Here is a 72089-nt window from a genome sequence, read left to right as displayed (position 1 = left end):
AACACAATGGAAACCTTCTTCTCTTACCCAGACGATACTCCATGTTCACAATCACAGTGTGGGTGAAGTTGCTGATGAAGCGTCCGTCGTACAGGGGCTTGGAGGCCGAGCCCACAATGAAGTCTCCGCCGTGAATCCACACCATCACAGGCAGGGGTCTCAGCAGCGGGGCGCTGAAGTTGACATCCAGAGGTACGAAGATGTTGAGATACAGACAGTCCTCGCTCACCTTTAAGGGAACGATGAGAGAGCACAGTTTCAACTTTCAGGCAAGGACCCTGTGAATAAATTAAGACCAGAGGCGGATTCCACTAATTCCTTCTAAATCAGTAGTTCTCACACTCTCTCAAAATTTTTCAAAAATGTTCTGAAATAGCAGATGTTTGGGACGTCCGCTGGCCTAGCGTTCCAGGCGCATACCACATATGCTGGTAATCCAGCTTGACAGCGTTCGCGGGTTCGACTCCCGATCCCAGCGACCTTTGCTGTGTGTCACCCCCACCCATCTCTCTCCCCATTTCCTGTCAGCCTACTGTCCTGTCAAATAAAGGCATGAAAGCCCCAAAAGTGACGCGCTGTGAGCTTGTATATCTGCTATTTGTTAATAGCCAATGCTAAAATCTAAAATGACACAGTTGCTTTCCCGATTTTAATGGGATAAAAGTACAAGCATTGTTTTTTTGTTGTTTATTTTTTATTGGGGAGTGTGTGGGGGTAATAAACACTGATCAAATACAGTATACTACCTAGGCTTTAATGATATGATGCTAGACATAATGGCTCCTGCTGATCATTTGTCACTGACATAGGCCTATAATCATTAATCATGACAATTAACAATTCATAAGTGGTGGTCGTTTACGTGTCCAGCTATATCATAACATAACCGTATCTTTATTTGCATAGCACCTTTTAAAAACACTTACAAAGTGCATTACATAGCCTAAACAACAGAACAATTGTAACAATATCATAAACGTATAACAATTGTTAGAATGAGCAAAGGAATAGCACTGCCACCCAAGTGTGGAATGCCCTGACCCCATTCCTTAAACAATGTGGATCACTGGCATCCTTTAAAACAGGCCTGAAAATCCACCTTTCAGGAGGCCAAAGGGGGAGGTAAATATCACTCCCTAAGAAAGGTGATTGATCACCCCCACACACTTTTAACCCCCCCCCCTTTTCTACTCTGTACACGTGTTTTATATTTGTGATGACATTGTATTATAATTTGTTATGCTATGATGAATTTAATACATAGGACCTCAATGGAAACAAGTCCACAGGACTTTTTTTAGTGTTATCCTTCTAGACCAAGTGTATGACTGTCACTGTACTTGCATTCTGTGTAATAAAGTATTCAATCAATCAATAAAGAACACAATACACTTGTGGAATGCTTAAAAACAATAAAATGAAGATATATGCCCATTATAAGGCAGTGACATTCACGTGACGTGCCCTTAATTCCTTACCCTCTGCGGGCACTCATCCGAGATGGGCCCACTGCACCCCTGCATGCACGCTGCTCTGGGGAAGGTGGCATCATACACCCCGGGCCATGGGCTGAGGGGTCTGGGGGGCTTCCAGCGGTATGCTCCAACAGGAGGATCCGCATAAGGTATCCCATAGAAGATGTTGGACTTCTCAGCAACTCGCCCCTTTATCACGCCGTCCTTGGTCAAGACTATTGGACCCACATCAGGGATCCAATTTGGATCTGACTTCCCCCTTTTAGTTGGAAAGTCGACCTCCGAGTTGCCCCGTTTTTTGGAGAACTTCTCCTCGAAGGACGACAACATGTCCTGATTGATTACGTTTCTGGCGGGGAACCCCGGGGAGACACTTCTCAGGAAGCTGATGGGGTCGATCTCATTGTTGTCATTCGTCATCTCTCCAAAAGCCACTGCAGAACAACGTGTAGAATGAAGCGTGCACAGCATCAGGAGCAAACACACACAACTCTCCATGTTAGATACTTGTAGAACTAGTAGCCTAGACGTATATACAGTATGTCCCGGGGTATAGTGTTATCCGACCATTCTTTGACTTGAAATGTCTTCCAGACAGTCGAGAGAGAAATCTGCCGTCTGTCTCTGAGCCTGGATCCAGTTCTCTCCGCAGCCTGGACAGTACTTGTGACACCAATTTAGACCAATTGGACAAAGACAAAAACGTCCCTGTATGTCAGCCGATCTTGTGGCCTGGGATGGTAACCGGATGACTCGCCCCAAAACACGCTCGCCCCCATTACAATACAAGAACCGCGGACCAGCGGCTCTTGTATTCTTTTATTCGTTTTACTGAGGATATGGTTAGAAATAAGTTAAATAAGTTAACTTAACTTAATAAGTAAAGTAAAGAATAAGGTTGGGTTTATGCATAGTCCACTGAGGTAACGTTTAGGAATACCAGGTGAATACCGTCAGATTTGCCCCGGGGCGACTGTGTTTTGGGGCGAGCGTTTTGGTATTCCATCACCTCTAATGGAAGACAAGTCGTCTTTCCTTTGCTTAATGTGATGAAGGGCTCCATAATATTGTGAGGGTCATTCTTTGGGAAGTCACGCACCTATTCGCCCTACAACACAAGCACGCCTCAGTGGACATCATGGCCCCAAAAAGGGAAGTTTTGACTGTTCTCTCAGCCACTGAGCCACATTGGAAAGAAATTGGGCCTCTTTCTTACTTCCTTCACAGGTGTTACAAACGATGCTAATAAAGGCTCTGTTCCATTCAGGTCAAACAGAGTCAGGGTGTTGATATTTCGCATGTTGGCTCACTGGAAACACTCTGCTACACCAGTGGGTCTCAAGTGGGGTCCAGAGACCATCATAGTTCCTTGAGGGGGTTCAAAATGGATACAGGATAGGTGGGCACTAGGGATATCTGGGCACCTCGATGTAAAATTGGCTATTTTGTCCAAAATGTTAAAAAATAAAATATTTGAAAAATAGTCTTAAGTAATTAAAGTATACGTGATGTGGTACATCATTATCAGACTTAATTTATATCTTTCAACTTCTTGTCTATGCCCCAAAATGAATGGATATACAGGTTTTGATCAATATTTTACATTTTGGACAAAATACAAATAGCTTTACATCGCGGTGACCAGATGTCCCTGGTGCCCACATATCCTGTTACCTTCCAAATGGCCCCTTATAGTCCACTTGAAGCCATGGCGAAACTTCAACATGGTGTTTGCATTTTCTCCACTTTTGATCCGTACATCTACATAAACGTTCATATTTCACATATAAAGTACTTACCCCATGGCCACGGACGGGTCCTCAGACAGTACCCGTATCTTCCGTATTGTTCAATAAAAAACATTTTATTCAGATTGGTGGCCACTTTGACAGTTTCTTCGCCATATTATGCTTTCAACTATAGCGACCCTATTGGTTGGAAGGTGTATTGCACGCTGATACATTATAACTCTATGGGAAAATGGCCACCAATTGGATTAAAATGCTTTTTATTGAACAATATGGAATATACGGGTACCTTTAAGGAGCCATACATAATTGTAACATCTGTGAACATGAGTTAAGCAACGTTTTAATTTGAAATTGGAACGTTTATGTAGATGTACGGACCAAAGAGGGAGAAAGTGCAAACACCAGGTTGAAGCTTCGTCATCAGGGCTAATCACATATTTACACACAGAGCGCACGGCACACCTGCAGCTCATTAGTCCATCATTACCTCAGTTCGGCGACTTGAGTGTTTAGCTTACAAGCACACGAAGAAAATGTAGGTCAAAATGAAAACATTTCTTTTGTAGTAAATCGCCAATTTCAACAGTGTTTGTTAACTTTGTTTTGTTTTTTGTGCCTTTGTTTTCAGGGACTACTTTGCGTTTTCATGCATGTTCTTACTCTTGTCATGCAGTCTATCTGTTGGTGAGTATAGCCTGACCCACTGGTTCCCAAACGTATAGCCTGACCTGACCCACTGATTCCCAAACTTTTTAGCTCGAGACCTAAATCCATTTGATGTCTTCCCAGGACCCAAACTAGTGAAAATATCAGCTCTAGGCTATTTTCACTACTTCTTAAACATTTGTTTTCCAATTTATGGATTTTTATTTTATTTTATGTATATTATGAAACTCTTTTGAATTTGTTTCTAATTCATGGCAATTTATTATGTGGGGCAGTTTTTTGATTTTTTTTTTTTTTTTTTAAATAATGAAAAACAAAATAAATAAATAAATTGCTATTTATTTACTCGTGACCCATAAAAGGTTTTCTGCGACCCACAACTGGGTCCCCCTCACTGTTTGGGAAACAATTGCCTAACCCCCTAATGCCAATCTTTCATTGTTCATATCATTGATAGGCTATACATAGAGCCTTTTATCGATTCTGGAGTAATACAATCTATACTTTCACAACAGGTAGATGCAATTTATACTTTTCCATTTGCTGGATGTTCAGAGACGATTCTTTCCAAAGGTAGGCACCACCTTAATCTAAGCAGTTTTTGGAAACATATGGCTATGTCTAGCCTATACTCAATGGTGTAAAGTAACTAAGTACATTTACTTAAGTACTTTACAAGTACAATTTTGAGGTGTTTTTTTTACTTTAGTATTTCCAAGCTCACAATGCATAACGATGTGACACATTGTGAGCTTGTAGATCTGCTTTTTATACATTTGAAAACATGTGAAATGGGACATTAAGTACATTGATTTTGATGCCATTACTTTTGTGCTTTTACTTGTAACAGAGTATTTCTCATTGCAGTATTGATGCTTTTACTTAAGTAAAAGATATGAGTACTTTTTACACCACTGCCTATACTGTTCCCGTCTGTTTAATGTCTACTGCTTTTTCTAGTTCTGATTGGAGTATATTGTTGAATGACATTGCGCTGCAATCCATTTCAAAAGAGGGTATATTTACCTCTGTGACAGTGTCCCCAAATTTCACCAACTCAGTTACCCTCAAATATCCAGACCATGTCTATAGATGGACATTCTCAATCCAAAGTGAGTTATGTTATTGTCTCTGTACATTTATATTTAGCCTGATAATCTTATTGTCTTTATTTATACCAACGATTTACCAACTCAATCTCTCACATAAAGGTACAAAGTCTTTGGAAGTGACGGGTGATAAGAGACCCACAATACATCCATCCAAAACCACTCGGGTATGTTCTTTAAACGGCAAATCTAAAAATTTGCGTCTTAAGAATGATTAATCGCAGATATTTTATTTTTGTCAGCTGTCGTATTTATCCCACATTCTCTTAATACCCCTAACATTCACTCTGTGTTAAATATTTCTTGTCAACCCTCTCACAGGAGGCCATGGAGATGATTGCACCCAGTGAGGTGTTTGCCTGTGAAAATCGGACACTATTCTTTCATCAGGAGGAAAATCTGATTCTTGCCATTGGTGTGTGACTGAAAGAATCTGAAATGTGAAGCACTCATGATCAGAGTTACAGAGTAACACATTGAATTAAAGATGCAGTATAGAGTACAGTTTGTAGCCTTAAAAGTTGGAAGTGAGTTTGCAATGGTTCCCTGGGCAAAATGCCCTGTTTTTCTTATTTTTACCATAGGGTTTGATATTTCATGTAGAAAATAAGGTCTGTGGTTAACTTTTAAGTCTCAGAAAGTTTCACCTTTTGTCCTACGACATACATTTTGTCCATTAATATCTCAACCGTGAATTTTGAAGTTGTGAGGCCTATTTTCATTTTGACTTCTCATAATAATTGGCTGTGTGTGAGTACAAATATTTTAGTCTTTTAAAAAGTGTGTTGAGATGATATTGTTGAAGAAACGTTTGGATATAAGCTTTTGTTTCTACAGAGCTTATTTTCTTAAATTATACAAAACCCAATCTCTGGTGGGACGACATAACGTCCATCTTTTGGCCTACCAAAAGACATCCTCCCTGTAGCACTCGCATCTCTCCCAGTCTCTTTTCTGACGTTGCTTTCTTCCCAGGATACACTTTGCGACATCCTGTCAAGCTTGAGACTAGGAGCCCCTCCATGTTGTTGATCTCCTGGGAGGAGAACCCGTTGTCTGTCGAGGACCCCTACAGTACCCACGCTGTGACGCTCTACCAGCCCAAAGGAAGTTCCTATACAAGCCTTAGTGACGACGACGTCGCTGAAAATTACTATCGTTTCACACCCCTGGAGTCATGCAGCTCCTATCTGGCCTGTGTGGCGATAGCTGACACTCATTTGTTCACGTGTGTGTCCTCTATCACAGGTATGGAGGGGTGGATGGTTGGGTTCATCCTCAATTTTATATGTATATATGTATGTGTAAGTATTACCAGACTGGGGGTCAGAGAATCACCAGTTAATGTAACTCTTGAGTAAACAATCTACCCATGTATTGGTCCATTTGGGTCCACTTTTAAAATAACAGGAGTTTACTGTGCCCTTCCGGATCACCGGAAGGGTGGGATTTACCAGACAGGAAATTCACATGCCATCAGATAAGTTGTCAGTTACAGAAAGGTGAATTCATGAATACACTTAAATTGTACAGTATGGGACCCAAAGGTGTTGTGTTGACTATACTCCATATGGGAAGTTGTAAATGACTGCATGGCATGCTTTGTAGATTTTTTTTCTTACAGTATATCTCTAGAAAATGTTTACTCTGTTTGCCATTTCTGAGTTAAGTTTGTTCCTCCCTCAGAGCCAGACAGCCCAAGAAACTTTCATATGAAGTCCTGGAATGATTCCAGCATAACTGTGGCCTGGGAGTTCCCTGAGAATAGCACGTTTTCCCTCTTCCTCCTCACCGCTTTCTTCCTCAACATCACAGACCATGTGGTGAAAGAGCAAGCTCTCTGGCACCGGGGGGCCAGTTTAGTGTTCACCTTGTCTGACCTTCCCCCATGCAGCAGAGTCAAGTTTGGCCTGCAATCTGTGTGCCAAGCAGGGACAGATTCCGCCTACAGCGAGATGGTCCTGATGGATGGGAACTCGGGTAAGCTTCACTGAAAAGAGTAGAAAAATAACTGACCAATTATCCATAAGGTAGACTTCTGCCGATTCCGATAGACCCTTTCTCAGACCATCTGCCACATAAAGGCAATAGAATTCCCTTTGATAGAAGTTTGTTAATGTCTATTGCAGTCCCTGTTAAAGGACATTTTTAATACCAGATGAACTCACACACAAGGATTCAGGGTTGACATTTACAAACTTGTTTCATGCAGATTTTAGAGGCCTTCTGTCAGAACAGTTTAAATTGATTCCATCTTTGCTCTTCAGTACATTTCAATATCGAGAACCTACAACAGGCATCGTATGGTCCTGACAACTACACCTTATCCTGGAAGGCGAGGAGCAACTCCTCCAAATCCACATTCAGAGTTTACCACCAGGAGGCTCTTCAGGGCTCCACACCGATCACCAACTTTACAGTGAAAGGTCTACAACCCTGCCAAGGATACCTTGCAAGGGTCGAGGCCCGCTGTGGAGCAGACAACATGCTTATGAGTGCTCAAACAGTCGCAGCCAGCACAGGTACTGTACACCTATGCCATATCAAAATCCCAGACAATAACTAGTCTTGTATCAATATTGATATAATATCAACATTTGAAATGGCATCTGTGTTCATGTGTATGCATGTGTTTTGTGTTTCTCCCAGGACCTCATGGTGTGTTAAACCTCACTTACCGTTCGCAGGACTCCACTGTCTGGTGGACTCCTAGAACCATAGACCCACCATTAGAGGGCTATCTGTATGAACTCTCCTTTGACAACGACACCGCTATCAGCAGTGGGCTAGTCTCTGAGCCACAGTTGCATCTACCAGGGCTGGCAGGTGGCGTGGCGTATAAGCTTGTCGTATGGGGGGAATGTGGCGGAGAGTGGCAGTCGGACCCGGCCCTGTTGTGTTTTGTTGCGGTTAACGTGCCCGTTGGTCCCGTAGATGCCATGCCAGGTCAGTCTAATGTCGAAGGTCCTTTGAGAAGAGTGTTTGGGGAGATTGGCTGTGCTTAACCACTGTCACCCTGGCGTCCCTATTTTAGGCATATGATCATTTTAGGCAAAATGTTTAGTAAAACATGTATATATTTCAAAAAGTTTCAGAAATGTAAAAAATAAATAAATAAATATATTCTTTTTCCGCCCGCATAAGCCATTGTGAGCTAGATCGGCTATTTTCGCTATTCATCATCTGACAAAGTGTACTGTGTTTGGTTTAAGTGGTTAAATTAGCGCATTGGCAATTGTTTTTAGACTCTTGCTAAGCGTAACTTTTCCTAATACAAATAGGATGACAGACAGTAGTCATGTCATTCATTTCTAATAAGATTACCTAATATCGTTCTCCCATTTTATTGTTGCTATAGAACTTCAGTTTGACTTCTCTGGCCCATTTCTACTGATGGTTGTGCCATGGTCACTGACAGGGACTCTACGGGACCCCATGTCGGAGCCAAGAGCCCAAATGGAGAAGATTGTGAAAGAGAAAGTGAGACCAAAGCCAGATTTGTATCTGATACCTACTGTCTTTGCAAACTGTTTCTGTAGTAGGGTGGAAACCTTGCATGTCAAAACTGTTACTTTTCAGTAAATGGGGGGGGGGGGGGGGGTGGAGATGACCTTTATTCCAATGGAGCCAATGTATTTATTATTTAGTCACAAGCTCTAGGTACTTTTCATTGGTTAAAGGCTTTTAAAACCCACTGACAGACTTAAACCCTTTCAACCTGGTGTCCCCATTTTGAGCATGTCACTAGGTGAAAATCTTCTCACAAATAATAAAATACAAATCAAAATTGTTCAGAAGTAGCAAATATATAATCTATGCCACGAGTTTGTAGATTGTATATTTGTGCACGACCGGGTAGGCAACCCGACCTGGCGGGGACCTGCGCTCAGAGGAGTGCACTTTTATAGTTTATTATATAATGGTGCATATATATTTTATTTTATTGTTGAGATTTGACCGGGGGTCTCATATTAAAAAAAACATTTTCTTTGTGCCCTATAGCTTGAGGGGCTGTTGAAAGGCTTCAATCCACAAGCCAGGGTGCACATTATTGACTTTGTGCCTCAAGACGATGGAGGAAAGACCAAAATCATGTTTGCATCCTTTGACGCCTCCATGACAGATGGAGATGTGTTACTACCTGTAGGAGATCAGCTACACTACATTCAGTCTCTGCACCGGTCCTACACAATCACAGAGGGGATTATATACTGGAATGGTAATGCTTAATTATTTTATTTATTTTCAAACATAAGTGCGCTATGTATGCAGTGGTGGACAGTAACGAAGTACATTTACACAAGTGCTGTTAAGTAAACCTGTTTTACTATCTGCACTGTACAGTGCCTCAGTAGGCTATTCCTTTTTTCCTCCACTACATTTCAAAGACAAATATAGTACTTTTGACACCACTACATTTCTAGGAAGAGACTCCAGGAACCCTCAATGTAACACGTTGTGAGATTGTAGATCGACTACTGTCACTATCGTTGAAATGGTCTGAAATTCTTTTGAATCTTTCAGAAAATGTCTGCATTTCAATACAATACACCCTGTGAAAATGCTCTACTTTTGAAAACTTTAAAAAGCAAGTACTCCAGTACTTAACCTCAACTACAAATCAACTTTGTTTTTTACCAGGAGTATCTATACTTTGCCTCAAGTACTGGGGTTGAGTACTTTGTCCATCACTGCATGATAGCTGCCAAACTCTGGGTTTACCACTGATACCAGTATTTTTTTATTTATTTTTTTGGATCAGGTCCAGATGAATGTGCTCTCTCCAGCCGGCGCTGTCCCCCCAATTCTCTATGCATCAACACTCTGGGCTCCTACACATGTGTGTGTCAACATGGCTACTATAATGTTGGTCCTGTCCTTATGCCTCCAGTAGTCTTGGCTGAACGTCCAGTGTGCAACGGTAAAGTGGTCTAGCCTGGTAAACCCTCCCTCCGGAAATCTCATTTCAATTCGATTTAATTGAAATGAGATTTCCGGAGGGAGGGTTTACCAGGCTAAAAGTGGTCTGCTTTGAGTGCTTTCTATGAAATATTAATTGTTATTATCCCCGCCAGGCCGGAACTGCCAAAAGGCCAAACATCGGCCTTATGGTTGCGCTATAATGGGTCGCAACACAGCTCTGGGTAGGCATTAGGCAAAGAGGTCTGGTGGGGATCTGTGCTGAGAGGAGCTCACTTTTCTAGTTTTTATTATGTGTGTGTGCATACATGCATACATAGGCTACATGCATACAGTACATAATCTTAAAAAAACAACAACAATGGTTATGCCTATGATTTTGTTCTCTGATCATTTGAGAGATTATAATTTATGGTTGTAGATTACATTACAATGAGCAGTCGTGTCTGGGTTGTACAAGAAGGAGAATAAGATCCAGATTTATATTTTTGAGTTTAACTGCTTTACAGAAAGAGGCCTTTTCAGCCAGCATCTGGACAAATTCCTTGCCAGCGGTATAGCAAAAGCCTACCTGACTACTCAGTTAGGAGGCAACGTCAAAGTGGTGCTAAATGACGGCCGGTGCAGTGTGAATGAGACGGATACGTTCTTCTACTTCCGTATTCCACGCAAATACTCCCAATGTGGCACCAAGAGGCTGGTGAGTCATAAACTGCACAAGTAGAGGATGATGAGTCATAACATTCACCAGTAGTGCTGTTATGACATCATCAATGTACTGTTAGAATGAAATCATCAATCATGACGTTGTACAAAGTACTCTGTTCATATGAAATAATCATGCATGAGAAAGTTTGTCTGTGTGTTTAGGTGAACGAAACGCACACCGAGTACCGGGTCACCATGGCGGTGACCTTGAGCAAAGCGCTAACCATCGTCCGACGTGAACACAAGATTGTGTGGAAGTTTGTCTATCCTCGCAAGTTAAAGGCCCAGTCCAACATGAAACCACAGTGGTGAGACCAGATCCAGTCTTTACCATGTTACTTGATTTGCTGTGATTTCTGGCAGATAGTACACTGTAATAATTAGTGTGGTTGCCCAACAGGGCAACCAGACTATAGTACTCTATACACTTTATTTCTTTATTTATTTCTTTATTTATTTATAGATAAACAATACTTTACAGCGCATCTCCTCCCACAGTTTTTATCCCCCAATGTCGTGCCATATATCAAAATGACCGTCTTGAACGGGAATCGTGCGCGTGTATAGGGCTAAGAGATTGGTTGAATAGTTTAATTGATATTAATTTATTAGTGCATTAAATTTCCCCATCCACTTTAATGTAAAAGTCAAAAAACTCAAATTCAAGTATTTTTTTCTCAGAAACCTTAACAGCTAGAGTTATCAGATTTGGAGGGATAATTTATAATTAAGTCCCAAATTATTTAGCAAAATATCACACCATTCGGCCTCATGGTGGCGCTATAACAGCCCCCTTTACGTTTTGGCCCGTAACTCTTGAACCGTAGGTCCTAAAATCAAAATTTCTTTTCACCTGGATTCCTTGGGTCACGACGCATCTCCCCATATAGGCCACGCCCATTTGCGTCAGGATAGATTTTTTGATATTGATTTATTAGTGCATTAAATTTCCCCATCCACTTTAATGGGAATTGCAAAAACTCCCATTCAAGTATTTTTTTCTCGGAAACCGTAAAGGCTACAGTTACAAAACTTGGAGGGGAGGTTAATAGTTTTTTGAAAAATAATTAACAAAATAATCACACCAGTCGGCCACATGGTGGCGCTATAACAGCCCCCTTTACCTTTTGGCCTATAACTCTTGAACCGTAGGTCGTAAAATCAAAATTTCTTTTTCCCTGGATTCCTTGGGTCACGACGCATCTTCCCATACAGGCCACGCCCATTTGCGTCAGGATAGATTTTCCGCCATTTTGAATTTTCTTCAAAACACACTTTTTGCTCCTTTTCCTTCAATTTTTTTCCTAATCTCACACAAATCGGTACACGTGATCTATGGACCCATGCGATAAACCTATCCAAGCGGAATGCTGATAGTCCGTACCGTCCGTCCGTAAATGGCTTCCAAAGTTAGCGGGAGGGGCCCGTTTGACCAAAAATGCCATAAATCACGAACGAAACGTCCGGTCAATCCCAAATTTGAATCACATGTCGAGGGTGGTATACTAAACCAATCCCCAAAAGCATTTCTACTTTGATCATTAGGGGGCGCCACGAATGCTCAAAATGTAACCGTTCGATGCAAAAACCTTATTTTGGGGGGATCGATCCTCTCAAAATGAAACGCAAGCGATCTCAGGAGTGACGACACAATGTAATTGGCGCAGCCTCCGACGTTATTCCTCCCGGCGTATTCCTCGAGTCCCGGCGGCCGCGACCCGCGACCGGCGTCGGCGCAACCACACTCTGCAATTTCCCCGGAATTGCGACGCGTCTAGTTTGTTTATGCTTTTGATAAATGTTTGTGTGGTTTTAGTTAGATTTACAGGCAACACAAGTTTTCTAATTTTAGGTTATTAGTTTTTGTTTTTTAGATCACAGCAACTTGTATACCATCAGTCGCTGTAGATTGCATTGAAACAGAATTGCTCGCTTTATGATTAACAGTTTTATATACCGTGTGTTGAATATGATTGTGAATGAGCACACATAATTTTCAGTTTTCAACTCTTGTTCAGAAATTATCTACAAATGAGGCCATTGTGAGGTCTAAAACGTGGAATTCCTCTGAAGGTCTTGAAATTGATACTTAACCCCACCGTCTCGTTCATTCTAGGTTAAACATCTATTCGGTGGTGGAGTTCAACTCATCGCAGGTGCTGCGCTTGTCTCTGGACTTGTATGAAGACTTGGCCTACACTTACCGCTTTGAAAGTGTCCCAGCCCTCTTTCCGACTGAAGTACTGTTCTTCCACTTGGCCCTAGATGTTAACGACACATTTGCTTCAGATGTCCTCCTGGAGGTGGTGTCATGTTGGTCCACAGAGAGCCCGGACCCTGACGACGAGAACCGAGGCATGCTCCTCCTTGACGGGTAGGCGGTCATTTGGCACAGTGATTCTCAACCTTTTGAATTGCAAGGACCACCAGTTTGACATGTATTAGGCCACGGACCCCCAATTGATATTTGTAATTATTTTTTAAAGTAAATACTTATTGTGTGTACACTGAATTGCATTGGGAACCAATATCAACTGAAGACTGCACTTATGTATCCCTAGCTGCCCTCTTGACTCTACTTTCCATTGGCTCTCTGAAAATGGTGTGGCCCAGTGGACCAGGTTTTCCTTTCAAATGTTCTTCATGACCAAGAAGAAGGACGTGTACTTCCACTGCCTTGCCCGGATATGTGGACATGATGAAGACTGCACCACGGTAAACCAAAGTGCTTTCTACGTCATGTCAAGGAGCCACAAATGATGTATTCGGCCGTGGGCCCCCTTTTGAAAAAAAAAATGGTGTTAAAACATTTAAGTACATTTGTCTAAAGGATAAATGTTGTGCTCACGACCTGTTGTCACAACCGTTTATTTGATCACCACCATCATAGTATAACATAAGGAGCACAGTGTTCGCTTCATATTGTGAACAATATACAGTAGTACTTTATTTCTTTGAGACAGCGAGCCTAGACCCCAGGTTGGGGAACCCCTTTTAGAGAATCTACTGTTTGAGGCTGTCATGCTCAAAGTTGTTTCCTTTCTCAAAAATGGCTCGCTTCATTGTCTTCCTTGTAGAACTGCAACCCCAACAGCAGCCAGCCGCTGACCAAGAGCAAGAGGTCACTGAGCAAGAGGGACGTCCATAGTGAACGAGAAACCGTTGTGACAGTGGGACCTCTGTCAATCGGCGCCATGGCAAAATCACATGTCCAGCCATCTAGCTGTGAGTCCATAACATTTGGGGCAATAGTTCTCTTTTCCAGAAGGTTGCATAAACATTTCCTGTTCAAGAGTTTCAGTTTCCCAAAGCTGCATTTGATTGGCTCAGTCAGCAGCAGATTGAACCGTAAACACATTACGCCTTCATATGCGTTTCCGGTTCAAATCTGAAACTGACCCGGAACAGAAAATGTTTATGCCACTAGTACTAGAAAAGGTAACTACAGTTATTCTGTTGGAGAGATTTAGGAACTGCAACTAGGTTCTTTTTTCTTTCGGTGATTATTCTATCGATTACTTTTTTTAAATGTATTTCTATATGTCAATCATATATCTATCTTTATCTCTCTCAGACAATGGTCTCATGAAGAATAGCAAAAATAGCAGATCTACAAGCTCACAATGCTTCGATGTGGTGTGACCTTATAGATCTGGTATTTCTTTTGTTTTTTAATCTATTTTAAATTCCCCCAAATAGGGATTGATTATTAATCGATTATTAGGGCTACATTTTTTCTTTTGTTATATTCAAATTGATTAGTTCAATTAACCTCTAGAGATTTTAGAACTACAAATATTTACCAGCACATAACAGTGACGATAGAATGAAAGCTGTCCTTGAAATGATGATTTGATCAGATAAGGATTCAGGATTCAAATTATAAAACAAACCAAAGAAAAGCAACAAGAAGTAGTATTTCAAGGAGCTCTACATTGGCTAGTGGAGAGTCCTTGGTTGTGTACTTAAGTTCAGATATTAAAATATACTATGGGAATTTTACAAGAAAGTATACTAAATTATCCTTATTTCATGGCCCTTCAGTATAGCTTGTTTTTATACTGTACTTAATGTTGAAGAAATAGTGCATTTCTTGTGCAATGTGGATACTGAATTAGTGTTCATTTCCTTGCAGGGACAGAGCATGTGGAAATGATTGCTGCTGTGGTGGGACCAGTAGGCTTCTTGCTGTTAGCAGTGCTTGGTGTGAGTGCCACTAAAGCAATAATGACTTATTATGAGAAGCTAAGACTTCAATAAAATTATTCCTACCATGTATTCTTGTATGAATCAATTAAAGCGTTTTAATGTTTTGAAGATGTCTTTGTGATTTATAACTTGTGTACAATGCATTATCAATATTCTGTGAAGGGGCCAAGCCAAGTACCTTGAAAGGTTAGGGGACGGGGGATTCACATGTTTGTTTTTTTCAAGTAATTTACACAACACCCATTAAGACCTGAGGCCGATTGTACAAATGTCTTCTAAGTCCTAGGACAGTTTTCTGAAAAACGTATGTTGCCATCAAAACTCAAAACTTTTTCATGTCAAGGACCCCCCAAAATATGTATTTGGCCAGGGACCCCATCTCAAAATATTTTCTTCCAGGGACCACCAGGAGCAAATATTTGAGTTAAATATGTTCGCTTTAAAAAAACATATTCAAAGATTTGCACACATTATCAAGATAAAAAAAAATAGCTTATCTACAATCTCAAAGCGCGTCACTTTCTGCTGCGCTATGAGCTTGTATATCTGTAATTTTTTTAATAGCCAAAGTGTAAAATAATAAATTGGTTAAAATCTAAAATGACAGATTCTTTCCCGGTTTTAATTGGACAAATGTCTTCCCTAGCCTCTGTGTTTTCACCCTGCCGTGTCATAAAGGAAAGATGCACATGGCTAAAATCTGTTTTGATATCTGTTCGATACAGATATTGCATTTTCAAGGCTGGTATTTGCAGATACAGATATGATGTGCAAGGGGCAGATTATAGAGATGCTGGTGGACGGGCAGGTGTTTAAACACTTAGACCCTATATTTTTCATTGACTGGAGTTCCCGACTTGTCTATCCATAGCCCCCCGATCTACAAGCCCACAGCTCTCAACGTGATGTTCTAGATCTGCTATTTTTGCTGAATGTTCACCTATTTTTTGCTGAAAGTTCACATGCTCAGAACTGGGACTCTATAGGGGTTAAGTGGTTAAATGGCAGGCTATACTGGAGGAAACATCAATGATAGTTATGATTACTACTGCAACCATCATGTAATGTACATCTTTCTTGACCAAAGAGATTACAGAGACGGGTAAACTACTAACACTTTACAAGTACAACAGGACTAGAAGAGAATAGAGCCTGATTAGACCTAAGAGAGATTCTCCAAAGACGGGGCAGATTATCAGTGCTACAAAGAAACATTCTAGTTCAGGGCTGTTTAAAATCATAATTTAAATGACAAATGGGCTGTTAGGTTGGCAGATGCTAACATATTCACGCTCCAGTCCAGAAGGTGGCGGTAACTCAACATAAATGGTTTGCTCTCTAAAACACAAGCGGTGTGGAGTCTAGGGTTGCCATGTCCGCTTATTATGAGCGACTGGGCTTTTTCTGTAAGTTGCTTGTAAAAAAAATGGTAGTTGAGTTTTTGTTTCTAAAGTGTACTTGCTTATTTTTCTCAAAATTCTTTAATTATTTTTGTGCCAGCCCTGCCAGGGAGCATGTGGTGTTAGAATGTTTCAAAAAAATATTCAAAATATTCCACATTTATAGCAAGAGTTTTTGAAAATAGCAGATCTACAAGTTCAACATGTCGCGATGATGAGATGCGTTGTGAGCTTGTACATTAGCTATTTTCATATAACCGATGCCGAGGTTTAAAGTGCTCATGTGACCTAAATTAGTGGTTCTCAACCTTTTTAGGCCGTGACCCCCCCAAAATAATCATATTTGAACTGGGGACCCCCCACCCTGACAAGCACTTGGAATGTAGGCGCTGAGGCAGTACATTTCAACAACAGATAAATAGCCTATGGTGAAAATAGAGCTTGCATATCGGCTATTTTCACAATGTTTGCCTCTTATTTGTCAATTTGGCCAATGTTTGACCAGTTAGTTTGTTGATTACTTTGATTTTGATTATATTGTCACTTCACTGTCATCTGGGGGACCCCCCTGGGGTTTCCAACCCACAGGTTGAGCGGTTGAGAACCACTGGCCCTAGTTTCATCATGATTTGTGTGCATGCGGGATCTCATCTTAAACAAGCTCAGTGCTTAATGAGTCTTCCAGTTTAGTAGACCTTGTATTGAGAATTTGTACTTCCATGTACTGCTATTGTGAACAGGGCCGAAATTGTATCACATTTGACTTGCAATTTGTTTGTACTATTGCACTCTTCTCCTTTAATAAATAATCCAGAATAAAACTCACAACAATAAAATATAAATGCACAATAAAGTGCTGGGTGCGTAATTACTGTGAGTCCTATCTGAACTAATTGTTTGTCGACTACGCCACTTTTGTTATAGAGGGAAGTCCCCTTTGAATACACTTCAACTTCTTCTTCAGGCTTTCACAGGTTCGAGGTTAACTGGTAAGTTTCAATACTTTTGGTTTTGAGAATACAACACTGGCATGAGAATATCCCTTTAAGAAACTGGACACGAATACAGTGTATCAAAAAAGGTAAGTCATATTTATTGGGTCCCTAATACATTGGCTTCTGTGCCTTAAAAACAATCAAATAAACACTATACTAATAAAACCTATATAAACATACAAAACACAATTAATCTACACAACAACTATAAAATAAATTATAAAGTTGTGCAAATTACGCGGGGCTTAATCACAAGGGTTCCTTAGCATGGGGGGTTTCTGTGCAACAAATACTTTTCAAGTAAAGTGCTGTGCCAATAAAGTGCTTCAAGATACTCAACACGGTTTGTTCAGGGGTAATGCTGCATGTCCATATATGGGGGTAAGATGGGAAAGGGTTTGAGGCCAGTCGTCTTCGTCTTCTCTCTTCTTTCTCTCCGCCTGCAATTATAGAGATCTAGACCAGTTCACTGTGCATTTACACGATACATTTGCGTTGTCTCAGGCAGTGGTTATACAGGGATTCAACGTTGCTTGTTCGAATACTCACTCGCCAGCCAGGTTTTTACACCTGGCGCTGAGTTGGTTGCGTATGCAACGTTATCGCCACTTTCCAGTCTCAGCGCTCCGTATATGGTCTGGTCTCACTCGCCTCTTCCTCCCCTTCGGTTCGATCGCTTTCTCCTCTTGGGTTCTCCTTTGAATGTAGGCACACCTCGGCTTCCAAACTCCTAGGTGGCTGGTATGTCTACTTCATCGATGCATTCCTCTACTCCGTGTCTCGGCACAACCTTCCCCTCTGCTGTCCTTCTCCTCACTGACGCCTCTGTCACTTGGGTGCTCTGTTCTCTCTTTCAAACGGTCCCGCCTCCACTTTTGTACCTGCCAAACCACACCTCCCTCTTCTTTCATTTGTCCGTGGTGACAGTCTGTCTGGGGACATTGGCCATGACCGTGGCCTTGGGCGTGACCGCGTGACTGCCGCTCTGCCACTCAATGTCTCTCAATACATGTGACCAGGGGATCATGGGGAAAACAATTATAAACAATACAGTGCGTAATAATAATTGGTACAAAAATAATAAGATGGTGGGGTTAAATGAGGCAATTATACACATTAAGCACCAATAAAAACAAATTACAAAAGTTTTAAGAACCCCTCATTTCACCCTTGTCACATTCCCCCCTACTTTTTCGTTGGCAGTCCCTGGCAACTGGTTCTAAACGTCATGCCCGTACCTCTCAGGTGGCTGTCCTTGGTTCGCTCTTCCAGAGCGCCGCGGACCTTCAGGTTCCCTAGGACCGGGGAAAAACCCTACATAAGGCGGCCATATTGGTCCCACCGGTTCGGCTACTGGGGCAGGTTCGGGGCTCTCCATCGGTGACCTGGGGGCTATACACACTTTTAATGCATTCCTATGGATCGTTCTATCTCGCCCTCCTTTTTCAGGTCGGATCCTGTATACTAGGCCCGCATCCCCCACCCTCTCCAATACCACAAAAGGTTCTGGGTCCCACCATGGGCCCAGTTTACCTTGTCCCTGTCGGTTCCGGTTTCGTACCCACACCCTCTCTCCAGGTAACAATGGTGGCATACCGGCTCGGCGGTCATAGACCTGTTTACGCTGTCCTGCTATATGCACCATTTTTTTCTCGGCTGTCCTATACGCTGTGGCCATTCGTTTCTGGTGATCTTGCACCCAATCTCCCACTCCCATTCGATTTTGTGACAACGGTACTCCTAATGCTACATCTACCGGACGCCTCAGGTGGCGACCAAACATTAAGTACGCAGGCGCATAACCTGTCGCACCATGTTCAGTATTGTTATAAGCGTGTACTAACTCAGGTAAGTGTTCATTCCATCTGCCTTGGCGATCAGTATCTAGAGAGCGCAACATGTTTAACAGTGTTTGATTAAACCTCTCCACCCCCCCATTACCAGCTGGGTGGTAAGGGGTGGTGCGACTCTTAGTAATACCGTATGTATGACACAATTGCTGCATTAATTCGGATTCAAAATTCGGGCCTCGGTCCGAATGGAAACGAGCCGGGCAACCGAATGGCTGAATAATATGTGTCCAAAGCGCACGGACAGTCGTGGGCGCAGTTTGGTCACGCGTTGGAATAGCCCAACTGTACCTGGTGAATAAATCGGTTGCTACAAGAATATTCTGCCATGCGTCATTCGGCCTACCTAATGTGAGAAAATCAATAGCCACTACCTCCATAGGATACGATACTTCGAATGGCTGTAAGGGGGCCCTGGGCTCTATCCTGTCTTTCAGTAGGCTGCAGGCAACACAACCTCGCTGGAACTGTCGCACCGCCCCCTCCATGCCCGGCCAGTAGAACCGGCGCCGAAGCTGCGCCAAAGTCCGGTCCACTCCGGCGTGTGCCGAGGCCTCATGGAGTCCTTTCCACACCTCCTCTCGTCGCGCCCCTGGACAAACAAGCTGTAAGTAACATTCTTGTGTATGCTGATCAATCACTTGCCTATACAACACATTGTCTCTGATGCGCAACCGGTCCCACTGTCGTAACATTTGCCTGGCTTCCCGTGACCAACTCCTCTTCTCCATAAGGGTAGGCAGTTTCCTCCGCTCTACGCAACTCTTCACCATCTGGATGTCCGGATCTCGATCCTGTGTTCCCCGCCACTCAGCTCCAGCCCACCCGTCCTCTCTCTCCACCGGTGCCAACTCCACTACGGCCACTCCTACAGGTTGAACAGGGAACCTAGACAGGGCATCTGCGTTCGCATTGCTTTTTCCAGGTCGGTACTTTATATCATAGGTGAATGATGCTAGCTGGGCTGCCCAGCGCTGTTCCACCGCGCCTAGTCGAGCTGTTTGAAGATGCGCAACAGGATTGTTATCTGTATAAATCGAAAAATGAGCGCCAGTTAAGTAATCTTTAAATTTTTCGGTCACTGCCCATTTAAGTGCCAAGAGTTCTAATTTAAAGGAGCTATAATTTGCATCATTTCGTTCGGTAGGGTGTAGACTTCGGCTGGCGTAGGCGATTACTCGCTCCTGGCCATCTTGGACCTGTGCCAGAACGGCGCCGAGCCCGCGGCCACTCGCATCAGTATACACTACAAACGGTCGGTCATAATCTGCATAAGCCAGTATTGGAGCCTGCGTAAGGGCAGTTTTAAGAGCATCAAACGAGTTTTGGCATTCAGGGGACCACTCTATTTTACACTGATGGGACTTCACATCATTCGGGACTCCGATCAACAAACTATTTAACGGCCTAGCTATGGCAGCAAATGAGGACACGAAGCGGCGATAATAACCAGCCAGACCTAGAAAAGCGCGGACCTCGCGGACAGTCGAGGGTGGGTTCCAGTCTCTTACCGCAGCCAACTTTTCAGGGTCCGGGCGCACTCCCTCTTGGTCTACAACGTGGCCCAAGAACTTTACCTCCGGTTGGAGAAGCTTGCATTTATCGAGGCGCAGTTTCAATCCGTGTCTCCACAGCCGCTCGAAAACCTGGTCAAGGTGCTGCATGTGAGAGGAAAAGTCAGGTGAATATACAATAATGTCATCGAGGTACACTAATAATGACTCTGTCACCTGGCCACTCAAGCATCGCTGCATTAATCTTTGGAAGGTCGCGGGGGCGTTACATAAACCGAACGGCATACGTTGGAACTCGAACAGTCCTAAAGGGGTGGTAAACGCTGTCTTTTCTCGATCCCGAGGGTCCATACCCACCTGCCAATAACCGCTGGCCAGGTCGAGTGTGGAGAACCACTGAGCCTTGGTCAGGCTTGTTAAAGTCTCTTCAATCCGAGGTAAAGGGAAGGCATCTTTGTGCGTCACGGCATTCAGTTTACGGTAGTCGACACAGAAACGCCAGCTGCCATCTTTCTTCTTCACCAGGACAATGGGCGCTGCCCAGGGACTGCAACTCTCTTTTATCACTCCCTTGTCCAGCATGTCACTCAATAAGGTCTTCATTTCTCTATACATGGAGGGCGGCAGCGGTCGATGCCTCTCGCGGATGGGTGCCGCGTCTCCAGTTGGTATTTGGTGTTGCACCACGTCCGTCTGCCCAAAATCTTCATTATGGACTGCAAACACCTTCTTCCATTTACACATCATCGCATGCAGCTCTTCTCTCTGCTGGTCAGGTAGGTCATCTCGCCGGGTCAACGCCTCCATCTCCTCAGGTAAGGTCTTCACGGGTCCCTCGTCTTCGATGCTCACCAGGGACACTTCCACGGCTCCGTCGGTTCCTAGGGACAGGTTCAGGTCTCGTCGTCCACGGACGTCGGCCTCCTCCACTGGATATAGCTTCCCTAACTTTTGATGTCTGCCCACGGTCACGCTATACGCGTGGGGGTTGCAGATGCGCACGGGGACTCGGCCATTACGCACGGTGACCAACGCTCGGGCCACTCCCAGATCAGTTCCTTCCGGCATGGCCTCCATCAGGGCCTCGTATTCGGCTCCATTTGGACCTTTCCAGGCACGGCCCCATACTACTAACTCACTGCGGGCGGGGACTCGGATTCTCCGTCGGCCGACAGGCCACACATAGCCCAATGCTCCGTCTTCGTGGGTCACTGCCTCCACTCTCCTACAGGCGGCGAATGCTTTTTTCCATGGTGTCCTCTCCTGTTGGCATGGAAACACAGACCTCCCAGAGAGTTTAAATAATGCATGCCACACTGCGTGGACTACGTTCATCCCAATGATCAGCGGCTCAATACAATGTTCATCTTTTACAATTACGATTCCTCTTCCCGGTATTTTCAGTCCTTCTAATTCTAAATCGAATATGGCATAGCCAGAATAGGGTAGATCAAGGCCGTTTGCTGCCCGTAGGCTAAACACCAGAGGCCCATTTTCCATTTTATCTTGCGAGAACTTTTCGTTAAACAAACTCTGCTGCATCAATGTGACTTGAGACCCCGTATCTAATAAACCCCTCATTTGGACTCCCCCCATTGTTATCCCAATTGTCGGACATTCCCCCACAAACACTTCATTGGCCCTTAACTTTTTTTGTGAACGTTGCACCTCTGCCCCCCGGACCTCGGCGACAGGGCGTACTAGTTTAACTGACTTCGGTCGGATCTACAGAATCTCGCTATATGACCCGCCTGTCTACACTGGCTACATATCGGCCTACCTCCTTCATCCCATTCGTAGCGCTGAGAGGCCGTATACCGTCGCTCAGGTGGCGGTGGAGTGCGCGCTCGTGCGTCATTGGTGCCAGTGCGGAGGAGCGGTCTGATTTCTTTCATGAGTTCCTGCGTGAATCCTTGCATTTGAGTTTTTACGTCGTCCATGATTTCCTGTTTTAATTTTTCTCTCCAAGCAGGGTCCTGAGAAGGGTAGGGGACAGAAATAGGATTAACAGCGTGGCACGTTATTTCAGTAGTTCCATGTTCAGCAGCTAACAGGTAGGCTTCTTCGCGTAAAGCAGCAAAATCTTCATCTGGGTGTCGTCGAGCATATATTTTTAAGGCTTGGCCCAGGGGGCCCTCAGCTAAACCCATAACAAACTGATCACGAAGAATGGCTTCGGAGGGAGCGGTGCTTGGGTCGTGCTGCCGCAGCCCACAAAACAGCTCTCTAAGTCTCAGGGTGTAAGTTGGTACATTCTCTCCTGCGCGCTGTGCGCACCGATAGAATAGTGAGCGCATTTCTGCGACAGAGACAGTTTCTTTATATAAAGCATCTAAGTATTTAAAAACTTTTGCCACTGTGTCGCGTTCGCCCTCCTCAACCACACTAATCTGCCGTTTAGCTTCGTTGGTTAGCGTTTTAATTATAATAGCAACTTTCCTGATTTCTGGTAGTTCCTGGGTACTTAATAATCCTCTAATCTGGTCTTTCCATTCCCTATATTTACTCTCGCCTTCTGTTCCACCAAAGGTGGGTAACCATGGGGCACCGGGATACACCGCCATCATCATCATTCTGAATCCGTAAAGCAAAAAACAAAAAGCAACAAAAACAACAAAACAGTACAGTTTCTCTTAAGGGTATTCTCATGTGTTTGTTCTCAACCAGTCCTGCCGCCAACGCCAAATATGTGAACAGGGCCGAAATTGTATCACATTTGACTTGCAATTTGTTTGTACTATTGCACTCTTCTCCTTTAATAAATAATCCAGAATAAAACTCACAACAATAAAATATAAATGCACAATAAAGTGCTGGGTGCGTAATTACTGTGAGTCCTATCTGAACTAATTGTTTGTCGACTACGCCACTTTTGTTATAGAGGGAAGTCCCCTTTGAATACACTTCAACTTCTTCTTCAGGCTTTCACAGGTTCGAGGTTAACTGGTAAGTTTCAATACTTTTGGTTTTGAGAATACAACACTGGCATGAGAATATCCCTTTAAGAAACTGGACACGAATACAGTGTATCAAAAAAAGGTAAGTCATATTTATTGGGTCCCTAATACATTGGCTTCTGTGCCTTAAAAACAATCAAATAAACACTATACTAATAAAACCTATATAAACATACAAAACACAATTAATCTACACAACAACTATAAAATAAATTATAAAGTTGTGCAAATTACGCGGGGCTTAATCACAAGGGTTCCTTAGCATGGGGGGTTTCTGTGCAACAAATACTTTTCAAGTAAAGTGCTGTGCCAATAAAGTGCTTCAAGATACTCAACACGGTTTGTTCAGGGGTAATGCTGCATGTCCATATATGGGGGTAAGATGGGAAAGGGTTTGAGGCCAGTCGTCTTCGTCTTCTCTCTTCTTTCTCTCCGCCTGCAATTATAGAGATCTAGACCAGTTCACTGTGCATTTACACGATACATTTGCGTTGTCTCAGGCAGTGGTTATACAGGGATTCAACGTTGCTTGTTCGAATACTCACTCGCCAGCCAGGTTTTTACACCTGGCGCTGAGTTGGTTGCGTATGCAACGTTATCGCCACTTTCCAGTCTCAGCGCTCCGTATATGGTCTGGTCTCACTCGCCTCTTCCTCCCCTTCGGTTCGATCGCTTTCTCCTCTTGGGTTCTCCTTTGAATGTAGGTACACCTCGGCTTCCAAACTCCTAGGTGGCTGGTATGTCTACTTCATCGATGCATTCCTCTACTCCGTGTCTCGGCACAACCTTCCCCTCTGCTGTCCTTCTCCTCACTGACGCCTCTGTCACTTGGGTGCTCTGTTCTCTCTTTCAAACGGTCCCGCCTCCACTTTTGTACCTGCCAAACCACACCTCCCTCTTCTTTCATTTGTCCGTGGTGACAGTCTGTCTGGGGACATTGGCCATGACCGTGGCCTTGGGCGTGACCGCGTGACTGCCGCTCTGCCACTCAATGTCTCTCAATACATGTGACCAGGGGATCATGGGGAAAACAATTATAAACAATACAGTGCGTAATAATAATTGGTACAAAAATAATAAGATGGTGGGGTTAAATGAGGCAATTATACACATTAAGCACCAATAAAAACAAATTACAAAAGTTTTAAGAACCCCTCATTTCACCCTTGTCACACTATTCTCATGTCTTACTAAATAAAGTACATCAATCAATCAGTTTGCTTCTTTTGGGCTTGCTTTCCTAGACCCGGTTGCTTCTTTCTCTCACGAAACCTGGCAACACTGGGTGTGACGTCACTACCCAAAAAATATTGTATCAACAATGGCGTCCTCCATGCATGAGGACGGCGTGAGTCTTGATCCACACGGTGGAAAGAGACAGAAAAAGGCCAAAAATCAAGGTAAACGCTGGAAATACGTTAATGTCATGTTACGCAGTGTATCGTATACATCCTACCAAGCAACCTTATGTTTTAAAAAATATAAATATGTTGCTATATAGGTTAAAACTGTTGTAGAGTAAAACCCTCTGTGTTGATTTATCCATTTGTAACCAGTGGAGCGGTAGCTCTCAAACTTGTTCATGTCAAGGACCCCCAAAATGATATATATTTGGCTGCGGACCCCCATCTCAAAAATATTTTGTTTCCAGGGATTTTTCAAAAATACCAGATCTACAAGATAATTTTGTTGGGTACCCCCTGGTTGCTCCCAAGGATCCCTGGGGGACCCCACTTTGAGAACCAATGGTGTAAAGTAACATTTACTCAAACAGTACATTTACTCAAGTACTGTACCTAAGTGCAATTTTGAGCTACTTAGTTTATTTCAAATGTCCAAAACTTTCTACTCCACTACATCTCAGAGACAGATATTGTACGTTTTACTCCACTACATGTATTTGAAAACTTTAGTTACTGGATTATTGGATTATTATTACAAAACATATATTAATATATTAACCACTAAAAGCCCTATACATTTTGGCCATTTGAAAAGGGCAGATCTACAATTGTGAGCTTGTGGATCTGCTATTTTCAAAAGATTTGTATACATTTGAAAACTTGTGAAATGGGACATTCTGCATAATTAGTACTTTTTACTTTAGTTTAAGTAAATTTTGATGTCAATACTTATGTACTTTTACTCATGTAAATGTTGAATTCCTGACTTTTACTTTTAACAGAGTATCTCTACACTGCAGTATTGATACCTTTACTTAAGTAAAGTAATGTGATAATGTTTTTCCACCACTGATTGGTTGCCATTTGCCAAAGCGAAATATTGCAGATGTGAGCTCCATGCAGTACTACTTACTGTATCAAAAAGTAGCCTACAATAAGTGTACTACCCGACACCAGGGTGTAGATATAGCAGTGAAAGAGTGGGGAGACTAACCTCCAACCACTGCATGTACTACTACTTGTAACATACTCTACCACAGAGGTTCCCTAAGTGGTGTCCTTGAGGGGTTTCCAGGGTGTGTGTGTGTTTCAGTCATTAAAACAAGTTATAGATTGCAGGCAGCTTTAACACTCTGGATTTTACTGGATATGTAAACAGTTCAAAGCTCCATTGAATTGTATATGAATTGTATATGAGGCTTTTGGGTTGACACAGAGTGTTCACATCGATCAGCATATTTGGCAAGGTTTAACCTGCCAATAGACATATGGATGATGATTATGTATGGCTGTTAAGATCATGACATTTAACCCATTTAGACCGGGAAAGAATCTTTGTAATGTTTAGATTTCTTTGGCTATTCAAAAATAACAGCTATACAAATATGAGCTTGTAGATCTGCTATTTTTGAAAAATTGTGAACATTTGTGCAAACATTTGTAACTCAAATCTTTGCTTCTGGGGATTCTACAAATGTCTTCTAAATCCCACAGTTTTTCTGAAAAATATATGTTTCTATATCAGTGGTTCTCAAACATTTTCATGTCAAGGACCCCCACAATTATATGTATATTTGGCCACAGACCCCCATCTGAAACTATTTTGTTCCAGGGACCCCCCTGAAGCAAAGATTTGAGTTACAAATGTTCACTTAAAAAAAAAAATATATATATATATATATATATATATATATATATATATATATATATATATATATATATATTCAAAGATTTGCAAAAAAAATAAATAGCCAAAGTATAAAATATGGATAAAGTGGTTACACAGATGGGTTAAGTTTACGATAAATTGGTTGATTAATGAATTAATTGTGTTTTTGACATTGATCAGTGGAGCATAAACAAACGTTACACTTCTGTTTGCCTTTTAGGCTTCGTAAGCAAAAAGTATCTTACAGTCGACGAAGCAGAACTGCTAACTGTTCCTGATGGATGGAAGGAGCCAACGTTCAACAAAGACGACAACCCCAAGGGGATGCTGGAGGAGAGCAGCTTCGCCACTCTCTTTCCAAAGTACAGAGAAGCCTATTTGAAGGAGTGCTGGCCACTAGTACAGAATGCCCTGGGAGAAGTAGTAAGCAACACACAGTTAATTTAACTCCATTTGGTACCATTTGTACACTCTCAAGAGTTACAGATGAACAGTGAACACAGGATTTGACTGTGTATATTTTGGAACTGTTGAAATATTTTGTGTCTCAAAGTGACTTGTAGAGGATTTATCCGCGAAGGACAAGTTTAACATATTAATGTAGATTTTTTTTAATTCTCAGTTGATGTAATAGACTGGTGACAGTTTAACTCAAGTTTTTAAACCATATGCTTGCCCAAAACATTGGTTTTGTCTAATATAACGGGCTGTGTCCACAGAAAGCATTTTTTGAGCTGCCAGAGCCTTTCTGCCATGCAATTCCTATGTCAAAGATGCGGCCCCTTTGCAGCGCAAATTGGGCGCAAGTGCCTCGAGTAGAATAGTTAAAGTTTTGGAGAGTAGTGCCGCTTCATCACTGTCTCTTTCCTATGCGTAGTGTTGGAGCGACATGACCACAAGCAGTGGAGGTGTTGATTTAATCGATTACATTAAAAAAGATTAACATTCCAAATGTTAATAAATGGCCCCCTTACACTTGGATTTTTCCCCCCGCAGCACATCAAAGGATCCCTGGACTTGATTGAGGGTAGCATGACAGTTTGCACCACTAAGAAGACTTATGATCCCTACGCCATTCTGAGGTCGAGGGATCTCATCAAGCTGCTTGCGAGGAGCGTCCCATTTGAGCAGGTAATTGTTGGCATAAGTAGTTCTGCACCCATCCATGTCAGTTCAGTCAAATGTTGGCTTCACAACAGGATCAAAAGATGATGTGAATCACAATTGAAAGCTACGTTATTATGCACCATGGTTTAAAAGGATGCCGTTGTAACTGGAAGTATTCTAATGGAATGTCACTCGGGGAACAAGGGACTGCACCAAAGAGTAAACAATCTTTTTTCCAGTTAGCGATACATTTTATATTTGTTTTGTTTTTGTTTACACTTTGTTTTCTTGTTAGACATACCTCCCTCATCGTTCCTACTTATCATTGCAATTTTTATTTAGCAATTAAAAGTGAACTGACAACTTTTTTTGAAAAATGAAATGACCTGAGCTGGAAATTGTAATATTTTCTTATTTTCCTGTCTTTTTGTTTATTTTTTGTTTTATATGCAGGCAGTTCGGATACTACAGGATGACATGGCATGTGACATAATCAAGGTTGGCACGCTGGTGAGGAACAGAGAGCGCTTTGTGAAGAGGAGACAGAGGCTTATTGGCCCCAAAGGCTCCACACTTAAAGTGAGTCCTTAACTGCAGGATTTCAAACATACAAGAAGGGGATTTTCTCTCCTCAACTCAGGAATTCTTGCACTCTGGATACACAGGTCAAATGTAATCAAATTTAAATTCCCACTTTCTCCCCGGACCTATTCCATGTTTTGTAGTGTGAAGTTTGGCCTTATCATCACTAGGCGGCAGCATTTTACTGATCATGTGTCACTGTGTGTCATAATTTTTTACAACAATCCAAAAGGGATTGTGAATGCAATCAACTGTGTTCAAGCTGACAGTTCTCTTCTTTCCAGGCACTGGAGTTGTTGACCAACTGCTACGTCATGGTGCAGGGCAACACAGTATCCGCCCTGGGTCCTTTCAATGGCCTTAAAGAGGTAAGTGCCTCTTAGCCCAGTCACACGTAGCCAGACGATCGGAGATCATCTCCGCCTACTGATCTGTCTGGTGACATCTAAATTCAGTGAATGGGATAAAACTGGGTAGAAAGAAATTCAGAGATTTAAAAAATAACAGCATGTAGTAGTTTTCTTTTGCCTGACACTGTAATATGGCCTCTGTCCAAATGCAAGCTTACATACCAACGTACCAAAGTAAAATTGAGTAGAAAAGAATTGTCAATTGTAATAATCATGAAATATATATATTTTTTCGGTCTAGGCTTCGGTCTAGCGTGTTGCTGTCAGCCTAGACCGAAAAAATATATAGATTTCATGAAAACCACACCAGTGGAGATTTAACCTTTTCTAAGCCACAATGAGGCTAAACATGCAAAAACATTATGCATATTGCATAAAAAATAATTTCCTGAATGCACCAAATTGCATGATTTTTGCAAAGATGTCCTCGTCATTACTGGAAACCAATTTTTTTTTAATTGTTCAGTCTGTCTAAAAATGTTATATGACGCATTGTGAGCTTGTAGATCTGCTATTTTCATAATAATAATTGTTCATTAATAGTAATCGAGAAAAGAATGGGAAATAACCGTTATATTGATTTGAAGTCATATTATGGCGGCCTAACGGTTGACATTTATTAATATGATGCACTCTAAAACTAGGTCTTCTGTTGTACAGGTGCGCAAAGTTGTCATGGACACCATGAAGAACATCCACCCAATCTATAACATCAAGGTAGGTCTTGAAATGTGCATTGATACTACAATATACAAATAAATGATCCACGATAATTATAAAAACTCAGGCTATCTGCTATGGTAAGCATTTTTGAGACTCTTTGACCTAGGTCAGGGTTGATGTCATGGACCATACAGATTTCAGGCATGCCCAATGAAGATTATCTCCATCCTTGTACTGATTGTCATGATTGACACAACTTTATATCTGGGTTTGTATGCCAGTGCTGGCATGACCTGGAGCTGAGGGCATGAGACATTTGTTTTGACTTAAATATTGTACAAATCTGATGCTTAATTAGCCATTTATACTTTGCACTCGACTAAAGAATCATGTAAATATTTTCACTGTTACTCCACCTTTTCGTTCCACAATACGGCGCTTGATGAAATGGTTCTCAATAAATGGCAGTTGCCAGAATATCCCATAGCAGTATTACACTGTACATATATTAAGAGTACTGGGTTTTGTAAAGGCAATGTGTCATAAATGGTGACCTTTGGGACCAATCAACAGACCCTGATGATCAAGCGAGAGCTGGCGAAGGACCCCGATCTTCGGACACAGAACTGGGAACGCTTCCTGCCGAACTTCCGCCATAAGAACCTGTCCAAGCGCAAGGAACCCAAGAAGAAGAGCGTTAAGAAGCAGTACACACCATTCCCCCCACAACAGCCAGACAGCAAGGTCGAGAGAGAGAGAGATAGAGACACCCATTCCCTAAGGCTTCTCATGTGGATTCTACTGACAAGAATGAGACATGGCTGTTGTTTCCCAATAGTCTTTAACCCATTAAGACCTGGAACTGTGTCATTTTTAGATTTGAGCTAAAAAGCATTATTTTACACTTTAGCTATTCAAAAATAGCAGATATACAAGCTCATAGCGCGGCACCGAGTGCCGCGCTACGAGCTTGTAGATCTGCTATTTTTGAAAAATCGTGAAAATGTGTGCAAATCTTTGAATATATATATTTTTAAAGCGAACATTTTTAACTCAAATCTTTGCTTCTGGGGGTCCCTGGAACAACATATTTTGATGGGTCTGCGGCCAAATACATATAATTTTGGGGGTCCTTGACATGAAAAAGCAGCATATGTGTCGATGAAATGAAATTTGTCCCTGAGCAAGACTCTTAACCCCTAATTGCTCACAGGTTCTCATTGGAAACAAGACCGCAAGGACTTTCATGAACGACCTGTTAAAAGGAATTATATTACTGATTTCCAGTAGAAACGTTTTTCAGAAAACTGGGATTTAGGAGACATGTAGAATCGGCTTCAGGTCTCAATGGGTTAACTGGGTAGTAAACCTGCAGATTTTTATAAAGAAAAAACATTTGCATATATATTGTATGAAGTTATATTTTCATAAATATCAGAAAATGGGCAGACTTTTTTTTCTGCTTGTTTTTTTTTACTCAAAGTTGTATCTTTATTATTAATTGTGTTGTATCTTTCTCTAGGTTGACATGGAGCTGGCTACAGGAGAGTTCTTCCTACGAGAGAGGGATAAAAAGAAGAAACGTTTGGAAGAGATCAAGGTAGGCGCTTTAAAGCCAAATTCATCCTTCAGTAAAGGATTCACTAAAGCCATTATAAACAGGGTTTTGACATTCCATACTGCCTGTAATTGCTGTCACAAATCTGTGGGCGGGGCCAATTTTTGTACAATAACACCCTATGTCATACACGCAAAATAATACCCAAATTGTTATCACATGTTGAGGGACCTCTATAAATTGCACCACTTTCTGCCCATAGGGGGCACCACAAATTCGAACAGTTGCACCGTCTATCGTACAAACTATTTGCCCCCCCCCCCCCCCCCCCCGCAGCTTCCTCATGTCTTGACAGCTGCACCTTGGGACATGGCAGCACACCTTTAGGCATATTTATTGATTTGATGGTTCCTGTTATCCATTCTTTGCTTAGGTTAAACAAGCAGAGAATGTGAATAAGAAGCAAGAGGAGCGAAGAAAAGACTTCATTCCACCCAAAGAGAAGCCTCTCGCCAAGAAGACAAATAAAGGTACAGAAAAAACATTTTGTGTGATGTTGTAATGTCCTTCTATTTTACTGTCGATCCTCAAATGAGAGAACTTAATTTATGCTTTATTGCATACCCCTCTTGACAAATTTTAACAAACATATCATGTTTTTTTGAGGCGAGAGCATCGTGTGACAAATCGTTTTTAAGACTGAACGGACCGGCGAATAAATACAATCCACAGGGTTACAGACAATGTTTTATTGATGTCCACCATTTTCATTCACAGCTCCCTCAGAAGGCAAACTTGACATTGAGGCCATCAAAGACAAAGTTAAGAAAGCCAAGACCAAGAAGCTGGGAGCTCCACCGGTGAACACCGCCCCACCCATCAGCACCTCCACAAACAAGAAAAAGAAGAGCTAAGGCTGACAATACAGAGGAGTGATGATACGGACTAATTGTACTGTAAATATTCATACTGTTTCATGCGGTATTTAGAGGAGAATGATATCGTGTGGAACGGAAACTCTGTGAGCACAGATGATGGGATTTTAGGACATCAGATATCGTCACTGTTGGGCGGAAACCTTGTATATACCTGTGTTCCAGTGTCGGATCCATTGGAACATGTTCTTTTTTTTCCATTCCTTGAAAATAAGTTAGTTATTATTTAGTCACAAGCTCTTTTTACTACTAATCTGGGAATGGCGGGTGGAAAAAAGTCTCATAGCAAAAATGTATCTAGAAGCTCACAATGTGTCGCGATGTGGCGTGTTTTGTGTGACACAAGTATAAAATAGGGCTTTAATTGATGAAAAAAACTTAAAAAGATGTAAAAGTATAAATATAGAGAAGCAAGGTTTCTGTCAAACAGCAACAATATACATGATTGGCTGTTAACACCTGTTACCCCATGTAGAGAATCTTTGTATTTTGATACGGAGGCCGGCTGTGAATTCAATATTACTTGCAATACAGTATAAGCAGCTGGAATGATAAGTCTTATTTCTGACCCGTACTCATTTAAAAGTTTTGCTTTTTCACCGTTTTCCATGGTCGGTATTTATATTATTGCAGACTATATATTACTACTTTTGAGACATTTTACATTGGCTGTTCCAGAGGTAAGATCTGTACATGACGTGAAGAATAGCTTCTGTACAGGTACAATGGACTATGAACATTTTCCTTTTTTTTTTATTCCCTCTTTTTTTGGTCATTAATTACCTAGCATCGTAACCCATTAAGACTGGGAAGACATCTGTGTCATTTTAGATTTCTTTGGCTATTAAAAACATATCAGATATACAAGCTCATAGCGCGGCACTCTGTGATATTTTGAAAAATCGTGAAAATGTGTGCAAATCTTATATATATATATATATATATATATATATATATATATATATATATATATATATATATATCATTTTAAAGTGGACAATTTAACCTCGAATTGTGTAAAGTTTTTTCAAAAAACTGTTAGGATTTAGAAGACATTTGTAGAATCCACAGAAGCAAAGATGTGAGTTAAAATGTTCACTTTAAAAATATGCATAATATGATAATAATCATATAATAATAATATTGATAATAATTTCTAAAATAGCAGATCTACATATTAAATAGATCTACATATAAATAGCAAATATATTTGCTATTTTTTGATTGAATTGCCAAATAAATCTAAAATGACTTTCCCGGTCTTAATGGCTTAATATTGTTCACAAAACACAGTGAAATGTTAGCTACTCATAGCAGAAGATGTTGGGGTAAAAGTGCTTCACAGTGTAGGCAGCGATGAAGGTGCAGAGTACAGCCAGTGGCCTGATGGCCAGCACAGCCAGACAGGAGGCGCCACAAGAAGACAGGGCAGGGTCCCAGTCAGGGCTCCAGTTGTAGCCTAGAGCAGAGGTCAGGTCAGATTGGTTCCCTTAAACATGTAACATTGTTTGGCTATTAGCTTATATATTGGTTATCTTTGTTCAATTATTGAACAAAGTAAAATATCTTAAAGGAGTAATTCACCCAAAAAATGACTTCTTTTCTATCAATTATACACCCCATGAAGCCTTGAATTCATGGATTTATTTTTTTTGTTCCATTCCTAGGCCAATAATTTGATTACCGGCGGAAAGATGCTAATGTATCCGGTAGGAGACACAAAGTAGACTCTTTGAGTCTCCTGCCGGAAATACACCCGCTCATTAAATTATTGTCTCAGGAATGTGACAAAAACAAATCCATGAATTCAAGGCTTCATGGGGCGTGTAATTGATAGAGAATAAGTAATTTTTGGGGTGAACTACTCCTTTAAAACACTTTTGGAATACTCAGTGGATTTCAAACTGTTTGTGCCCAAGGCACACACCAATGGGCAAGTCAAAATATCTCACTTGTATTCAGTGAAAATAGCCAGTCTACAAGCTCACAACGTATAGCATTGTGCGGCGTTGTGAGCTTGTATATCGGCTATTTTCATTATAATTAAAATGAGTGAAAAATGAATACTGTACATCAATAATTCATATTTTCACCTATAATGAAATGCCCAAAATAGGGATACCAAGTTTTTAGGTTATAGAATCTTTTTTTCTGTATTGGGCAAAGTAGGGCCTGGCTGTTTTTGTAAAAGATTCATAACTTTTTGTATTGCAATAATGTGTGGTTGTCACAAAATCCCAAGGCACACCTGGACTTGTCTCATGGCACAGCAGTGTGCCTCGGCACACAGTTTGGGAACCACTACCCTACCTAATTAATCCATTCCTAATTACACCAGATTATAATGTGTCACAACAATGAATGTTATATTCTACTTACTTTGCTGTTTGTCTCGTGCTGGGTTGTCTGCAATGAGATTAAAAACACTGATATGGCCTGATAACACCTTAAGTTGAGCTATATTGTGAATGGGTGAATGTAACACACATTGTAAAGTGTTTTGGATAAAAACAGAAATGCAGACCATGGGCTGCAGAGTTGCAGCTAGGAGCTTTTTTACTTAAATCTCTTGTCACCTGACAAACATGTCTGATGAAATTAGGCTATCTGGAGTTTGTGAAGAGTACTTACAGCAGAGCTTTTCTTTGCATTCACCCTCACATTCAGTGCATGCGCTTCCTGTTTTATATGGTCGTCCTCCATTCACATTACCCCTGTAGAAGAAGCATAAACTAAATTTAATTAGATTACTTTTCTTCTTACTACTCTTTTAGAATAAAATCCAGAATGAAACATGCCTATGGGTATTAATTTGAAAGAAACAAAATAACCTAAATTATGTTTTTTGTTTATTTCCTGTATTATGAAGTTTGTGACATTTCGAGACACTTCTCTCTAATGTGGAAATAAGACTTACAGCCAAATACGTCTGGTTCATCTTGTCTAAATTTTAGTCAGGACAGACCAGATGTCTGTTTTAATTGATTCCATGCGAGACGAGATTCGACAAATAACCCCTTCACCACTTGAACCCTAATCTCTCAAGATAGATTCTGCAGCAGAATTTTCCTTTTTTTTTTACCAAATGGGTCCCCAGATTACTTGAACCCTAGCATGTCTTAATAGGTGAATATTCTGTGAAAATAGCAAATCTACAAGCTCACATGATGTCAAGTTGAGATGAGTAGAGGGAGAAAACAGTATGCCAAAGATAGATCCCTGGGGGACCCCAGGGGTCTACCCCAATATACTTTGTTTAAGTGGTGCATATGTCAGAGCTATACTGTTACTGGAAATACAGTAGATAGAGACATTGTGTTTTTTGCATGTGCTAGGGTACTATTGAATTATCATTTTGAAGTCAGCGTCTTTATTAGTGTGTACTTGGAAAATTCCACCACATTTTGTAAGCATATTTCAACTCACCCTGTGGCATAGTTGCACACAAAAATGGCACCTTCTTGATCCGCAAAACTTGTACCTTTGACACCATTTGGGCAGACCTGGACTGCGCAGCCAACCTTGTAGCTGCTTGCCCATACAACCTAGGGACAGAAGAAATACCTTGTTGCACAAAGAAGACCAAATATGTTGTAATCATCAGGTTCATTCTTTTAATATCCCTCCTTATAGACTCATTGATTTCAACATGTACAGCTGAACTACAAACAATATATGGCATATAGTCATTTTAGCATGTGGAAATACCTGTGTATAGTGGCCGCAGACAGCAGTACATGTGTTGAGAGTGTAAGAATAATCTTTCTTTTCATTGACCCATGGGTCTATGGCAAGTTTGACTATAAACCTGGAGGAGCGGGAGCCTGCCCATATGTTCTCTCCCACAGAGGAGAAGACAGGATGCATTCGACGAACTTCTGAGAGGTGGATGTTGTGTTTGAATTCACAGTTCCTCGCCCAGGCCCTCGCGGTGATGGCCAAGCCTTCGTCCCATGTCTTGAGGAACAAACAAATCAAACAGCTGCAGATCAACAGATCACAGTCTATTGAACCCTAATGTCCCTGTTCTGGGCATGTTATAATAGGTGAACATTCGGTTGAAAGGATTAGCTATTTGCGGAAGACAATTGGTGTAGGGGGCAAGAAGGAGAGGACAAAGTATACAGGGACCTGCCCAGATAACAAAGTATATAGGGTTTAACTGGTTACTTCATGCTGGCTTAGCAGTAACAGTGAGACTTTAATATCACCACAATTAATTATATTATTATCATCTGCATTTACCTGTCAAAATGTCTGCTGTCAAAAACATCCATTGTTTTGATATCATGCTTACCATATGCAGCATGTCACTTGCAGCTGGCTGGACTGATGACCGTGCCTTATTGTGTATGTCTACACAATCCTTGATAAACGTTTCATTAGTGATTGCTGGCAGCTCCCCAGAAACCTCAACAAGAAGGGAGGATAACATCAAAATCCTTGCAAACGGCAGCCAATCCAGTGCATACCCCATGCTTTACAATGATCATTCAGAATCTTCACAAGGGTGTAATGACTGAAAGATTGATGCATTATCTTCTCTCTGTCACAGCCACTTCCTTTTTGTCGTATTTTACAACATATACAGGAAGTTACACCCTAAAAGGGAAGAGCATACGATGACACTTCTGAAGTGGTGTCTTCGTGATACCTTCCTTTTTTGGTTGTTTCACAAATTAAATTACAGCCACAGCTTCCTCATGTCTTGACAACTGCACCTTGAGACATTGGCGCATTTATTGATTTAATGGTTCCTGTTATCCATTCTTTGCTTAGGTTAAATAAGCAGAGAATGTGAATAAGAAGCAAGAGGAGCGAAGAAAAGACTTCATTCCACCCAAAGAGAAACCTCTCGCCAAGAAGACAAATAAAGGTACAGGAAAAACATTTTGATGTTGTAATGTCCTTCTATTTTATGAGAAAGCTTCATTTATGCTTTAAACCCTCTTGACAAATGTTAACGGAAATATCATGTTTTCCTTTTACACTTGAGGCAAGAGCGTCATGTGACAAACCAACAAGTAAATACAATCCACAGGGTTATAGACAATGTTTTATTGATGTCCACCACTTTCATTCACAGCTCCCTCAGAAGGCAAACTTGACATTGAGGCCATCAAAGACAAAGTTAAGAAAGCCAAGACCAAGAAGCTAGGAGCTCCACCGGTGGACACCACCCCACCCATCAGCACCTCCACAAACAAGAAAAAGAAGAGCTAAGGCTGACAATACAGAGGACTAATAGTACTGTAAATATTCATACTGTTTCATGCGGTATTTAGAGGAGAATGATATCGGGTGGTACGGAAACTCTGTGAGCACAGATGATGGGATTTCAATCAGATATTGTCACTGTTGGGCGAAAACCTGTGTTCGAGTGTTGGATCCATTGGAACATGTTCTTTTTTCCATTCCTTGAAAATAAGTTATTAAGTTATTAGTTAGTCACAAGCTCTTTTTACTACTAACTCTCGGGGCGAAAAGGTGAAAATTATTCATATAGCAAAAATGTATTTAGAAGCTCACAATGTGTCGCGATGTGGAGTGTTTTGGTGACACAAGTATAAAATAGAGCTTTCATTGATGAAAAACATAAAAAGATAGAAAAAGCCAGGTTTCTGTCAAACAGCAACAATATACATGATTGGCTGTTAACACCTGTTACCCCATGTAGAGAATCTTTGTATTTTAATACAGAGGCCAGTTGTGAATTCAATATTTCTTGCAATACAGTATAAGCAGCTGGAATGATAAGTGTTATTTCTGACCCGTACTCATATAAAATTTTACTTTTTCAGTTTTCCATGGTTGGTATTTATATTTTACATTGGCTGTTCGAGAGGTAAGATCTGTCCATGACATGAAGAATAGCTTCTGTACAGGTACAATGGACTTTGCTGATGTGATGAAAACATGTTCCTTTTTTTCATTCCTTTTTTTTTGGTCATTGATTACCTACCTATCTTAATATCGTTCACAAAATATGGTGAAATGTTGAAATATTAGCTACTCATAGCAGAAGATGTTGGGGTAAAAGTGCTTCAGTGTATACTGTAGGCAGCGATGAAGGTACAGAGTAGAGCCAGTGGCCGGACAGCCAGACAGGAGGCGCCACAAGAAGACAGAGCAGGGTCCCAGTCGCGAACGGCCTTTTGGCGTGTAGTTGAAGCGCTAGGGGGCGGGGGGGCGGGTGGGGTCAGCGCACTGAAGTCAAGGCACCGACTACTGTCTTGTTGACAGTCAACGGCTGCACGCTCCCAGTCAGGGCTCCAGTTGTAGCCTAGAGCAGAGGTCATGCAGGTCAGATTGGTTCCCTCAAACATGTAGCATTGTTTGGCTGTTAGCTTATCTATTGATTATCTTTGTTTAATTATTGAACAAAGAAAAATCTCTTTAACACTTTTGGAATACTCAGTGGATTTCAAACTGTTTGTGCCCAAGACACACCAATGGGCAAGTCAAAATATCACACCTGTATTATAGCGACAATAGCCAATCTACAAGCTCATAACATATCGCATTGTGCGGCGTTGTGAGCTTGTAGATCGGCTATTTTCACTATTATTAAAATGTGTGAAAATGAATAAATCAATTCACATTTCACTTATAATGAAATGCCCAAAATAGGGATACCAGGTGTTTAGGTTATAGAATCTTTTTTTGTATTGGGTAAAGTAGGGTTTTAGAACATGAGCCAGAGCCCCAAAATTGAGCAATGATTATTGAAAGAGTGGGCAAAACTCGAGGTTACGAATGTAACCCCGGTTTCTTTAGAATTCGGAGTAACATACTCACTATGGGATATCAGCGCCTCCTGGCGATGAACAGAGCTACATACCATAAACCCCCGGGCCATTCATTGGCTGAGAAGGGTATGTCACGTGTCCGGTAGACCGGAACCGGCTTAAAGCCGGTCGCGTGACGTGGCTCATCCTCTTTAACAACCGCTCTCTGCATGCAGATGCACACAAACAGGGGTGTTAGGTGAGAATGTTACTCCGAATTCTAAAGAAACCGGGGTTACATTCGTAACCTCGAGTTTCTTGTCAAATTCTCCGTAACATACTCACTATGGGATTCATAAACCCCCCTGGGGCTTATAGCCATACGGAAACCCTCCCAGTCCCGCACGCCCCCTTGCCGTAAGGCCCCGCCCCCACGGGCGTGACCTCCGGCCTCACGGGAGCCCCGGCCCTCCGGGCCGGGGTGCGGGATACAGAAAAAAGGTAGACCCTGACAGACTAAGTCTTCCTTATTGAACTAATGAACAGACACGAGTCTGTCCCAAAAGTGAAACACAAGGAAACAGGGCCTCCTCCCCTGGGACCCTACCAGGGTGGTCCCGAGGGGACTCAGGAGAAGGAAGGCAGGAGAGAGAAAAAACAGGGTAACAAAACCCTGTCCAAACCTCCCCCACTCTAGCTAGAGACAGCCGCTACGCCCAGGACAGCGTGCGTCACTGACGACGCCGCCACGTCCAGGCTGCAGGAAGCCGCAAAAGTCGATGGAGACGACCAGTTTGCCGCCTCGCAAACCTCCTGGACCGAAACTCCCCTGGAGAGAGCCCAGGATGCAGCCATGCCTCTAGTAGAGTGAGCCTTCAGTCCTTCTGGAACTGGAGCGCCACCACTGACGTACGCCAGCCTAATGGCATCCAAGATCCATCTAGAAAGCGTCGCCCTAGCCACCGCCTTCCTCCGACCACATGGTCTGAAGGAGACAAAAGCTGTGACGACGACCGGCCGATCACTGTCCACTGGCAGCAGAGCTTCAGAGCCCTCCCTGGGCAAAGACAGTGCAGCCGCTCATCCTCCGCTGAAACGAAAGGAGGTGGATGAAAAACAGCTCAAACGGGGCCTGGGTCACCAACCCGTTCTTGGGAGCAAACGCTAAGTTGGGTTTAAACAAAACCCCCCTGTTGTTGCCCGAGAACCTCAAGCATTCCGAACTCACCGAGAGTGCATGCATGTCACTAACCCGTTTAGCTGTAGACAAAGCAACTGAAAGGACCGTTTTGAAACTGACGATCTGCGGATCTACAGACTCAAACGGCTCGAACGGTGGACGGCAAAGGGCCCCCAGTACCACCGCCAGGTCCCAGGCCGGGAAAGAGGCCTAGTAACCGGTCTGGCCCGCCTGGCACCGTTTCAAAAAACGACGCACCAGAGGATGTCGGCCAACCGTCATGCCACCGAAACCTTCGTGACAAGCGGAAAAGGCCGCCTGGTACCCCTTAACCGTCGAGAAAACCAGACCCTGACTCAACCTGCCATGCAGGAAGACGAGGATGCTGCGCACCGGGGCCTGGAAAAACCACCACTGGCGGTGATAGTTCCAGAGACCAAGAAACGAACATGTTCCATCTATCGTTGTGCACAGCCCTCGTGGAAAACGGCCCTCGCGCCCTGGATGGTAGTCACCACCTCAGGGGGCAGGCCACACGAAGTCAAAGTCTCCCTCTCACGGGCCAGACCCACAGGTCTAGGTCCTGAGGCCGCTTGTGGAAAATCTCGTACCCTGCCTGTCGTAACAGATCTCTGTTCGGGGGGAGGGGCCAGGGCTCGTCGCAGAGGGGAGGATTATTCCTGACCTCCATGCGCCCCACGCCAGTGCCACCAGCGGACAGTCCGCTGACTGACAGTCCGTGGAGTCTGACCCTCTCCATTGTTGAGAGGACCAACTCCAGTGACGGGAACGCATAAAGCAGTTCAGTCGGCCAAAACTGGCCCAGATCTGGCTCGTTATCTCCGGAGGAGAGGCCAATCTGCGTACCAAAAATTGCCCCTGGACAACAGAGTCGCACCGCTGTTCAGGAGGCCCGGTACATGTGAGGCTCTGAAAGGCGCAAGGCGCGCGTCGCACCACAGTGTCAGATCGCCAGCTAGCTTTGTCCAACACGGGAGAGGCCAGGCCTCCCTGCTTGTTGACATAGCACAAGGTCGCGCTGTTGTCGGTCCTGAACAGGACATGACAACCTCGAAACCGAGCCTTGCAATGTCTGACCGTCAGAAAAGACCGTCATCAGCTCCAAGTAGTTGATGTGGGCCGTCTGTAGACTGGGACCCCACACCCCCCTGAGCGGCTCTCGTGGACGGCACCCATTCAGTGAGGTTAACGTCCGTGGTAATGACCTTCCGCGAGACCACAGCACCCATGCTGACCCTTTGGACATAAGGGTTGCGTCTGACCACGGTCTAAGCGTGTCCATGCACCGTGGGGATACCTGGACCTTCTGATAACCTCAGGTGGACGGGACTCCAAGAGCCCGCATCCACCTCTGGGGAAAAAGGGGTCACAAGTGGGGCTTGTCTAAACGAAACAGGTGTAAGGCCGAAGTCATGAGACCCGCCGCCTGCAAGCATAGCCTGTATGTGACTTGTCGCCTCACGCGAGAAGACCATAGGCCCAAAAGCTGTCTATCCCGTCCCGGGACAGACGCCTGTGAGCCTGGTCTAGCCCAGCGAGATCCCCATGAAGGTGGTCTGCTGAGACGGAGGTCGATGCTGGTCCACCAATCCCCTTAACGCACCGTCTGTAGCAGAGACGCGGACGTCAAAATCCGGAAACAAACACCTTGTTTGACATAGGAGGTTTATGCATAAAGGCATGTGGAAAACACACCAGTACAACCACAGTGTGTTGTTGTTGATCAGGGGAGCTGACCAGTACAACCACAGTGTGTCACTGCCGTACTGAAAAAGAGCAGTACCCACACAGTGTAACACTTACAGCAAAGGTCGTCGGGATCGGGAGTCGAACCTGCGACGCGCTGTCAGGCTGGATTACCAGCATGTGGTATGCACCTGGACCGCTAGGCCAGCGGACGCCCTGAAGTACCGGAATAGTAAACAGTTCCGGACTGCAAACTCTCCAACAAGCTGCGCCACAGCAAGCGAGTTGGGGGGGGGGGGGGGGGCTCTGATGTCACCCAGTCCCGCGGAGAACGCGCACGTTTCCGACGGGACCGGTGATGTCGTCACGTGGTCCAGCGGACTGCTTTGAGGCCTCCCGACCCAAGGGGAAAACCCTTCAGTTAGGCAGTTTGCGGCAAAAGCTGCAGTCTGAACAGTTCATTCAAATGATTTGCAATGTTTTCCCCCCGCACAGGTTCAAAGGCTGAGCCGTGGTGGTAGGTGGCCACCGTGGTGTTGCTTTAGCGTGGCTGGCTATGCACTGTACCAAAAAACAAGACTGCAAGTGTTGATGATAGTAAGGCTAGTCGGCCGCTAAGTGAAAACAACAGTAGCCTGACTGGAAGCCTTTAGTCAAGGCTAAACCCACCATGAGCCACGACAATGTTGGCATCCGTTCCCATGGAGACCAAAGATGTCGTCACGTAATCCCACGGACCCGCACGAGCAACGCCCGTTAGGGAGCGTGGAAAGGTAGCGGTGATAGTGGCCACCGCAGTGTTGCTTTAGCGTGGCTGGCTAAGCACTGTACCAAAAAACAACACTGCAAGTGTTGATGATAGTAAGGCTAGTCAGCCGCTAAGTGAAAACAACAGTAGCCTGACTGGAAGTCTAAGCTTTAGTCAAGGCTAAACCCACCATGAGCCACGACAATGTTGGCATCCGTTCCCATGGAGACCAATGATGTCGTCACGTAATCCCACGGACCCGCCCGAGCAACGCCCGTTAGGGAGCGTGGAAAGGTAGCGGTGATAGTGGCCACCGCAGTGTCGCTTTTAGCGGGGCTGGCCATGTGCTGCACTAAAAAACAACACTGCTATGTGTTGTTGTTAGTGAGGCTAGATAGCTGCTAAGTGAAACAACAGTAAGCAGTTATCAAACATTCGAAAGTTGTAAACCTTCAAATATTTGTTGAGGCTGCTGGACCCTACGCATGAGAAAAACAATACTTTGTCTGTCATGGGGTTTTTTGTGGAGAATTGCAGCCTGCAACCCTTCAGTATTGTGTGCAACAACACCCAAGGATTCGGCTTGCAATATTTCCATTGTTCCACACCCCGAGCGAACGGGTCGGTGGGGGCTGATGACGTCATCGGCCGCTCGGAGCTCAACATTCGGTTCGTCCGTCGTCGCCGCTCGCCTGTTCCCATGGAAACCAACGGCGCTGCCGATTGGACAGGCGGGGCCGTGCGCGTTAGTAACGCTGGCTTGCCCGGGGGACTCGGAGGAGTCACGTGACTGGTCACGGGAAAATTTCCCGACGTCAGAAATAAGCCTACCTCGGCCGTCGTCTCTGCGCGGAGTGTCGACAAAGTTATCCTCTCTTTAGGAGGCGCCCCGTCGTATTCCAGCGGCAGACGAGGCCTTCTGTTTCCATGGAAACCTGTGAGGCGTGACAGCTGAGGGGTCGTCTGTCCTTCCAAAATGGCGGAGACAGAGGTCCGCTCTTTCTGACTCAAGCACTTCCGGTTCACAGTGGCGCTTGATCGCTTCCTGTGAGACGGAAGGCAAAACCGCCGTGACCCTGTTCCACTGGCGCTTTGGCGCCCTCTGGCGGACAAAGGTGGCGTCGGTTTTGTTATTACCTCCAAATGATTTATTCCCTTCATATGATCCAAAACAATGCACAGATGTTGTCCCAGCAATGTCCGGGGCACCGGAATTCGGGTGTACCCGGGCATTGTGGGCTCATGGGATGATGACACTGATCCATTGCATGCACAGATGTTATCCCAGCAATATCTGCCACACCGGAATTCGGGCGTTGCAGACATTGACGGGCTTATTTGGATAACAACATTGATTCAAAGCATCATGTAATGAGAACATTGGAGCAGAGAAGCCGTCGGTACGGGGACTCCACTGCACCGTTGTTCTAGGACATGTGAAATAACGAGCTGGTTTGTAACATGTAACACATTTATTTTCTTTGGCAGAAATAATGGTACCTTTAAACACACATTCGTTTTCATTACACAGTCTTTTGGCACTTGAGGAGCCGTTCCTGGCCCTGTCCAACAAGGCCTGACAAGCCACTGTCCTCTTCCCCAGCATTTGAAAAATGGCTTATGAAATGATTCATTGCATGTACAGCTGTTAACCCAGCAATCTTTGAAACACCGGTGTTCGGGCGCTTCAGGTATTGTGGGCTAAGGGCTTATATAGAGAACATTGGAGCAGAGAGGCCCTCGGTACATTGACTCCACTGCTCTCTGCTGTTCTAGGACATGTGAGATAACGAGCTGGTTTGTAACATGTAACACATTTATTTTCTTTGGCAGAAAGAAAATTGTACCTTATACACACACATTCGTTTTCATTACACACGGGGGTGTTGAACCGGTCTGTGCACCGGTGAGTCTGCTAATGTGCAAATGTACTTTGGAACATGTGAAATGAAACAAAAGTAGGCACAGGAACAGTAAACAGCATGAAACGTTTTAACATATTATATGAAAAAACAACATGTGTACAAATGGCACCCGATGAACCCGTTCACGGTTGTTCTCATCCTGGAGCCTCCTTTCCCTGGATGCTGCCGGATTGGAGGTGCAGGGGGCAGGAGGGCGGCCAGCCCTTGTTATCTGGTGCAAGGAGGAGGCGTAGTCTGGGCCTACCTGGACCTGGAAGCTGCCTCGTCCCTTGTGGTAAAACGCCGGCTCGGCTGCAGTCTTTAGACGCCCCCGAGCGGGGTTACTCGTTACACAGAGTGAGAAGGCTAACACGCTGGTGTAGTCCTAGCGAGGCTATAGCTAAGCTAGAACAGCACCGCTAATAACCTGTTGCTTAGTTAAGCTAGCTGGGTGTTGTTAAGCCAATAAAAACACTGCCTGACTGGAGCGATGTTAACTAGCAAAGCAGCTAACGTAGCTAGTCTGGGCTAACTCGAGCTCCTGCCTCGTTCTCCCCCTCGTCCATGCTGCCGTCGCCTGGAGCCCTTGTTGTCCTCTGGCGACGTACTGCCGTCCCTTGTAGATGGCTGGGAGGAGGGGGAAGAAGAGCCGCTAGTAGGCTGTACCTGGCTGGGCCCACCAGGCACAGCTCGCGCAGCTGCTGGAGCGCCGTGTTCAACGGCCGGTGTGGCAGCCTGGTGGAGTCGCGAGCCGTGGCTTGCGCAGCTCGGAGGCTCCGGGGCTGCTGGAGGGCCCATGGTGATCTGGGCGGGCACGCACGCGATGGGGCCACCACGCACGTTCCCTGGGCCGGCGATGCGGGGTGTCTCTGGAGTACTGCCGTCCCCGATCTAGGACGAATCCCCGCTACTTCCTTCGACTCGTGCCCTGGCCTTGGCCAGGCGCTGTCGAGGTGTGGTTCCTCCAATGCAGGGCTAGCGTCGAGTGTTTGCTAGTAAGCTAACGCTAACGCTAGGCTAGGCTTTAACACAGCGACCGACGGAGAGCTAGGCTAGTTAGCTTTAGCTGCTAGGCTAAAGCATTAGCTGCTAGGCTAAAGCATTAGCTGCTAACTCTGGCTTGACCGTGCTAGCACGTGAGGAGGAAAACAAGTAGTAAGATAAGTTTAGAAAGAAGAAGATAGCCGCGGGAGCGGAACTAAAGGATTTAAGGACTAAAAACCCGTGGGTAGGTACAGGTACCACCGCTGTGGGCTAAAGCTGGTTTCAGTCCGGAGAAATCGAATAGTTTCAGAATAATTTGTTTTAGTATGTCTTAAGCCGTGTTACATCTGCCATGCAGAGAAGCGAAAGAGGATGAGCCACGTCACGCGACCGGCTTTAAGCCGGTTCCGGTCTACCGGACACGTGACATACCCTTCTCAGCCAATGAATGGCCCGGGAGTTTATGGTATGTAGCTCTGTTCATCGCCAGGAGGCGCTGATATCCCATAGTGAGTATGTTACGGAGAATTTGACAAGAAACCATACCTATATTAAATTGTTTATAGGGTCAATATAAGTAAATAAATATATGGTAACCTTTCCACAGGAGCAGCTTTTTCATATTCATCACACATTTTGTTATTTCCCCCATACTACATGACAGGTGAAAAAATGACAAAATTTAAAAAATAGTTATCATACTGAAACTTCCCCAGTTGATTACTTACATGAAGACAATGATTTATCGTATTACAAGTTTTCTGAAATTGTATATTTAAATATGCAAATTAGGAATTAGGAAAATATGCCCAAATTTGCATAACTTTCCAGAATCAACATTGGAACATTGGACAAAGCCAGAGTTCTTATTTCATTTTGTTAAGATGTTGGAGTCAAAGGTTTTTAACAAGGGAATATTCAATATCTGGCTACATTTTGGGGCTCTGGCTCATGGACTAAATGCCTAATTTGCATATTTAAATATACAATTTCAGAAAACTTGTAATACGATAAATCATTGTCTTCGTGTAAGTAATCAACTGCGGAAGTTTCATTATGATAACTATTTTTTTAATTTTGTCATTTTTTCACCTGTCATGTAAGTATGGGGAAAATAACAAAATGTGTGATAAATATGAAAAAGCTGCTCCTGTGGAAAGGTTACCATATATTTATTTACTTATATTGACCCTATGAACAATTTAATATAGGTATGGTTTTGCCCACTCTTTCGATAATGAAATCTTGTCTGGCTCATGGACTATTTGGCTGTTTTAGTCAATTACTCATAACTTTTTGTATATATTGCAATAATGCGTGGTTGTCACAAAATCCCAAGGCACACCTGGAAACTTGTCTCATGGCACAGCAGTGTGCCTCTGCACACAGTTTGGGAACCACTGCCCTACCTAATGAATCCACATTTTACCACATATTGTGCCACAATGAAAGTTATATTCTACTTACTTTGCTGTTTGTCTTGTGTTGAGTTGTCTGCAATGAGATGAATGCGTGTGAATGGGGGAATGTAACACACATTGTAAAGTGTTTTGGATAAATACATAGAAATGCAGACCAGGGGCTGCAGAATTGCAGCTAGGGAAGGGCTAACTGAGGAGCTTTTTTCTTGTCCACCTTTGGAGTTACATCATGGCAAGGTAAATACACAACCCAAACCTCTACCAAAGTGGTCTTGCTCTTTAAATCTCTGACAGTCACCTGACAAACATGTCAGACTATCTGGAGTTTATGAAGAGTACTCACAACAGAGCTTCCCTTTGCATTCACCCTCACATCCAGTGCATGTTGTTCCTCTTTTATATGGTTGTCTTCCATTCACATTGCCCCTGTAGAAGAAGCATAAACTAGATTACTTTTTTTTTTTATTACTATTTTTACTCTTTTAAAATAAAATCGAGAATGAAACATATGCCTATCGGTATTTCGAGACACTTCTGTCTCTAATGTGGAAATAAGACTTACAGCCACATACGTCTGGTTCCTCTTTTTTTTTAATATATTTTAATTTTAATTTTAATTTTTCACAAAGTATACATACAATCCCCCCAGATCCCTCCCCCCTCCCCACATACAAACCCACATACATAAAGGACAGCACAGATAAAAAAAAAAAAAATAATAATAATAATAATAATAATCAAAACATAATCAAAAATAAAAGGTACAAAAAAGAAAGAAAAGGAACATTAAGAAGAGACAAATCTGTTGTAAAAACATTACCGTAAGTAGCTTCGAGAAATAATAGATCTAGACCGAGATAGCTGTAGATAACAACCTATTCCATCTCTAATACAGTTGAGGTAGGGACAACGTTTCTATATAGTCCAAATAAGGTTGCCAAATCTTCAAAAAAGTGTCAAACCCGTCTGGTTCCTCTTGTCTCAATTTGAGTCAGGACAGACCAGATGTCTGTTTTCATTGATTCCATGTGAGACTAGATTCGACAAACAACCCCTTCACCACTTGAACCCTAATCTCTCAGAATCTCTCTTTTTTTTACCAAAGCGATCCCCAGATTACTTGAATCCTAGCATGTCATAATAGGTGAATATTCTGTGAAAATAGCAAATCTACAAGCTCACAACATGTCATGTTGAGATGAGTAGAGGGAGAAAACAGAAGGTCAAAGATAGACCCCTGGGGGACCACGGCCAACAAAGTATATTGAGTTTAAAGGGGAAATCCACCCATTTTCAATATTTAACTATGTCATTAATATAGCATAAAGGAGTTGTGTGGAAAAAAGAAAAAAGTTCCCCCCTTTCTGTGTTGCCTTGAACTGGAGGATTGATTTTGGGTTTAACATTGCAAATTACAACATGATGAGTCATCATGTTGTAATTTGCAATGTTAAACCCACAATCAATCCTCCAGTTCAAGGCAACACAGAAAGGGGGGAACTTTTTTCTTATTTCCACACAACTCCTTTATGCTATATTAATGACATAGTTAAATATTGAAAATGGGTGGATTTCCCCTTTAAGTGGTTATTTGATGCTGATTGTTGTTGAGATCATGCATATTAGAGCTATACTGTTACTGGAAATGCAGTAGATAGAGATATCATCCCTAGGAAGGTGTTTTTTGCATATGCTACTATATATGCTATATAACTGAGGGTAGCCTACTATTGAATTACCATTTTGAAGTCAGCTTCTTTATACGTGGTGAAATTCCACCACATGTTGTAAGCATATTTCAACTCACCCCGTGGCATAGTTGCACACAAAAATGGCACCTTCTTGATCCGCAAAACTTGTACCTTTGACACCATTTGGGCAGACCTGGACTGCGCAGCCAACCTTGTAGCTGCTTGCCCATACAACCTAGGGACAGAAGAAATACCTTGTTGCACAAAGAAGACCAAATATGTTGTAATCATCAGGTTCACTCTTTTAATATCCCTCCTTAAAGACTCATTGATTTCAACATGGACAGCTGAACTACAAACAATATATGGCATATAGTAATTTTAGCATGTGGAGATACCTGTGTATAGTGGCCGCAGACAGCAGTACATGTGTTGGGAGTGTAAGAATAATCTTTCTTTTCATCGACCCATGGGTCTATGGCAAGTTTGACTGTAAACCTGGAGGGGTGGGAGCCTGCCCATATGTTCTCTCCCACAGAGGAGAAGACAGGATGCACTCGACGAACTTCTGAGAGGTGGATGTTGTGAATGAATTCACAGTTCCTCGCCCAGGCCCTCGCGGTGATGGCCAAGCCTTCATCCCATGTCTTGAGGAACATACAAATCAAACAGCTGCAGATCAACATATCACAATCTATTGAACCCTATATGTCCCTGTTCTGGGCATGTTATAATAGGTGAACATTCAGCGAAAAGATTAGCCCGCCCAGATAACAAAGTATATAGGGTTTAACTGGTTACTTCATGCTGGCTCAGCAGTAACAGTGAGACTTTAATATCACCCACAATTAATTCATATTATTCCATCATCTGCATTTACCTGTCAAAATGTCTGCTGTCAAAAACACCCATTGTTTTGATATCATGCTTACCATATGCAGCATGTCACTTGCAGGTGGCTGGACTGATGACCGTGCCTTATTGTGTATGTCTACACAATCCTTAATAAACGTTTCATCAGTGATTGCTGGCAGTGAGGCTGAATTCTCCCCAGAAACCTCAACAAGAATGGAGAATAACATCAAAACCCATGCAAACAGCAGCCAATCCATTGCATACCCCATGCTTTACAATGATCATTCAGAATCTTCACAGGGGTGCAATGACTGCAAGACTGCAACATATACAGGAAGTTACACCCTAAAAGGGAAGAGCACACGATGACACTTCTGAAGTGGTATCTTCGTGATACCTTCCTTTTTTGGTTGTTTCTCAAATCAAGAGCACATGGTAGAGAGGCAGTGGTATTTTGAAAATTAGGGTGCTTTGAGGTGTTTCATAAAAAACTGATTTGGTATTAATAGGCAAGGCAGATCTATTTGAATAACTCCTGCCATACACAAAGATAATTCAATATGCTTTGCATAAGGGATAAAAATACCCAATTTTAAATTTATTCTGATTATGTTCTCTTGTGCGCACAACATTAAAGTTTTGTATTGGATATTTAAACTAACTCATGACAGGCCATGACTCTGTATATGGTTATTATACCACACCTACTGTATCAACAAATCATGTGTGCCAACCTGTTTTATAAACAATAATGTTGAAGTGTACCTATAGTACATGTTCATTTTGCTGCACAGTGCACACGCTAGATGGTTCACATCTTCATGTCTTTGTTTACATTTCATATTGACATACATTACGACGAGTTACAACTGGCTCAACAGACACAACTGAAGGTGTAACAAAACGTACTAAGTATAAACCAATAAGTGAGGAAACTGAACCAAACTATCAGTCAATATGCAGTAGATGAGAACCAGTGCGTAAGCAGTGTGTGGGTGTATGTGCAACATGACTGTTATAAGGTGTAAACCAAAAGGGTAAAATTACAAACAAAACAACCTGTTAAGAAGAGAGGAGAGAGAGAATGAAAGAACGCAGGGATATGTATAGCCTATAGCCTGGGGCCCACCCTCCCAATCCTGCAACACAGAAGGGAACCATGGGCAACAGCAGGCAGGGTGGGAGAGGGTCATCACACATGCACCGTATAGGGGTTAAGTGGTTAAAATGACTCAATCATCACTCCTCACTCACTCCTTGATTCCGAGCAGTCAGGACTGCATGCAGAGTCCTGACTGCCCCCCAACCAGGGTTCAATTCAGTGATCCTCGCAATTTCTCATTGCGTTGCGAATATAGACTGGGCTTTAAAGAAGCACTCACTGAAGCTGGGCCACAAGCAGGCACATGACTCTCATTGTGTGGGTGGCGGATGACTTTGTTTTGAAGGCCCATGTGTGTATATTTGACCCCTCCCAGAAGAAGGGTGTCTCACCAAAGCTTCGGGCGAAATGGATTCGACCATAATGCTGTACTAGCAAAACTATCCAACATGGTCTGAGAATTTACCAACCTTTTCTTTTTCTTAAGGTGTTTGCCCCCCCCCCCCCCCCCCCCCCACACACATCTGACACAATTTGACACGTGCACCCACACACGCACACACACACACACACACACACACACACACACACACACACACACACACACACACACACACACACACACACACACACACACACACACACACACACTCAAGGGTATATCAAGGGTTCCCAAACTTTTCATTGCGAGGCATTGTGAGCTTGTAGATCTGCTTGTAGATCTGTTATTTTCACAATTTTTTATGTTAGCGGTCTAGCTTGTCACTTTAGAAATGTGCAGATACCCTGTACACATTAAGCACATTAAGCTAATCATCGGGAACCCCCCAAAATCGTTTGGGGAACCCCCTGGCTCACAGCGCGTTGTGTTGTGAGCTTGCAGATCGTCAATTTTCACTATTTTTGGAAACATCTTCAACTTCCAAACAAAGAAGGCCTCACACCCCCCCCCCCTTTGGCCCTGGGAAACACTGGTCTACAGAGCCCAGCTGGTAGGTGATTGTAAGGTGGTCATGCACCTTACAGGCAGAAGGGGAGTGGGTGGAGCCAGAGAGACCCTCCACAGCAGACGTCACACCCTCCCCTGGGGATAGCAGAGCCTTCCGAGCTCTGTTAAGAGAAGGAGGCATCTTCCTATGGCAGTGGTTCTCAACCTTTTCAGGCTGTGACCCCCCCCCCCCCCCTCCAGACTTAAAAAAAATGCCTATTTTGGCCTAAGTCACACTAGGGAGATATAGCCTGGTAAACCCTCTCTCCGGAAATCTCATTTCCATTTAAATCAAATGGAAATGAGATTTCCGGAGGGAGGGTTTACCAGGCTAGGGGAGATAGGCCATTATACTAAAAGGGGAAGGAACAGCATGATCCTTTTCAATTAGGAGATAGGCGATTTTACAAGAGGTGGCCAATGTCGTGAGGAGCTGACTTAGGCAAAAACATAATTTTCCTCAAAAAATGACTTAGGCCATTAGTTTAGCAAGGTGACGGTTTGTTGATTACTTTTGATGCAGTAATGGTCTTTTTCTTTTCTTTCTACTTTTTTTTAGGTATTAAAAAGGTCTTTAAATTGTTCACTGTCATCTGGGGACCCCCCCCCCCCCCCAAAATCATGTGGGGACGGACCCCCCTGGGGGCTCCGACCGACAGGTTGAGAACCACTGTCCTATGGCACTGTCCTATGGCACCTCCGGGACAGCACCCAGTGGGGATGTATATAGCATCCCAGACTGTTGCCGTCTAGTTATTATTGTTTTATTGTTTTACTGTTCTATTGTTGTGTTGTTGTGCTATTTACTTAGATATATAGACCCTTATTGATTGAAATGCAGTTGTCATAGCAGCAGCACCGTATATGAAACACAGGCATAAGGGCTTCAAGAGAGAAAAGGATCAAAGGAGTCTACAATAACATACAGGGTTTAGAAATGATACAAAAAAAGAAAGACAGAAACACAGACATGATGTATGTATGAGCTATTAGCAAGTATACAATATAGATGTAGTCAGTGTTTGCGAACTCACACACACACACACACACACACACACACACACACACACACACACACACACACACACACACACACACACACACACACACACACACACACACACACACACACACTCATAAATATGGACAGTCAAGTGAGCACAATGCGTCGGTCGCAATGCAACGCATTGTGAGCTTGTAGATCTGCTATTTTCGAAATGTATATAAGGCTGAAGTGGTTAATGTATGTTTTGTAATAATAATCCAAAACGGCAAAGTAATTAGTTAAAGTTTTCAAATAATTGTAGTGGAGTAAAAGTATAATATTTGCCTCTGAGATGTAGTGGAGTAGAAGTAAAAGTACTGAAAATTGGAAATACTCCAGTAAAGTACAACTAGCTCAAAACTTAACAGCACTTGAGAATAAATGCAATAGTTACTTAACATCAGAGACTGGGAGATGGTTGGAATATAATATTAAGGTGGAGGTTGATGGAGGTAAAGAGCTGATGATGGGTATAAAGGGATCCCCTCTTAATTGGGTTTAAATCTTTGTTTTCTTTTTTCCCCTTTATTTCTAAACCCTGAATATTATTGTTCACTCCTTTACTTCCTTTTCTACCCTGAAGCCCCTATCCAGTGGTGGAAAAGTACTCAAATATGTTGTAGTATGTCAAATATGTATGTAAAAGTATCAATGCTGCAATGCAGGAATACTCTGTTATAAGTAAAAGTCCGGTATTCAAAATGTACTTCAGTAAAAGTATCAAAATGGTCCTGGTAAATGTAATTAAATTATTCCTTCAATTTAACAGATAGAACGAATTTTGTTTTTAATGTATTGTTTGGCTTTGGGCGATGAACGTGTAATTCCCAAAGCAAACTGTGGGAGGCAGTATTACGCAATAGATCCGTCTTACTCTGCCGGAAATATTATCAGGCTGTTAGAAGAAGAAGCCAGGTCCTCAACCACAGTGTTGCCATGTCCGCTTATTATAAGCGACTTTGAGCTTCTTTTTCTGTAAAGTTGATTGTAAATATTGATAAAATAGTAATTTTTATGTGGAAAAAAAATCTAAAATGAACTTAATGAGGTATTGTCTTAACATGTTTTGACTCAATTAAAGTATACCAAAAAAGAAAGAAAGGAAAAAAATGCTTATTTTGGGCTTGTTTTCCTAGACTTGGCTGCTTGTTTCTCTCTCAAAACCTGGCAACACTGATCCTCAACCAACATTTCGACATCGTGCAACAGCTGTTTGGCTCTCTAGAATCTGGCTGAGATTGAGATCTTTTCTTTTCTTCCTTCTTTGATCGTCATCATTCGGATTGAGGCGACCTGCCCCCGCCGTATCATATCAGCCATAATAGGCATCATTTCTCTCTAAGGGCGATAGTACAACAGCAAGTCACGATAAGTGAGTGGTTGTTTTGTGTGGTTGTTGCTCTGCAGCAGAGCAGAGGATGGTGCTGTCAACATCACAACAAGCCGTCATCGGCTTCACGGCCGTTCTCTTCACGTTCGTCGTCCTGCCCAGGATGTTCGGCGTCGGGATTCAAGGCACCGGCGGCGCCACCAAGGACACCAGATTTGACTCACGTTTCAATAATAGAAAGGGTAACGGTAAATATCGTCATTATTATTATTATTATTATTATTATTGTTATTATTGGTATGCATTATTATTATTGTTGTTGTTATTAATTATTACTATTATTATTTTCATCATTATTTATTATCATTATTATTACTAATATTACCATTATGATTATGATGATGATTATTATTATTTTGTTATTTATTACTATTTATTATAATTTTTCCTAACCACTTAATTTCCATATGGGTCTCTGGAGTCCCTCAGGGTTCAATACTAGTGTATTTTGTGTTATTGTGGGGAAAACTTTTACTGAAAATAGACTTGGATCAAGACTATATACCATAGATGTATTTCTTTAAGTCAGACTCGATCAAAATACATTTATGATAGTCTTTCTTGAGCCAAGGCTAATACAGTGTTGAAAATAAATGTACATGAATGCAGTGGTTTGCAAACATTTTCATGTCATACACTCATATGATGATGGACCCCATAGTTGATATGTATTTGGCCGTGTATGCCATTTACAATTACAATGAGACATTTGGCAGACACTCTTACCCAGAGTGACCATGTCTAGTAAATGGCTTGAACCCTAGTCAACAAACAACATGGTCAAGTATCGAGTACAAATGAATCAGTTTAGTGCTACAAAGTACTGTAGGATACCAGGTAAACATCAAACCTACTTAACATCTGTCTAAACTATCTACAGTAAATAACATACTTGGCATTTGTGGGCAAGCAAACAGTAGGATAGTAGTATGTCGTCTATATGGGTGAAGTGATACAAGGATCTGAAGAGGTAAGCAGTGCTAGGGGGTGATTTGAGTTGTCAGACTGTGGTGGAAAATGGGGAGTGAGTCTGCAGTCCTGGAGGGGTGGAGGTCATTCCACAGCTTGGGAGCCAGGAGGGTTTAGGATGCTCAGAGTGAAGGAAAGGGAGCAGCAGACATCCTGTGTTAGTGTTACGCCCGGGATTCAAACCCGGGTCTCCCGTGTGGAAAGCCAACAGCTTAACCACTAGCCTAAAGGTTAACCCCTTCAGAGGAAGGGGTCTAGGAGGGGATCATGTCCCGAAGGTAGAGAAGTGCCATGTGCCCTTGATTGCCTTGTAGGTCATCATTAGTGTTTTGAATTGGATGCGGCCTGCAAAAATGGAAGCCAATGATGGGGAAAACAAAAGAGACATGGAAATCTAAGGAATGAATTAAGTCTCCTTTCAGATGTCTTATCTATGTACTGTTAGGACTGTCCAGTGTTAGTGCCCACTGCAGTATGTCAAATTCAGAAATATAAGAGACAATCTGGTCCCCATCCATCAATCTATGGACAAATGTACAGCTCCAGATTGAATACAGATTGACTGTCAGAAAAGAGTGTCACCCGTTAACTTGGGCCCTCCATAATATTCAGTTGTACAGGTATAGCTGTGCATTGCCTTTCATAACAAAGCAGCATCATCAGTCATCGTCATGATCGTCATTTATTTTTGGAAGTTGGCCCAGGTGCAGTGAGAGGTCAGCCCGTCGGCATGAATGCCCCCGGCTCGGCACAAACCCTCGAGAACATGCAGCACATGAAGATGATGATGGAGCAGGAGATGAAGAGTGAAAAATTCAAACCCAACAGCAACAAGGGCTACGTGTTCACGCTGATGCCGCTCTATGCGATTGGAGTGGGTGTGTTCGCGGCCTACAAGTTTCTGAAGGTACTACTACTAACCACATTAACCGCTTAACAACTCCACAAATGCCTTCTAAATCAGTAGTTCTCACACTTTCAAGATTTTTTCAAAAATGTTCAAAAATAGCAGATGTACAAGTTCGCAGCGCGGCACGGAGTGATGCGCTATGAGCTTGTATATCTGCTATTTTTGAATAGCCAACGCAAAAATCGAAATGACACGGATGCTTTCCCGGTTTTAATGGGTTAAAACCTTTATACTTTACACTTGTAAATCAGCGATTTTCTCTGCATGTTCGCCCCCAGCATAGGGAGGCTAGGGATAAAGTGGTTAATCATGGCATCCCTATTTTTGGCATGTTGCAGATCTATAAATTCAATCACATTGCATTGTGACCCATTGTGAGCTTTTGTGGATTGGCTATTTTCGTTGTACGACGATGTCAGGCTTAAGTTGCTAACCAAGAAAAAACCCGCCATCGTGCACAGAAGGATAGGCTGGAGACAAATATATGTATCTACTGTTGATGAACCTTATAAAAGTCTAGGAATTTCAAATGTGGTCTAATAGTCTGTCATTGACCTTGTGTTTTAGGAAATAAGAAAAATAATGTCACTTGATCAAGGGATTGATTGATTGATTACTTTATTAACAGTTTGCAAAAAGGGTACAGTGGTACGGATTTATACAAAAGGTGCTAACAGGATAACACAAAAAGCCAAAAGGGCTTACTTCCATTATGGTCCTACAATTCATCGAGACATTTAAAGACATTTCTGGTGATAAGCGTAGACTTTTACAGGGACTCTAGATGTGATTGTGTGTGGGAGAGCTGTGGCCCCATAACTCTTAAAATATTCCTGAATAATATAATAGTTTGACTCCTCCATGTACCAATAAAACTAATGTTTCTGTGCCATGGCCTGATGTACCCAGTGGTTGTTGAAGTTCTAGACTGGGCATTCTGCCTGCTATCCTGCCTTGATTCATGTTCTTGTCTAAGCCAAATCTCCTTTCTGACTTTACTAGCTAGAAAAGTATTGCCAGAAAGGAGTGTATTGGTGGCTTGAATTCTACTGTAAGGCCTTTTTTTTCTTCTTTTTTTTTTTACTCCAATCGATTTCTCAATGTAAATCAAATAACCCACCGCACATGTAAAGAACATTTTGGCCATTTGTTTGTCCAAAATCAAACCCTATTTGCTTTGAATCTGCAGATTAAGTCTGCAGACAACTCTCAAGCTCAAAAGAGCAAGGTCGTGAAGGGGGCCAAAAAGTCAGCTGAGGCAGGTGTGTATGGACTGCGGTAGCTTTCTATTTGCATGCCTATATTTTCTTTGAGCCCACTGATATTTGCTTACCACTAGGAGATGATGATTTTATTTCCCTCTCTGCCTTTTCTACAGAAAATCAGCTCAATGAGCTGGAACAAAGGCTCGCACAAACAGAGAGGATGCTCAACTCAATACTCACCCAGCTGGACCCACTGACAAACTGGTGAGGGATTGCTGTCAACATTTACTTGCTCAGTCATCCCACTCTGTGTAAACATTTGTGCTTATGAAACAAGAGCTCCATTTTATTGACCCATATCCGCCCCTTAGAGAAATCATGACTTGATTAATGACTAAAAGCTTTGATTTACCAGACAAACGTGCATGAACAGATGCACACTCACATAAGCCTTATTTTGTGCTTCCTGTTAACCACTTTAACCCTGGTGTCCCTATTTTGAGTAGGTCATTGTAGGCGAAAATATTCAGAGACATTTATACGTTTATTATTATTATAAAAGTGTACTTTAAAAAAAAAGAAATGCATAGAAATACCTTTTTTTTAATTGCTAAAATAGGTAATCTACAAGCTCACAACATGCAACACGTTACCTTGTAAATCGACAATTATTGCTATTGGTCGTACGATGAAGTATATAATAGGACTTAAGTGGTTGAACAGCTCTCAGGACATGAATAACATCTCGTGTCAATGTGGTGTTGCCTTTCTTTTCTACATTCTTCAGTGTAAAGACAGTGGCACAGGAGCAGAAAAATGAGATCATGTCTCAACTCCAGACCATCCGTTACCTCATGAAGAAGAGGGGGATGGACTGCCCACCCGTCAACATCCAAGGTGAGGTTTTGGCCTCTCTTTGCATCCCTAACCCCTTTTTTCCCCACATTTACATACGCTTTACATGAGTGTGTGTTGTGTTTAATTTGGCAGGGAGAGCGCGTACAGTAAATTATATTACACCACCACACTAAAAGCAAATCTCCATCTGTAGTCCCTTGGTGGGATGTAGGTTACCTTGTCCTACAATGTTTTAGGATGTATGAATGTTCTGTCTATTATGAACTAATCTTGCGTGGCCAGAAGATCTGAAATCTCTGCCTACTGATACATCTGGTGACATCTAACTTCAATGTAGTTGCCACCCCATGCCCACACAATAAACAAGAAATAAGAATTTAGTTGAATTCCCAACCTAATTGGCTCCTACTGTACATTATCGACTACTATATCTACACAGCAAAATGTTTAGTGTTAATTTAACCATTTGTAACTCTAAATACATATGGACAAATGGAATGTGTCCATCTAATAATACAAAGTGCTAATTCAGCGCTTCCTGTTATGTACTGTTATCACGGTCCTCTTTCTTTTCATTGTTTAGCCATGTTCTACCACAAGAATTTCCAGACAAGGTTCGCCACAACGTCCATGATAGATATGGGCTTTGTTTCATCTTCTACTTTTAATTGTTCACTATACATTTGGCTCTTTGGAGCATATTTATTTTCTTTCAGCAATATTTCGGCTCAGTTGACAGGTTTTCTTATAATGATAATTACAATAATAATTTAATTAATAATCATATAATGAATCATCATATATTTTATTAATAATATAATAAAATAATAAGAATCCAAAAACAACATGAAAAATGTATTGTGATACGATCGTGGATCGTAACTTTGCCTAAAAAAACATGATATTTTCGCCTATTGCCCACCCCTATAAATAGTTATATCAGCATACCCATATATGGGCAATTAGGCATATACTGACATCACGGATATCCATATATGGGAATAAAAGGGACAAGGACTGACAAATACAGAGATCTCCATATATGGGCATATCAGTCACATCGGTGGCACCTAGGTGTCGAAGTCTGTGAGTAGCGGCCCGAACTTCTAGTTTGGCTACATTTGTACACTCTCAGAGTTCAATTTACCTTGAGGATTTTACTGTGTATTATAGGGGGTGGCACGGTGCCTCAGTGGTTTTACTGTTGCCTCCGAGCTTTCTGTGTGGGTTTCCTCCGGGTGCTCTGGTTATGTCTCGCATCGAAAGACATGCATGTTAGAGTTAGAGACATTCCTCCTGCCGGTGAGCCCCCACCATGAGGACATACATTGTTGTTCATACAGTATATAGACACATAGATCCAGTGGTGGACAGGTATTTTACCTCTGCGCCACCTGAGTGCCCAACATTTTATTTTTAAAGTCATACTGCGTAACATTCATTTTGGTAGTCTAAACTAAAGAACCCATGATAGATGATAGATCTTTTTTTCCACAGAGTCGTCCTGCGACCGCAACCTGGATGACCTCATTAAATCTCTGGCAGCCCACGAAACTTTGGCATCCGATGCTGCACAAGGAGGAGGCCAAGACTGCGCCGCAAGAGATGCAGAGGAGTCCCAGCAAGTGTGCGACGAGTATCACAAACCCAACGAGGATGAAACGACGGATGCTGAGGAGATGGAGGGGCAGACTTTGGCCGAGTGTAAGAGGGAGGTGAAGAAAGGTGGTGGTGATGATGAGGAGCAGGAGGAGAGGGGTAGGCATGAAGACGAAGAGGTGGTACATGAAGGTGACGTCTTGCCCTCCCCTGAAGACTCCAATGAGACAAACATTGAGGACATTGGTGCACTGCAGCATGGTCCTGAACAACAAGCAAGTGGTCTCCGGCGAAGAAACCGGCCTGAATAAGCCAACGCTTATGAACTGCACTGTAATGCAATATATAAATTCTTGTTTTTACACTGTTAATAGCACCGCAGTCATTTTAAAATGTGCCCCTCTTTTTAAGTTAACCACTTAAACCCTATACACTTTGTTGACCGGGGTCCCCCGGGGATTTGTACTTGGTCCCCTCCTTTTCCTTCTATGCCTAATCTCTTTGCTGAACATACGTGATCTAAAACATTGCAACGCAACACCTTGTGAGCTTGTACATCTGCTATTTCAGCCAAATGTTTGCCTATCATGACAATCCCAGAGTAGGGATGGTAGGGTTCATAATGGTTAAAGTCAAAAGACCTGCGAAATCCATATGATCCATGTGAAAGCGTTATGCTTTCTATGGCCCATATCTAGGTTTACAAGTCTGTCTTATCTGCTTTGCGCATTCCTTGTCAACGTCTTGGACGATGTGGTTGATGGCGAAATGTGGGAAAACATGCTTTCAGAATTGCTGTTAGGACAGGAAGAATACACTGTTAATATTAAACAGGCCCAGGTTACATGTTTGCTAGTGTTGGGTGAAAATCTGTTTAATTGAAAATATTATTTGTTATGGCAATTCATTTCTTCCATTGAATCAACAATTATAATGAATGATTTCACTACTGACTGAAACATCTGAACATGTCAGAAATGCCTAGTTTTCTATTAGTAAGTTTTTTATCCCTTATTTTCTGTATTGTAAATGTTTGGGCCTATTTGTAAAAGGAACTTTAAAATGACAGAAGATCCCAATTTAAATAGAAGTGTACTTTGCCTTGTGGCATGTTTTGATATTTCAGAAGATGGCAGTGCATGTTTCTTTTATTAGATTTTTATTTTCCTACCAAGTTCCACATGTGACGGCATTGTTTTATTCATGTATTTATTTACAGGACTGATGATGATAATCAAATTAGACAATCTAGTAATATATGAGCAGTGAATTTGCTTTTTGTAGAGTTGGTAAAAACAATCTTGTTTTAATAACATTTCAAATTTCTTTTAAGTACAATCTCAGCACTTTTTTCATTAGGCAGATAACGGATCTTACTCCACTGGGATGGGACTGGGATGGGTTTTGTCTGCTGTCGGCAGACTCGGCATCTTTTCCGCCCATTTTCCATTTCAGTTGTACTGTATTGTGATGTACGTCTGTCCTCTGATGTCAGTCTTTGGCTGTCATTATCTATTTACTACATTACCATTCACCAGTGGCAGAATAATTTCGGAACAGATACAATTGTGCACCAAGACGCATAGAAGGTCATTTGTTATCTTCTGTGTGGAAATACTACTACTCGAAGACTATATAACGCCCTGTGAGTCATTAACTGTAACAGTTGTAATCTTTAGGAAGTAGACATGATATAAGCTATTTAATACCACGTGTACATTTTAGAAACCAGAAACATGATACAATATATATTCTTGTGATACCTTCTAAAGCCTTAATTATCTTTTTTGTATATGTATCCCCTTTATACATCATTTGACCTTTCTGTCTTGAATATCGTGTGTCACATTGAACTTCGTAGAATGAGCTAACACACCATGCCTTAGAAGAGAATAAATATGTAATATGGCTGCCACTCTTGCTCGTCTGACATGTGTAAATGCAAATGGGTCAACGATGTAGGTTTTAAAACTAGCAAAAAGACACATTAAATGGCAATTGCCATTTCTGAAGTTGCTCTGGAGCACTTGATTAAAAAAATTAGTATTACAAAAACATTCTTTTACAAATACTTAATACATATAAGTATTCGAAAGTAGAAATTACAAAGAACATTTTATTTTTAAAATCTAGAGTTGCCCTCACACCGCCAAGCTGACCGATATGCCCATATAGAGATCTCTGTATCAATCATTCCTTGTCCCTTGTATGCCTATATATGGAGATCCTTGATGTCATCAGTATATTCCCATATATTGGCATGTGACAGTGTTATGCCTGAGTGATAGTGTCAGGCTGCCGGCCGGCCCTCCATTAGCCACTTTTGATATAGGATAGTGAAAATTGATCTACAAGCTCACAACATGACAATGAATGTGGATAAAGAAAATGTGTAACTGCCACATTCCACCTATAGATGGTGGTAGATGCAGCGAAAATGAACCGTAATATTATTATAGAAGTAGTGTAAACATGTAACTTTCCTCTTCTACAACGGATTTGAACCCGGTTTCCTGTGCAAGTGCTGATTTATTTTACCATTGAGCTAATAGAGCCTGCCTGCTTGCTCAGGGGATAAATTGAATCTTGACCATCAGGTCAAAATTCATGTCAGATCCTGTGTCTAGGTGAGACATGACCTTTGACACGGTCTAAATGTTTCAATAGAAGAGCAGGGAGACCCGATTGTATAAGTTATATTGTATTAACATACTCTACCATAGAGATTGGACAAAATTACATCAGAGTGCCGCTTTGATTTAAATGCAGTCATGCAGTATACTTGATAAGGCTTTTTCATCTAGTAATATGTCCATTTGGTCTTCTATTTGTCATAACATGTTGTCATGACAAATAGAAGACCAAATGGACATATATTACTAGATGAAAAAGCCTTATCAAGTATACTGCATGACAGACTGCCCTAAGAATGCCATTAACCCCCCCAGTTCAGAGCAGAACGTGGGATTACTTACAGACAAATGATGGGCCTTTACTATGTGAAGCAATGATGGATGACAACACCATAGTTGTTTCTCTTTCCTCTTCCTCTTAGGACATAATGACCACGTGTGCCTTATGTCTTGCAAATGTCAGCTCACGACAAAAGCAGAAGCAAAGGCAGCAGACTGACCTAAATCACCCCCGCCACCCAACCTACCGTGAACCCCACTGACAGCTTCTCTTCATAGGTCTGTTTCCCTAAATGTTTTGGCTCATACTGACCAACAGTGTACCAACAGTACCAACAATTAGTCTTTCCCCTCCCCTGTCATCCCCCTCCGGCCCTTAGATAACGTGGTTCCATTATGTCGGCCTGTGTGCTATCGTCCGAGATCACAAAGCGCTGGATTGCTTTTGTCCCAGTCTTGCCCAATTGAACACTACTTGGTTGACCGGGGTACCCCAGGGATCTGTACTTGGTCCTCTCCTCTTTTCCCTCTACACCAGATCTCTTCGCTGAAAATAAGCAGGCTCACAAAGTGTTGCGAGCTTGTAGATCTTCTTTTTTTGCTGAATGGTCGCCTATTATTATATGTCCAGAATAGGGATGATATGGTTCATGTGGTTAAAATTCTTCAGCATTGCACATGTCCCATATTAGTCTCACATGTCAGTAAGAATGTGGGTCAATGGCCTACTGCATGCTGAATGTTCTCTTGACCTTCAGTTATTCCAAGTCTTTTTTTGTGAGATTAAGTTAAAGTAAATCGTGTAAAAGGCTGTTGGCCAAAACAATCCACTTGTATGTATATAAATACATTCAAGTATAAAATGGGGTGCTGTCTTGTGTACTTTCTGGATTTTTCCCCCCCAAGATATTTGGCCCGCTACGCAGCCCTCACATCTACAGTTTGGTCGACCAGTTATTAGACTAGGCAATCAACGTAAACAATATAAATCTTGTTACTGTGGAGTGTGATGCTCTGCTCCATCAAACTCCCTGACAAAGTGACAGAACTAAGCCTGTTGAAGAGCATCCTGTAGCCTACTTTCTTGACAAAGTCCCTTATCTCATGTAAGTTGGATGTAGCCGTTTATCAATGTCATAACGCACATTTAGAATAATATGCAATGTGAATATAAAGATTAGAATGAATTATCCTAGATGGGTAATTCAAGGTGTCTTGTTGCTTTGTATGGTTCTGTAGCGATTATATTTTTTTATTGAGGGTATAAATGTGATACTTGCATATCCTACTACTACTACTGTATAATTGAAATTACCTCCAAAAGTTTGTCCGGGGTAAAAGTACGTACGATCGCTCCACTTTCCTCCAAACTTGCCACAGACTGTTGATCAGTGCTCTGGCAAATATTTAGGCTTCTTTCCCCGCCTTCAATGTACTTACATATTGTACAATTAATATAAAACTACATTTTAACATTTTAGCCTGCAGCAGCTTTTTATTCGATCAGTCATAACCATAAGGACTTTCCAATGCAGCTACCACTGCCAAATATGGACTGTGATGGACTGTGATATGATCGCCTGAACCTCTAGTGTTATTAATTGCTGATCAATAAAGAGATCATTACATGTGTTATTCTTCACATCCTCATACCAGTAGACAGGGGTCTGCTACTGCTGTTCCTCCACTTCTGCACTACATATCAAACACAGCAGGGGGCAGCAGCAGGTCTCCTCAGAACTCTACAGTACACTAGATTTGTTTGATTGATTGATTGATTGATGTACTTTATTTAGTAAGACATGAGAACAGTACATGGCAGTACATAACAGTACATGGAAGTACAAATTCGCAATACAAGGTCTACTAAACTGGATAGCTCAGTTAAGCACGTAGCTTGTTTAAGATGAGATCCCCATGCACACAAATCATGTTGACATATAAGAGACAGACAGATATACACACTACTATACAGAATGTCATACAATCAGTTTACAGGTTACTGGTATGAAGTATGAAGGGTGAAAAATATGTACAAAAAGAAAGAGAGGGGGGGGGGGTAGGTTAGGTTAGGACATGGGGTAGGTTAGGTTAGGACATGGGGTAGGTTAGGACTTGGACAGGGGCCATTTTTGAATTGCAGCCTCCTGAAGGTGTATCTTTAGGGCATTTTTGAAAGTGAGTAGGGTTTTACACTCCTTTACTCCTTTTGGTAGGGCATTCCACATTTTAGATGAATAGCATGAGAAAGAGTTCATTCCCTTTGTTGTGCCAAATCTGGGTTGAACATGGTTTGTGGAGCTGCCTCTGGTGTTATGATCATGGACTTGATTAACATTTTGGAAGTATTTTGACAAATACAGGGGGATCCCAATGTTGTGGTGTATCTTGAAGACCAGGCCCATAGCAAGTTGCTGTACTCTGTCCTCAACCCTAAGCCATCCAAGCCTAGCAAAATGGGCATGGGTTAGATGGGCTTTGTAATTGAGGCCAAGAAGTAGCCTTACAAGTTTGTTTTGGGATGTTTGGAGCCTTGTTTTTAGGGCCTTGGAGGTGTTGTGATACCATGAAGTGCATGCATAATCATAATGACCTTGTATGAGGGCCCCTACAAGAATCTTCAGAGTATTCTTACTGACTTTACGAACAAGCCTCCACATCCTCCGTGTTATTTTGTGGACCTTTTTGATCGTCTTTTCAGCGTTTTTGTCACCTGAGAGGTTTGCCTCCAAGATGGAACCCAGGTAGGTAATTTCCTCCTTTCTTGTGATAACATTTTCACCCACTTTGATCGTGAAACTCTCAGCCTTTCTAAGGTTAGGGTTGGACCCAAAGAGGATGGATTCAGTTTTACCCAGGTGTAATGAGAGTTTGTTGTCGGAGAGCCAGATGCAGATCTTGTTGAGTTCAGTGCTGAGAGTTTTCTCAACCTGCAGCCTGTCCCTGTCCGAGACCAGCAGAGCCGAGTCATCTGCGAACAGGAACAGTTTGCAGTCGCAAGCTGAGGACATATCATTCACATATATCAGGAACAGTAGTGGTCCTAGTATGCTTCCTTGAGGAACACCACAAGTCACTGGGAGGGGAGGGGACTGGGTGCCGTTTACTTCCACCACTTGCTCCCTCCCTTCCAGGTAGGATCTCATCCAGTTCACCGACGTGTCATCAAAGCCTATTGCTTTGAGCTTATTTATCATAATTGGGTGATTAACGGTGTCAAAAGCCTTCTGGAGGTCCAGCATGACCATGCCGCAATATTTGCCCTTGTCGACATCTTGTTTGATAGAGTCGTTCAAATAGAGAAGGCATGTGTCAGTGGAGTGGTTTGTTCTGAAACCAGATTGGAATTCGTAAATTAGATTTTTTTCGGCAAGGTACTTTTCAACCTGTTCATAGACTATTTTTTCCATGACTTTCGAGATGGAGCTAAGAATAGAAATAGGGCGGTAGTTGCCAGGGTCTAATTGGTTTCCTTTTTTGTGCAGAGGGGTCACTCTTGCTTTTTTGAAGTCGTTAGGGACCCGTCCCTGTATGATGGAGAGGTTTATTATGTGGGTAATGATTGGGGCAATGGAGGCGGCTGAGTCTTTTAGAAATTTAGCGGGGATGTTGTCGGGACCTGTGGCTCTGTGTTGTTGGAGTGCACTCAATTTTTTAAACACCTCATCTGTTGACACAGGGGAGAGTTTAAAATCGTCTTTGCGTACACCCTGTTTATCGTAAAATGAATCAACATACTCTCCACCATGACTCCCAGAGTGAGGGGGTAGTTTTTCAACTAACTCTGAGGCCACGGTCGTGAAGAATATGTTGAGGATTTTACTCACTTCCCGTTTGGATGAAATGTCCTGCTCCTCCTCTGTGGACCTGTCAAAGCAACAGCAGGCCCTGTCTCTGATTGTCACAGACTGCAGGGCAATCTCCACTGCCCTGAGACACAGCAGCCAGGTTTCACACAGCTCATCCTAATAGACTGTGAGGTTTTGGACAGCGGGCTGGACTCTGGTCCATAGCGTTAGAAGGAGGAGTTAAGAACTCCTTCTGACGCTATGGACCAGAGCTAGGCTGGACCTGTTCCTCAACAGAGCATCTTAGGTGAGAAGGTTAACACTTTGCTGCCTGCTGTTGCTTTTTCCTAACTGGTGTTACTGTGATCCCTTGTCATAAATGTTCACAAAATGATTACAATCTATGACAAAGCTGGTAAACAAACTCATTCATCTCAAAGTTTTCTGCTCATTGTTCTGAATTTCCTCTCCAGATCCAGCAAATCCCTCCTGATCACTGGGTGCAGGGCTGGACCTCAGTGAGATCAGACTTGATCGGATGGCCTGTAGATGTTTGGCCCTGGTTCTGAAACACTCTGAAGGATTGACAGAACTGGACCTCAGTCACTGTCACCTCACTGACCAGCTGCTAGAGTTCCTGATCCCCTGTGTAGTTAGTTGTGTCTCATTGGAATGAGGAATACCCATACTTCCCACTTTGTTGGATTATCCAGCACAAGATGACTGGTAGTAAACACATTTGTCTTCCTTATGCACCTGGGTGTGCCCAGCTGTACAGAATAAGTCTGACTGCACCACTAATATCACCACAACATATTTCTCATCTCATACTACTGATAACTGACTTCTGAATAAGGAAGACGTTTGTATGTGTGAAAGGAGAGCTTAGTTAAGACAATAAGACATTTATTCTGTGTTGTGGTGGTCAAATAATTCCAGGAAGCAGGACTTTTACTTTGTGTTGTTCATCCTGGTTGATAGGGCAAGCTACAGGGTCATTCCTGACCGCTGTATATACCAGACTCTAAAGTCGCTGAGAAGCTGACCATGAGCACTTCATGCTTTCCTCACTTTATGATCTTGCTCTGTCGAGTTGACCCACAAGCCTATGATAATGGGTATTGACTGCACTAAGTTTCCTGACAATGGGTACAACAGGTATTGCATAACCGAGGGGCATCGCCCTAGTGTAAAAAAAAAAGTCATTAAGAATGCCCTATTCGCATTCTGAGGAAAAGTACAAATAGATTGACTTTCAATCTAGCCCCTAGTTCCCTCACAAAAATAAATGTAAAGCCCAAACAATGATACTTTGATATAGATCTCTACATACTGTAACATATCACTTTTAACCACTTATGCCCCAATGGAAACAAGACCGCAAGGACTTTTTTGGTGTTATGCTTTTAGACAAAGTGTTTGACTGTACTTTTGGTGTTCTTACATTTCTGTCTAATAAAATATTCAATCAATCAAAAGGTGCACTTGTGACCCCATGAGAGGACCCCTTGGGCCGGGGGCCTGCCTTGACTATTGTCAAGGCAGACCCCTGAACAGTGTGCCACCTGGGGGGGGTCCCTGGCTATTCTCATGGCAGTACCCAAAACAGGTGTTCCAGGTCTGATGCAGATCGGAGCAATGGTGCGCCTCGCAAGTCCGACCCACCCTAGGCAATTGTAATATAAAGGATTCCAGGTTGAAAGTAAGTGGGTTAAAGGCATGGACATTTCCTGTTCAAAGAGAAGATTGTGTGCACATCCTACGCCTGCATTTAGGCCAGGTGCTGGACATCAAGGGAAGAATCAAGGAAAAGAAGAAGGAAGTCCGCACACTGTTCTCAAGCTCCAAGAAACTCACTTTTTTTTGTTGCAACGTTTCGACCTTCTAGGTCTCCATCAGGCAAAATGGACATTTCCTGGACATCACTGATCATACACCATGTGTCCTGACTTGAGTGAGGTACCAAGTCACCAAGTCACACAGGCTCCCGGTGGACCAATACATAAAGACCCACCATGAAAAGAACAGTGTAACAGCATTTGGGGTAGTCATGTTTTCGAAAAGTAAGCATTCCAATGTATGGCACAAATCCCCGGACTCTCCCCATCACGTCTTTTTTCTCCAGCCAGAGTTGCCCTGGTTTGTACAGTCCTAGGTCATCCACTGAATTGTTGTCCCCTTTGGTCAACAATTTAACGTCTCCATTTTCCTTTTCGTGAACCTTAACCACTCTGTGTACTATGGGGATGTCCTTGCCTTCTATCCTGAAGATGACAATCTCTCCTACTCTGATGGGGTCCTCTACCCTGTTGGTCAGAAACAGGACGTCTCCTGCGTGGAAAGCTGGCTCCATACTCCCACTGATAACGACGACCGCAGGGCTCTCACTACCAGTCACAAGCACCAGTCCCTTCCAGAACATCATCACTGAAAACACAGTCAGACCTAAGTTCATCAACTGGTTATAGAGCTGCCGCTTACTCATGTGACGCACATCGTCAAGAAAAGACAACATTGTGATGACTACTCGTAATAGAACTCTGGCGAATAACCCGGAAAGACGTTCAAATCTTTTGGGTGTGTTGAGCCTGCACAAGCTTATATTGGCGGTGTGACATCAATGTTTGTTCTGACCTGGCATTGTGATTGGCTCTTTGGCTGAAGGGCATTGTCGATGTTTCCTAATATAGAAATATAGAACTCAAAGCACATACGTACTTAACTTACCTTACCTGTGTCTTAGCAACGGCTGCTGCCTACGATTAGTGAGACTAGTTCAACTAATTCTACAGTTCAAATCAGAACACAAAACAAAAAATATTTTCATTGGCATTGTACGCTATTTATTCTTGTATCATGGCTAAGTAGGTGGAGTTGCTAGTGTATGGCAGTGCATGCACCTTGATATAGTTATCCATATACAGTACAGTAGGCTCTTTCCCACAGTGATGCAACAAGTTGTGTGCCCTGTTAATTGTGTGTGTTTGTTCAATCCGCCAGGCCGGGCGGCCGAAGGTCAGACGATGGCCGAAGGCAGGAGACGTGTTTCCCTGTTTTCCCTGTCCGTATGTTTTCCCTGTCCGTCTGTGAACAATTCATCTTCGGCACCATTGGACCGATCAGCGTGAAACTTTGCACACACACCCCATGGAGGACAAGGAAGAACCTCTGCCCCAACATTTTCACATAGGCCTGTTTTAGCGCCACCAACATTTTGCATATTTTTTTATATTACTCATACAGATTTGTGGGAGTAGCTCATTTTGCACAAAATGTCACAAATCATGAACGTCTGATTGCCGTGAAACTTTTCACGTATATTTCCACTAGGCCAAAGAAGAAATGCCACCGTATATTTTTTAAGTTGCTTATTTGGGCTTGCTTCCTAATGTTTTTTAAACCAAGTGGTTCCCACATTTTTTTCATGTGAAGGACCCCCAGATTAGTGAAAGAAGCAGCAGAAAAGGGCAATGGCGCCGCCAGGGAAAATACTATTGAGATGGTTGTATTTTGTCTCCCTGCTTCTACTGAGACATTCAGATCGTGTCTAAGGTCATGTCTCACCTAGACACAGGATCTGAAACGAATTTTGACCTGATGGTCAAGATTACATTTATCCCCTGAGCAAGCTGGCATGCAGGTTCTATTAGCTCAATGGTAAAATGTCAGCACTTGCGTAGGAAACCAGGTTCAAATCCAAGGTAGAAAAGGAAAGCTACATAGTGCTGCTTTGAGTTTCCTATCAATTAGATTTTCCATCATCATCATTGCCTTGATGACAATCATTATGTACACATGCACTGCAAACGCTAATGATCCTAAAAAGGACATGAACACATCTGCACATGATGTTAAATGTTCTAAACATCATGTACATACCTACTACTACACACACTATCTGTAGGCCTACATATCTTTGATTATTTGACTTGATGTGTTCTTTTTGTTTTTGCTACTTACCTCTACTGCTCTAGCTACCCTATACAGTACCTTTCTATAACAAAGAACTACAAATGATGGAGCGCACTTGAAAAAAAGATGATTCTGGTTCTGATTAATAATTCCATTGATCTTGTCTTTATAGTTCAACCCAAAGTATAAATGCAAGGCTACACTGAATATAATATTTTAATTTAATTTAATTTAAACATATGAATAGATGGGTATAATGTTTCATGAATTGCTCCCCAGTTAAACATTAACTAGCTCATTAAATCACTGCTAGCTATTTGACACCAGTGTAGGATTAATACCATCCATGATGAGAGCTGGAATTCACAGAGAAGTCATAAAATGGATTAGGAATAGGGGTGAACACGCCTGTAGATTGAACAAACCGAAAGACAAGCCAAGTCAACCTCAATGACTCTGAGTGGTAGTGCTAAAATCACATAGTCAGAAGAGTAGTGCCCTTAATGCACTACTGTGCCTATTTGTAACTTACTTGCTTGCTTGTCCATCGAATCCGATGAAAACTTGTGAAATGGGACATTATGCATGAGTACTTTTACTTTTGGAACTTTAAGTACATTTTGATACCAATACTTTTGTACTTCTACTCAAGTAAATTTGGAATTCCGGACTTTTACTTAACAGGGTATTTCTACAGTGCAGTGTTGATACTTTTACTTATGGTAAAACATTTGAGTACTAGCTCCATTGGTGAGATGTTTGGTGGCTGAATAGCCCTATCCTGGACCTACAAGTCCTATTGCAGGTGGGACATGTAAATGTAGCGGTAGTGTTTGTGGCAACCGTGGGTGTGTTCCTCCTGAGTCTCCTCTCCTGTCTCCTGACTCCATGCGGGTCCCATCCATGAACAGCTGACACCATGTAAGGTCCAGATACTGTTCACGGTGGTCACCATGCGCAAAGACATTTTTAAGTTCCATAGGCATGGCAAGGTAATTTTAATTTGACCACGATGTATTGGGACAAATGGTGTGTGTGTGTGTGTGTGTGTGTGTGTGTGTGTGTGTGTGTGTGTGTGTGTGTGTGTGTGTGTGTGTGTGTGTGTGTGTGTGTGTGTGTGTGTGTGTGTGTGTGTGTGTGTGTTTTTAGTAGCTTAGTTGCGAAGTACCCCGCACTATATAAAAAAATATATATATATATGGCATGCATATATATGTTATATATATATATATATACAATATATGGCATGCATATATATTTTATATATATATATATATATATATATATATATATATATATATATATATATATATATATATATATATATATATATATATATATATAAATAATGCAATTCATAAGATTACAATTTCAACCTCTGTGCATAGTGTTTTGCACTCAGGTTATAGACCTTCAAGAAATGTATCCAAGCAATTGAGGAAAAATGTAAAACAATCTGACTTTGTACTGTAGCAGCTACTAAATAAGAATTATTTCCAAAGTGTTTTTCTCCATGGACTGAAGTAGTTGCAATACAAAATGTAGTTGCAAAACAAAAGTTGCTTCTTTACTACAGCTTGAATAATTCAATACATTCCTCCTGTGTTTATGTAATGTAAAAGTTGCGCTTGATAAATTCATTTAATTCCCCCATGCATAACAGAGAGGGGATTGTAAATATTCATAATGCATAAATCTCCATCAAAAATACATATCCCGAGGCAACCAGAGGGTTTTGGTCATATTTGTCTGAGGTGAAATGATCACTCAGAGCTCAATACTATATCAACACCTATCTGGGTTTATTTAATTATCTTTTATGGCTGTCATGTAATTAGTACCTTCAGTAATTCAGTAATTCACCTAAGTCAAGCCCTACTAATCAATTTACAATTACAATTTACAAGGCATTTAGCCAATCAGTACTGTATTGTTGCTGTCAGGCAGAAACCTTGTATCTCTTGTATCTATGTTTTATCTTTTTTCATAAATGAATGCCTTATTTTATACTTTGTCGCATATGTCATGCAAAATGACTATAAAACAGCTGATCTTCAAGCTCACAATGCGTGTGTTCTTTTGTTCATATTTACCATGCAGGACAAATGTTTGGGATGTCACCGCCCAGCATTTCTCCCGCTTATTTTTGTTTGATACGTGAAGGTGAATGGTGCACCCACTGCAGGAGGTGGCGTAATCAGGCATATTATTAATTCCAGTTACTACATAATGTTTTAGGATTTACTTGTCATTTGGAGAGCCATTGAGATGTGTAAATGAACGTGCACATTAATCCAGTTGAATGATTCCCT

General features: G+C 42.3%; 5 protein-coding genes across 9 annotated transcripts in view; 2 read left to right on the top strand and 3 right to left on the bottom strand.

Moving 5' to 3' along the window:
- Window positions 1–1895, bottom strand: part of LOC311040040 (crystal protein) — a gene marked incomplete at its 5' end in the record, with an annotated part of 8905 nt that extends 7010 nt beyond the window's left edge. The window contains 2 exons of the mRNA XM_084050113.1: window positions 28–229; window positions 1479–1895. Of these exons, the coding sequence (XP_083906239.1) occupies window positions 28–229; window positions 1479–1895 (619 nt within the window). The remainder of the gene's footprint in view (window positions 1–27; window positions 230–1478) is intronic.
- Window positions 1896–24875: 22980 nt separating this feature from the next.
- Window positions 24876–37796, top strand: krr1 (KRR1 small subunit processome component homolog; the record flags this gene model as incomplete). Of its 3 annotated transcripts, none has more annotated exons than XR_014600229.1 (11): window positions 24876–24954; window positions 26847–27049; window positions 27623–27757; window positions 28187–28312; window positions 28600–28683; window positions 29386–29442; window positions 29962–30132; window positions 30911–30988; window positions 31380–31476; window positions 31724–32595; window positions 37767–37796. XR_014600229.1 is itself a non-coding variant. In XM_084050017.1 (10 exons), 10 exons carry the CDS (start codon window positions 24876–24878, stop codon window positions 31858–31860), a joined length of 1167 nt encoding a protein of 388 aa, XP_083906143.1. In that variant the 3' UTR covers window positions 31861–32741. The 3 variants fall into 3 exon arrangements, 1 of the variants encoding a protein (XP_083906143.1); XR_014600230.1 differs by having other exon boundaries at window positions 31724–32601; XM_084050017.1 differs by lacking the exon at window positions 37767–37796 and having other exon boundaries at window positions 31724–32741.
- glipr1a (GLI pathogenesis-related 1a) lies at window positions 32831–49403 on the bottom strand. 2 transcript variants are annotated; one of them, XM_084050019.1, is made up of 6 exons: window positions 49177–49403; window positions 35590–35838; window positions 35308–35426; window positions 34513–34595; window positions 34261–34287; window positions 32831–33340 (listed from the first exon to the last, which is right to left on the bottom strand). In XM_084050019.1, exons 1-6 carry the CDS (start codon window positions 49366–49368, stop codon window positions 33186–33188), a joined length of 825 nt encoding a protein of 274 aa, XP_083906145.1. In that variant the 5' UTR covers window positions 49369–49403; the 3' UTR covers window positions 32831–33185. The 2 variants fall into 2 exon arrangements, with proteins under 2 accessions (XP_083906145.1, XP_083906144.1); XM_084050018.1 differs by lacking the exon at window positions 49177–49403 and adding an exon at window positions 36179–36416.
- A 4034-nt stretch (window positions 49404–53437) lies between these two features.
- On the top strand, window positions 53438–61080 carry LOC311039539 (uncharacterized protein). 2 transcript variants are annotated; one of them, XM_084049481.1, is made up of 6 exons: window positions 53438–53806; window positions 55289–55500; window positions 56693–56765; window positions 56882–56972; window positions 57496–57605; window positions 59064–61080. In XM_084049481.1, the coding sequence occupies exons 1-6, from the start codon at window positions 53653–53655 to the stop codon at window positions 59474–59476; spliced, it is 1053 nt and encodes a 350-aa protein (XP_083905607.1). In that variant the 5' UTR covers window positions 53438–53652; the 3' UTR covers window positions 59477–61080. The 2 variants fall into 2 exon arrangements, with proteins under 2 accessions (XP_083905607.1, XP_083905606.1); XM_084049480.1 differs by having other exon boundaries at window positions 53438–53812.
- A 6760-nt stretch (window positions 61081–67840) lies between these two features.
- LOC311040039 (signal peptidase complex catalytic subunit SEC11A-like) lies at window positions 67841–68380 on the bottom strand (the record flags this gene model as incomplete). The annotated part of the gene is made up of 1 exon (XM_084050112.1): window positions 67841–68380. One exon carries the CDS (start codon window positions 68378–68380, stop codon window positions 67841–67843), a length of 540 nt encoding a protein of 179 aa, XP_083906238.1.
- Between the last annotated feature and the right edge of the window lie 3709 nt (window positions 68381–72089).

The sequence above is a fragment of the Gymnoscopelus microlampas genome (genome assembly GCF_963454915.1).
Source record: "Gymnoscopelus microlampas genome assembly, chromosome: 23".
Classification (NCBI taxonomy): domain Eukaryota; kingdom Metazoa; phylum Chordata; class Actinopteri; order Myctophiformes; family Myctophidae; genus Gymnoscopelus; species Gymnoscopelus microlampas.
This window is presented reverse-complemented; position numbering and strand designations above follow the sequence as displayed.

Excerpts from the sequence above, each read along its gene's own strand:
- LOC311039539 (XM_084049480.1), top strand. The coding sequence starts at position 53,653 with ATGGTGCTGTCAACATCACAACAAGCCGTCATCGGCTTCACGGCCGTT. Across the intron at positions 53,813-55,288 it reads CAATAATAGAAAGGGTAACG|TTGGCCCAGGTGCAGTGAGA; the intron begins GTAAATATCGTC and ends TATTTTTGGAAG. Across the intron at positions 57,606-59,063 it reads CCCACCCGTCAACATCCAAG|AGTCGTCCTGCGACCGCAAC; the intron begins GTGAGGTTTTGG and ends TTTTTTCCACAG.
- glipr1a (XM_084050019.1), bottom strand. The coding sequence starts at position 49,368 with ATGGGGTATGCAATGGATTGGCTGCTGTTTGCATGGGTTTTGATGTTA. Across the intron at positions 35,427-35,589 it reads TCTGCGGCCACTATACACAG|GTTGTATGGGCAAGCAGCTA; the intron begins GTATTTCCACAT and ends TTCTGTCCCTAG. Across the intron at positions 34,596-35,307 it reads GTGTGCAACTATGCCACAGG|GGGTAATGTGAATGGAGGAC; the intron begins GTGAGTTGAAAT and ends CTTCTTCTACAG.